At 45.7% G+C, this 72,089-nt stretch overlaps 2 protein-coding genes across 9 annotated transcripts in view; one reads left to right on the top strand and one right to left on the bottom strand.

The window, feature by feature from the left end:
* LOC147010425 (G protein-activated inward rectifier potassium channel 3-like) overlaps positions 1-3,375 on the top strand; it is a 14,891-nt gene extending 11,516 nt beyond the window's left edge. Inside the window, exon 3 of the mRNA XM_085858709.1 lies at positions 1-3,375. This exon is cut by the window's left edge and continues 461 nt beyond it. The gene's annotated coding sequence lies outside the window, so the exon portion shown is untranslated.
* Positions 3,376-11,666: 8,291 nt separating this feature from the next.
* Positions 11,667-54,726, bottom strand: VPS26C (VPS26 endosomal protein sorting factor C). 8 transcript variants are annotated; one of them, XM_085859950.1, is made up of 14 exons: positions 54,242-54,717; positions 50,737-50,872; positions 46,308-46,507; positions 45,976-46,106; positions 44,919-45,066; positions 43,624-43,729; positions 43,063-43,138; positions 22,580-22,723; positions 22,292-22,444; positions 16,225-16,305; positions 16,036-16,110; positions 15,663-15,813; positions 12,614-12,766; positions 11,667-12,435 (listed from the first exon to the last, which is right to left on the bottom strand). In XM_085859950.1, exons 1-14 carry the CDS (start codon positions 54,360-54,362, stop codon positions 12,353-12,355), a joined length of 1,758 nt encoding a protein of 585 aa, XP_085716076.1. In that variant the 5' UTR covers positions 54,363-54,717; the 3' UTR covers positions 11,667-12,352. The 8 variants fall into 8 exon arrangements, with proteins under 8 accessions (XP_085716076.1, XP_085716077.1, XP_085716078.1 ...); XM_085859951.1 differs by lacking the exons at positions 16,036-16,110; positions 16,225-16,305 and having other exon boundaries at positions 54,242-54,726; XM_085859947.1 differs by lacking the exons at positions 11,667-12,435; positions 12,614-12,766; positions 15,663-15,813; ... (2 more) ...; positions 22,292-22,444; positions 22,580-22,723 and adding exons at positions 37,713-41,953; positions 48,412-48,526 and having other exon boundaries at positions 54,242-54,726.
* Positions 54,727-72,089: the final 17,363 nt, after the last annotated feature.

Raw genomic sequence — 72,089 nt, 5'->3', positions numbered from 1 at the left:
TCAAAGCAACCGAACGATGCAAAATTGAACACAGCAATGGCCTTTCTATCACGTGCATGACTTATACGCATCACATGAGGATCAGTCTGTTGCTTGGCCAAACAGATTCTCCACATTCATCACCGACCGGCTCGTTTGTCAACTTACAAAACACAATGTTTTAAGGCTAACTCGGCACCACAAGTAGCAGATCCCATCACTGAATTCCATCGGTTATTGGATGACAGCCACCGATTGCAAAACTTGCTTCGGAGAGCACCTTCTGGTAACCTGGGGACCACCAAACGTCAGTGTTAACACAATCCATCGACTGGGCTCATTGCTTTATGTTTGCAAAACCAAGTACTTGCCTGCAATTCATAGTACTCAATGAGCAGCAGAAAGAGACAATCTCCAGATCACATCCGGGGTTGAACTCGTTTTTCCTGAACGAGCAGGGACCGCACAGAACAAATTCATTCAAACATGAAGATTTCACGACTATGGTACATAAGGAAACCAAGCAGTCTTCTCCAGTCTTACCGAACCAACCGTCCTTCTCTTGTTTCTAGATTTTCCTCATTGGGAACTGATGGTCTGTGAACATCAAATCCACCCCGAGAGACTCCGCTTTCTACTACTACTTGTACAACGAGACAATAGATCTCTCTCACCATCTTACTCCGAACGAGAGGACACTCTACACCTTATGTTCGTCGATTTGAGCTCCTCGGTCAAAGGCTCGTTCTGGTGTCTATCTTGCCGATGAACAAGGTGATGGACAACATTCTGCCAAAATGTCCACATAAAACAGGCCATGTGCTTCAGGAAGTTCTGATATTCACCGGTCATTTCTGCCAACTCGGATAACACAACGCTTGGTGGGGTGTTGTTGGTTCTTCATTGCCATATTTCCACACCAGTCGCTTCCTTCAAAAAGGTAGTCACACCTGAGCCAACCAGCATGTTGTTCCAACAGTGGATTCAAGCGTAACATTGGTAAGGTACTGAAATGCATCCCAACTCAGACTCTGTGGTGTGTTCCATTAGAAAGCGGCTTGCTATCGCTTGCCAAGCCAGCCATTCCGTATCAGCAGCTTGGCAAGCGATGAGAGATGTGCTTCGCTATGTTATAAAAAAAAATGGCCATCATAGTTAGCTTCAAAACGATACTACAACCAATTAAATGTTCAGAGGCATACCCCTGTTATGTCTACAGTAGAGCACTCAATATTATTAAAACGTGCAATTCATACTTTAATTACTCCTCAACTGGGACCATACTTTGTGCTGAGCGTCGGTGCTGCCCAAGCAGTCTCCTTGACTCTTGGGCACAATCCTGGACGGGTCACCACTCCGACACGGCATACCAGCAAGCCGGCACTCATTTTGCCGACCTCGGAAGGATGACAGGCAGAGTCAACCCCACCTGGTATTAATTCAACAGCCGAGTGGGATTTGAACTCAGGATCCAAGGATCCCAAGCCCACCACCCGAAACATTAAGCCAACACCAGGCATATCAGTTGACTGCAATGACACCATCTCCTTCATTGAGCAACATCCATCTTTTGCATGACTTCAAAGAGTGGCCTCAACTGGAGTCTACCATCTGTCATAACATTCTCAAAAGTCAAGGGTTGCATGGTCATCCATCAGTAGTTGCACGGATTGATGCTTCTGATCCCGAGCAAGGGGCAAGGACTATTCACTAAGAGGTCAAGACTGAGGAATTCTAACCAAGACCTTCCTGTGATTGGCTCTTTGGCCAAGCGTCCAAGTCAAGCTTTTCAAAGTTCGAAACATTTAATAATTTATTTGTAAGGGTTAAAAAAAAAACAACAACCCCAGAGCATGACACGGTGTCTCTCCAGGTCCACATGACGGTCTCGGTCGTGACAGAGATCAAGGCGTTGAGCATCATTCGACTCTTCTTAAAGCTTTTTTCAAAAGGCCGAAAGAATCCTTTTTGCACAATAGGCCGATATAGTCTATATTTTATGGACTGCTCGTTTGCCTTTCCAGTGTCATACGATTTTTCACCAACACGCACTTTGTAAATCGAAGTATTCTGTACACCTGCCATTAAGAATAGCTCGATTGTCTCGTTCGTAGAACCCCGTTCCGGGGGTACTCAAAACAATACTCTGCCTTTTTGAGATGTCCTCCGAAGTGCACGGCGCCCGCACACGTTACCGAAATGTTTGGAATGTGTTCTGAACTTCTCTTATCCCTCGTGTCATGGCATGTCCGATTCAACGTACAACCACACGTCAGTCTCCGCTATTCCAGTGTCGGTATATTTCCATGTATGTTATAACGAAGCTCTTTAAATGAGCGTCGACATTTATAAACAATGAAAATTTTCTACCGTTGTATACGCTGACGTGGCAAGCTTGCCAAACCTTCCCAGTGAAAAAGTACAAGCACTTTAAACAATCATTCAATTCCCATTGTACTAAGTCTGGCCATATGCACAATGATGTCATAACACAGCGTTGGTTAAACACAATGGCACCATATGGGACAACACCGTATTATATAATTCAGTTTTATCCACACTTCATACGTCCGACTCATGTCCTCCTCACCATTCAACCTGATGGATGATCATAAACCACGTGGATTTCACGTGGACGATTACCAGGTATCGACACACCATTCTCTCACCGGTGATCAGCAAGATGTAAGATAGAAGCCAAGCTACCAAAAAGGTCATCCTTCCAGGCATTTCATCAAATCTGCAGCTGATCAACCTCCTTGTCCTCCTGCTCTCCAATGCAATCTCAGCAAGGTTTATACGTTTGAGTGTGTGCCCAACTATATTGCATCCGCCCAGAACGAGCGCACACCTTTCTTATCCATGTTGTTGCTTTCGATCGGTGTTTTTGCTGTAATTTATGTGCATTATTGTTCAATAATTGTCACAATATAAACTATTATTTCAGATACTTTGTCACAAACATTTATGGATCCGTGACCGACTCCTCACTCTATTCCAAAAACCCGACATCCCCTCCCGCGATGCACTCCCTTATCCGGTTATTCTGCATTTGTTGCGGAGTTTGTCAGATCAAGAGAAAACTTGATCTTGATCTTGATCATGTCAGATCTTGATCATGTCAGATATAATGTCAGATCAAGAGAAAACTTGATCTTGATCCGCCACCAAATGGGGCAAAACCCTGGAAACTCCAAACATGACTTTGATAATTGTTCACCATAAACAGACCATTCAGAGAAACATGGAATCCTGCTCACTGCTGCCGCAATATCTCGTGTTGCCAAACTTTATACTTCATTCCATGATTTGTGTGAAAAATAACTTCTATGTATGCATTGGTAGTTCATGTCTTATTACTGACAATGTCTTTACCAATAAACCTTTCAAACCGCTTTCCCGACCAATTTGTCCATAGGTGAGCAGTCACCTCGATGACCTGAAGCAAAATTTAAAATTTTAATCTAAAAAGAGCAATCAGAGATTGCAGACCCTCCCCAGGACTTGTGTTGCGTGGTGTATTTTGTGAGGCAAACAAATGGAAGGATGTACTGAATGAAAGGTCTAAAAAGTTGTAAAAGTGTAAAGGCCAAAAGGTCTGAAAACGTCAAAATTGTGTAAAGTGTTGAAAGGGTCTTTAAAAGGTTGGAGGGGTCTAAAGGGTTCTTAAAACATCTAAAAAGGGTCAAAGGTCAAATGGCTCAAAGGGAAAAGGTCTGAAATGTGTGAAAGTCCAAAGGTCTAAACTCTAAAGGGTAGAAAAGGAGTCCATGGTGTCTTAAGGGTTCAAAGGGTCTAACAGGGTATGTTGGGTTTTAGGGTTATAAAGGGTGTAACGAGGTCTATAGTGTCTTTGGAGTGTCTAGGGTCTAAGGCTTTTAAATGGTCTCAGCCGTCTTAAGGATATCAAGAGATCTAAAGGTATATCGGGGTTTAATCTAATAAATACACCAACTCACATTGTGTGCAGCCAAGTGGACCAGTAAGATTCAAGTTAGAAACTATTTTTAATATTTGTTTCATTGCCAGAGAGGCAGACAGACTAAAAAAAATGACCTTACTCCTCTGTGGGCATGCACGATCGGGGCAAGATTCCTTACAATTTGCCAAATTTGGAGTAAAAGTAATGATAAACTGCAGATTTGCGTTCCTATTCATGTTCTGCAGTTAGTGTAATTGTAAGCTTACATGGCGTTAGCGGAATTGTAAGTTAGCTCAAACGGCATAAGCGGAATTGTCAGTAAACTTACACGGTGTTAGCGGAATTGTAAGCTTACATGGCGTTAGCGGAATTGTAAGTTAGCTCACACGGCGTTAGCGGAATTGTGAGTTAGCTCACATGGCATTAGCGGAATTGTGAGTTAGCTCACACGGCGTTAGCGGAATTGGAAGTTAGCTCACATGGCGTTAGCAGAATTGTCAGTAAACTTACACGGCATGAGCGGAATTGTAAGTTAGCTCACACGGCATTAGCGGAGTTGTAAGTTAGCTCACATGGCGTTAGCGGAATTGTAAGTTAGCTCACATGGCGTTAGCGGATTTATCAGTAAACTTACATGGCGTTAGCGGAATTGTAAGTTAGCTCACACGGCGTTAGCGGAATTGTGAGTTAGCTCACACGGCATTAGCGGAATTGTGAGTTAGCTCACATGGCGTTAGCGGAATTGTAAGTTAGCTCACATGGCGTTAGCGGAATTGTCAGTAAACTTACACGGCGTTAGCGGAATTCTAAGTTAGCTCACACGGCGTTAGCGGAATTGTCAGTAAACTTACATGGTGTTAGTGGAATTGTAAGCTTACATGGCATTAGCGGAATTGCAAGTTAGCTCACATGGCATTAGCAAAATTGTGAGTTAGCTCACATGGCGTTAGCGGAATTGTGAGTTAGCTCACATGGCGTTAGCGGAATTGTGAGTTAGCTTTCATTGCGTTTGCGGAATTGTAACTTAGCTCACACGTTGTTAGTGGAATTGTAATCTTACATGGCATTAGTGGAATTGTAAGTTGGCTCACACAGCGTTAGTGGAATTGTAAGCTCACACGGAGTTTGCGGAATTGTCAGTAAACTTACACGGTGTTTGCGGAATTGCAAGTCAACTTACACGGCGTTTGCGGAATTGTAAGTCAACTTACACAGCGTTTGTGGAATTGTAAGTCAACTTACACGGCGTTTGTGGAATTGTAAGTCAACTTACACAGCGTTTGTGGAATTGTAAGTACTTTCATAACGTTAGTGTAAGTAAACGTACACAGCGTAAGCGGAATTGAAAGTAAGCTTACACAGTATTAGTTGAATTGTAAGCAAACTTACATGGTGTTAGAGTAATTGTAAATTTACAAGGCATTTGCAGAATTGTGAGGAAACTTAGATGGTGTGAGCGGAATTGTGAGTAAATTTACAGTGTTTGTGGAATTGTAAGTAAATTTACATTGTGTTTGTGGAATTGTAAGTAAATTTGCATGGTGTCAGTGGAATTGCGAGTAAATTTTCATGATGTTCATGGAATAAATAATTTTGCATGGTGTTGGTGGAATTGTGAGTAATTTTGCATGGTGTTAGCAGAATTGTGAGTTAATGTACATTGTGTAAGTGTAATTGTAAGTAAATTTGCATGGTGTTAGCGTAATTGTGAGTAAATGTACATGATGTTCGTGGAATTGAGTAAATTTCCACGGTGTTCGTGCAATTGAGTAAATTTTCATGGTGTTCATGGAATAAGTAATTTGCATGGTGTTAGCGGAATTGTGAGTAAATTTTCATCGTGTTAGCGTAATTGTGAGCAAATGTACATTGTGTAAGTGGAATTGTAAGTAAATTTGCATGGTGATAGCAGAATTGTGAGTAAATGTACATGGTGTTAGTGAAATTTAGTACATTTACATGGTGTTCATAAAATTGAGTAAATTTGCATGGTGTTATCAGAATTGTGAGTAAATTTACATGGTGTTAGCAGAATTGAGTAAATCTGCATGGTGTTCGTGGAATTGTGAGTAAATTTACATGGTGTTAGTGGAACAAGTAAATTTACATGGTGTTAGTGGAATAAGTAAATTTGCATGGTGTTAGTGGAATTGTAAGTCAACTTCCATGCTGTTCATGGAATTATAAATGAATTTAAATGGTTTTAGCAGAATTGTAGATTTACAATTATTGTTCTTCTTCTTTCGGCTGCTCCCGTTAGGGGTCGCCACAGCGGATCATCCGTATGATCCGCATAGTGATTTGGCACATGTTTTACGCCGGATGCCCTTCCTGACGCAACCCTGGTCGCCTCTTACGACACAGGGATATGTAGATTTACAATGTGTGAGTGGAATTTTAAGACTTAATTATGCAGATGAAGTTCGGTGAGTACCTGTGAAGTGGTGAGAGAGAGAGGAGAGAGGAAACGACACCAGACACATATAGTTTGTGGATTGCCAGTAAAGTTTTGTGCTTTCCTTTTCCATGGGACTGTTAACAATGTTAAGAACCCCCATTGTTTGGTGAATTTCTTTTATTACCTTGTACATGAAGAGCAAAGCAGGGTTAAGCAATTGGTTTACTCTGTCTGTCTGTGTACCTACGTCAGTCTATGATCGAGGAGCAACAAAATTCCAATATAATTATATATTTTGAACACTGAAGAACATGAATCGGAACACGAACCTGCCACTTTGCAGAACTTTTGCTCTGAATTTGGCAAATTGTTCAGAATCTCATCCCGCGTGCGCATGCGCAGAGAAAATCGACGATTTTGCAAGTATATTGGTCAGTCGATATTTTTATTGTCTGTCTGCCTGTCTGTCTATCGTGTACAGGTCACAATTCTAAACCGATCGTCATGAAACTTTAACAAGTTGTGGAGGTAGTCTCAACTGAGAAGCCTATTAATTTTGAGGTCAAAGATCATCTTGGGGTCATATTTCTAAAATCGTCATTTTTCATCCGATTGACTTGAAATTTGAACATGATTTGCATATTGCATCACTGGATTGGAAAACCAACTATTTTTGAGGTCAAAAGATTAAAGGTCAACAGAAGGTGAGACTTCTAAAATAAATTTTTATCTGAAAAATCATCAATTTTCATCCAATTGACTGGAAAATTAAACAGAAATTTCATAGTACATTAATGAATTGGGAAACCAACTATGTTTGAGATGAAAAGGTCAAAGGTCAACTCGAGGTCAAACTTCTAAAATAATCAATTTTCAACTGAAAAATCATCAATTTACATCCCATTAACTTGAAAGTTGAACAGGATTTGCAGAGTGCATTACTGAATTAGGAAAGCAAATATATTTCAAAGGTCAACTCAAGGTCAAACTTCTAAAATCATCAAATTTCATCTGAAAAATCGTCAATTTTCATCCGATTGGCCTGAGCTTTAAGATTGTGAATTTTAATCTTAATGAAATGGACAATTTGATATATCTATGGCAACCTTTGGAGAGGGGGGTGGATTTTGCAAGTATCCTGCTCTGCACGACGTCTTTTTATTGTTTGTCTGTCTGTGTGCAGGATATCTCAAAATGTTGTGGATGGATCTCGATGAAATTTGATGGGCAGGTTGGGTGTGTGACAAGGACGAACTGATTAGATTTTGGTGAAGATCCAGATCCGACTCTTAGAATTTAAATGATTCGTCACTATTGATAGGGCCAAAAATTATATATAGCACGATATCTCAAAAAGTTGTGGACGGATTCAGCCGAAACTTGCTGGACACGTTGGGTGTGTGACAAGAAAGAATTAATTTAATTTTAGTGAAGATCCGAATCCGAATCGGATCGGAGAATTTTTAAAAGTGATTCTTCACCATTGAGAGATAGGGCTAAACACACATATATATATATATATATATATATATATATATATATATATATATATATATATATATATATATATATATATATATATATATATATATATATATATATATAGCGCAGTATCTCAAAAAGTTGTGAACAGGTTGGTTGTATGACCACGACAAATTGATTCGATTTTGGTGAAGATCTGAATCCGAATCTGGATATGAGAATTATTTAATTGTCAAAGTGATTCTTCACCATTAAGAGATAGAGCCAAAAACGATGTGAAGCACATTTCAAAAATGTATTGGGCCCGGTATGTTCTCGTGGATCAGGCACTACGTGGAGGAGGTATGCGCTCTACCGAGTGCCCTTCTTGTTTAATAATGTATTGGTTTTCTTTGCAAATGATGTTTACATGAGAGTGAATGAAATGTTTGAAAATGTCATAATTGCTCAAGGTAATTTGAGATGCAGGCTTCATGGAAATTAATAAATCATTCATGAATGGAGATATTGTTCTGAATACACACAATCAAGTGATCAAATTATTTATGATGCACATACAAGCGCTTCTGTACACAACTGTAGAACTCCATTCCGTAGACTACATGACCGTCCAAAGTTGGTCAATTCTCATTTGATGATATTGTCGGTCACACTGCCTCTGTTCTTGTTGATGTAGATTTTTAATTTTCTTCTTGAACCAATTACTCACAGACACAGCAGTATGGCAAAGTGCCTTGCCATGCTAGTAGATGCAAGGGCCCTCACTGGACTATCACATCAAATCAAATAGAAGAACAAATACGGTATTGGAGTTATCAGAAGGAACCTGAAGAAGAAAAGAGCAAAGATAGAGTCATGAGGAGGAACCTGGATAGGATTCGGGTTTTAGCCGCCATTCCACAACCCTCAAACCCATCCAAGCACAGCCAAGTGAGCCTTTCACAAAACTTTCTGCAATAATTCACTTCTCCTGAGAGATCGATAACGAAAGATCATTCAAAAATTCTTGTAGCAAGATCCGGATCCGGATTTTCGCCAAAATCTAATCAGTTCGTCCTTGTCACACACCGAACATGTCCACAAAATGTAATCCGAATCCGTTCACAACTTGAGATATCCTGCACACAAACAAACAGACAGAAAGGGGTGAAAACATGATCTACTTCACCTTCGATGGCGGAGGTAATAAACAGAATTGTGAAATTTTTTTTAGAAAGAAGTGTGAAAGGAACAAAGAACAAAGACGCCAGGAAGAACCCGGATAGATAGATTTCATCAGTTACTCCCCAGGCTAAAGCGCAGCAACAGGTACAAGCCACCGGAGGTGCGTCAATGAAGAAGCCCAGTTCGCACAGCATCAGGATGTGGTACAAATATAATCAAATGGTTATTCGTTCAGCAGAGTCCAAAACGTCACAATAAGATGCATTTGTGAAGCATGTGCTGCTTTGAATTGTGGGAAAATATGTACTTGGGGAACTTTAGATGCTATCCCAATACTTTTGGTTATTTAGTGTCGTCATAGTTTATAGCCTCAATGTAAACCACTTCGAGAGTGTTGGAACGGTCTCAACGCAACGCAATCCGGTATCGGAGGAGGAAATGGGGGCAATGTTACACCTGATACAAACATTTGGTATCAAGCACAGGTAACAGCGACATCAGAGCAGAAATCTTTATACATACTATATTTTCAAGTGTTTGTGTGTCCGTTATTCTTTCGCAGCCGAAATGAAGCATCTAGACTCTAGAGGCTCCAAATTTTGGGGGTAGGTAGTTCACCCAGCCAGGCAGCACCTGGTATCCCCTCCCGGGCAAACATATGAGCCTCAGATGTATTTTCTTACCTTCCCAAGCCTTTTGGTTGTATCACTTATTCAATTCAAACACAAACACGATGTTGATCGAAACCAAAGTGAAGATGTTTTGCCGAAACAAAAAAGCTGTCCAAAATGTCCGCTTGTCTGCAAATAATCAGACACGTTTACGTCGGCAGAAGTGGTTTCTGTGTAAGTGGTCACAAATAACCCCAATCCAAGCTTGTCGACTAAATTGGCTTTTGCCATGGAGTGTTGCGCCGCTCTACGACAAGGGCCACTCCCGGTCGATCAAAAAACTGTGGACAACTTAGTGACCACAAACACACTACCAGAGGATGTCCCAAGTGTGTGGAATCGGATTAAAGGCCGGAAATAATATAGGCCAGTCTATGCAAATGATGTGGTCCTGCAGTGCAAAGTTAACATGTACACGGTGTGGACGGGTGTTGTCATCCATAAAAATGGAGATGGGACCTTGTTGTTGAACGAGAAGGATGACTGCAAGCATTCAGATCTCCCCCATGTATCTGACCCTGATCATAGCAACCTTGTTCTTGAATGCCAGCCCAAGCAGGCTACCCAGCTGACTCAAGGCACAATTAGAAAATTGTTCCCCATCTCGAACATGTCTGACATAGTCTACAGCCTCGAGCATGTCCGACCTCGTCTACACCCACGATCTTCGAGCATTTCCGTCGTTTAAGTAAAGGCAGAATGTATACACGTTGGTCCAAAAAATATGGCAGCAATGATCCACCCTGCAGTTGTGTCTATTAAATGCATTGCTGTCGATGGCGCTGTGCTAGAGATATGGAGCTAGGGTCTTCAAGACCGCATACCACTGGTATGATTCCTGTTCCGAACTGCCAGAGGGAGAATTTGATGGACGAGCACTTTGCAGGTCATTTAGGAGAGATAAACGCAGATATGGATATTCTACCGGGAAGCAACATCAATCCGAGTCATAACCTTTGAACCATCCCGACAGTGTGAGCAAACTCATTTCGTGTCAAATGACACCTTTCAGTTCCTAAACCGACTCAAACCGGATGAGTGACCAATTTATAGACGGTATTGACGTGGGTCACGTTCAGACATGTACACTGGTTCTGCAGGAGATGCAATTTGCAATTTCCAAGTTCAGGTGATGATAATTACAACATCACGCGTTGCACATACAAATTCCCAAATTGGATTCACTTTCTGTACACCCAAGGTTTAAATAGACTTGACGAATACATTTCTGAATTGGGAATCCATAGTTTTCCAGTTCCTATTTATTTATTGTTTTAACAACTTACGAGTTGTTCCTATTTATTTATTTTTTGCTAGTATCTTCCGTATTTGTCCATCATCTTCTCTCCACCTTATAATCCACATAAAAATACATGGATATCTACTAATGGCCAGGTCTTGCCAGTGATATACAGTATATATATATATATATATATATATATATATATATATATATATATATATATATATATATATATATATATATAAAAATATACTCTCTCTCTCTCTGAGCTCAAAATTTATGGAAGATTTTAAACTGTTTTTGAGAGTTTCATGCTTCCTCCCAAAAAGCATTCGAGCCACTGGCTCTCAAAATACGACGACGACTGCTACTCATTTAATGGTCACAATTCTTCCCACGTTGTTGGCGGGTCGGCCGGGGAACGTTTTGGCCAAAGACTTTCACCAAGCGGCTGGCCAGGCCAGACATTCGACTGCAGGCGATTTTAGCAGGAACTTGTACTTTGGTCAGGGTCCTGGTGATAAGCCTACTTTTCACATCATACTTTTTTTAACATCCAGCAATGCCTGACGTCCGTCCATCTGAGGGACGGCTGGCCAGTCCGTGAAACACCAGGATGGCAATTTATAGTTTGGTCAGGATTCAAATCCAGGCTAGATAGCTCAGAGGTGTGTGTGTGTGTGTGTGTGTGTGTGTGTGTGTGTGTGTGTGTGTGTGTGTGTGTGTGTGTGTGTGTGTGTATGCCTCCAAGTCATCCTGAATTGCTCACCCGAATAAATAACTCAATTTCAAATCCTCTTGTGAACATTTCTGCCTTTTCGACACATTATTTTGTGTGCATCATTTTTAATTCACACCTTATGACATTTATTCTTGCATCTCCAAATGCAACAGTTATTCATATTAGCCAAAAAATAAAAAAAATAAAATGAAAGTGCAATTGAATGGAAATTCCACGTACAGGGAATAATCTCGAAATTAGAAAGACAAGTACATGGAACTACAAATCAAACGAAACATTTGCAGGAAAATAACGAACAGTTTTGATGGCTGGAGAATCAATTTCACCAAAACAATATAATATAAAACAAGCAATGGAAGTATAATCGAAGAAGGAGAAGAAGTAGAAGTAGTAGTAGAAGTAGAAGTAGTAGAAGTGGTAGAAGTAGTAGAAGTAGAAGTAGAAGTAGAAGTAATAGAAGTGGTAGAAGTAGTAGAAGTAGAAGAAGAAGACAAACAAATGCAGCGAAGATTTAGAAATTTTCTTGCGAACTGCATTAGTACACAAAGGCAAGATCATGGACGAGTTCAAAAACTGACAAAGTGCCAACGTCGATTGCATCGTTTGTAATCGAACAATTTGCACATCGTTTCAGCATTGTTTCAACGTCGCAATTGCAGGCATCGGGACTCGCACACGCCAAAATGGTGCCACACGGGTATTACAACCGCAAAACCGACAACGGCACAAAGAACCGCTTGTTGGGCGACAGTCAGTTTCGTACGAGCTTGAGTGGGAAGTTCTCCGTGATCATGTGATCATCTTTGAGCACAATGATGATGTTAAGTTCGAACTCTGGAGATGGAATGGGAAGGACAAAGGTTGTGAATGAAATAGGAGGGGGAAGGGTGGAGGAAACGAGGAAGGGTGGTTCCCAAGGCGGTGCAAGAAGGATAAACAAATAAATTGTGAAAGAAGACCGATTGTTTAACGTGGAGAGTGTCAACAGCAACGAAGACGAGGGTGCAGTTACCGATTTTGAACGTTGAGGTGTTGAGCGTAGAGCAAGTGAAAAGACGAGGAAGGTGCATGTGAAGGAGTATCGGAAGACCCCTGCAAACCTCGCCGTCCACCACCTGCACACGCTGCACCTCCGACAATTCCTTCCCGTAACCTTCCGCGCATCCTGCACATCAGCATACTCCCATTGATTATTCACAAAAAGGAATGGCTTTTCTCCAGCTTTAACAATCATCTGAGGTTATTCAGAGCGTGCAGCAAATCGTGAGGATGCAAACATCGGTGAAACAATCGACAAACGAGGATGGAGAGGAGGGAGAGGAAGAACAAAGAGCACTTACAAATGTCCTGCCGTGCACACCTCAAAATGTCCGATTCAACATCCAAAGTCAAGTACACTGAGGCATTGGGCAAGGCAATTGAGAATCACTTATATTTTCCACCTGGAAGGTAGATCCAACTCAGGGAACCCAAAACCCCTCCACGTAGCCCACAACCAGTGTGCATCAGTCCTTCAATGAGCCAGAGCCCAACAAAAGCTCACCCTGTGATCAAACCTGTCAAGTCTTTCACAATCTTCCAAAGCTGTCTGCAGCTCATCGTGTCAGTCTCTGGTACACATTCCACTCTGTACCTTCACTACTCAAGGATGGAGTCATGTCGGACATGGAAGGTGCTCTTAAAAAAGCTGACTATCTTAATGCTGTCTTCATTGAAAATTCCAAGTTTCCCAATCCCTTCCTTCCCCTACAAACCCTTTTCACCCACATTACCAATTGTTCTCTGCAGCATGTGGATCTCTCCCACTTAGATTGAGAAGTGAAGCCTGGTGTTGGCTTAGTGGTTAGGGTGGCGGCTTGGGATCCTCGGCTCCTGAGTTCAAGCCCCGTTGGCCGCTGAATTAAAAATACACCAGGAGGTTAACTCAGCCTGTCATCCTTCCGAGGTCGGCAAAATGAGCACCAGTGTACTGGTAAGGGGGACACTGCATCAGCGGCATAGCCGCGTCCCAACCAATGATGCAACTAGCAGCCACAGGCTGTACTCGATAGAGAGACAGAGACATTGAGAAGTCAATCTGAACACCTCCTCTGAAACTGGACTTGATGCAAATGGAACTGCAATCTGGTCCTTTGCTCTCCTCTTTCTTCATACATTCTGAGATGTTTATTTTTTTTCCCAGTCTCAAACCTTCATCTTTGATCGAGGCAAACATCACTCGCATTCACAGGAAGTGATTAAAGACTGATCCACTCAACCAACTACAGGCCCGTTAGCATTCTCCCTATCTTAAGAAAAGCGATGGAATGCATCATTACTGTCGACTCAAACATCATCTCTTCTACAACTTTTTAGTATTTGATGATCAGTTCAGACTCCTCCATGGACATGTTGGCCCTTTTAAAATAACAATGGATGGAGGCACTGAATCTCAATGGAAATCGTGTCTGTGTCTGTGTCTGTGTCTGTCTCATGCTTTGAAAGCTTTTGTTTCTTCCCAGCAAAATCCACTCGCTTGCAGTTAACTAAAAAATATATTCCTGCTTTGCTATTTTCTGTTATTCATAAAGGGAGACATGTGTGGCAAGATAAGAAATGTGGTCAACCTTGAATGCTTCACAGGAACATTGTGTAACCGGATCTGGGAGAAAAACCTCAGGTCCTGTTTATCTGCTTTATATACTAGTGTTGAAAGGACATAAACCAGCTGGTAAACCAGCTGGTCCTTTGATGAAAGGAAGGGCTATTGTATGCAAGAATAAGCCAACGTGGCAAGAAAAACATATACAAGGTGACTCGGCTATCCTGGCAGAGCACTCTCCGAGGTTCCTCAATTGTTAATTGGTGTTCCTGGTGTCTGTTCTCCATGTGATCACATGATTCATAGTTAATAAACATTTTTCTCTCAAGTATATCGACGTCCTCATGCCTCAGTGAAGGATGATCGACAGCTCAACATCTGTTACCAAGCAGTCTCTTTATGCTTCGAGGAGGCCCCTCTTGAATGACGATAAGATTTTATTTTGGAGGGGGTGGACCATGGGTTATTGGTATTGGGAGCCATCTTGTGACCTCCCAATTTGCTTCACCGACCAACCCCTAAAAGAAGTGCAGTCCCTGGAGCTCACAGGCCTTAAAATATGTCACGACCTGTTAAGGGTGGACCACATCTCCAAACTGGCCTCCAAGATAGGCTGACGCTTCAGTATTCTCTGCAGAACAAAGCGCATTCTGAGATGGTCAAAGCTCGATACAGTGTATCCGGCCTTCATCTTGAAGTACTGTGGCATGGAGATCCACACTCTGGGTTGGTCCAGTTGCTTCCTGTATTGCTCTCCTGGAGGCGATCTAATCAAAGGCACTCCAAGTTATTGGCATCTTTCGGTAGGAGGCCGAGTCCCAAGGCCCGTTTCTTGCTCACCGCAGGCAGGTTGTTGGACTCTCAGTTTTCTATCGCCTCACTTCCGGCATTGCTTTTCCTGTCCTATCATACCCCCTCCCCCCTCTCCCCACCAGCCCACATGCTTTCTCCTCCAATCCAAACTTGGTAACTATTTCCCAGTTCCAAGCTGAACACTCACTTCCATTTATCTGTCCCTCTATCCTCTTATCTGTGGAATAGACCGAGTGTGTCCGTTGCCTCATGCTCTTCATCGAGTCTTTCAAGAATGCTACTCGTCATTACATCATCCTTTCTCCACACCCATCCCTCTGTCTTCTCATCTTACCAACTCCCTCACCTCCTCCAACTCCTCATGATGTGCGATATACTCGTTTTCCTACTCCCCCTTTGATCCTCCACCAGTCTGTAAACTACTGCCCTCTGACATTTAGTTCCTCCAAGAGCCAATATTCCTGCATTTAAAGAATAAAGATATATGATCCTACAGTACAATAAGCCAGTCACACAAAGAACTGGAAGAGCTATATGAAGATATTGGCAAAAAACTGGACGAAAAAAAAAAAAAAGAGAACAACATATCATGGCGATATTGGGAAACGTCAATGCTAAAGTAGGACCGAAGTATGTAGATTATTCCAGAACACAAACAAAACCACACCACAAGTCTCTACGCGGATGAGTTGCAGCTCGATTGAGCGTAATGGAAGGTCGCAGCGCTCCAAAGTGAGCCAACCGGTTAAAGGACATCCCAAGGAACATTGAGTAGCACTCAATTCCCCACGTGCTCTCAGAACCGGCACTTCCACATTCTGCAACACATGGACAGAGGACAGAGATTAAAACTGAAGACAAGGCTGCAGAAACACAAGGTTAATAATATGATGGATGGCACCAATATCGATGGAAAGAAAGATTTACTGACAACTTGTGAAGCAAAACTGAGATCAGTGACGACCGTTTCAATGACAGCTTTGCCACGGCCATATATTATTGCAAGCTTTTAACCTTTCCCCATCATTCCTCTCCCACACCTCTGGAACATTCTGCAGAGACTCCGGTGAAATCAGAAACTTCAAAGGAATCAACGGTAGTGTTTCAGGAGCACTCTGTCACACAAATAAGGTATGGGGTCAGGGTGCGGATGCAGTAGTCAATGAGTGACGCAGCACTGTCCTTGTCTCTCGTTTTTGAGCCAAGTGTGCACGTGATGGGAAACACACCGGGATGTGAATGATGAACTCGCAGGTTTTCTGGAGATCTTTGTTCAGTAGGGAACGTTTCATGTCACATCGCAGGACGTACTGTGAGTAGAGGATCAAGTGAAGGAGAGTGCAAGATGAGCCGTCAGGTGCGATGCAACAGGGAATTGGAGGGAGGTGGGGGCTATGAGGAGGAGGAGAATGAAGAGAACAACTGAGATGCCAACCATAACAAGCAAAATGTAATTATAAAAGAAAAGCATATTTGTAGGAAGGTAAAGGGTCATAGAAATCCTCTCGCATTCTTCGGAAGCACTAACCGATTGATCGATTGATTGATTGAGGCAGAGCCCATTAAGGCATTTACTGATGCACTGCCACTGCACATCATCCAGCACCATTTGTTTCACCTCCACCATGGTCTTCACATTTGTGACGACTCTTTCGTTACAATCCACGGTGTTTACCTTATTCCTCTCATTCAAGCCTTCTATAGGACTAGTCAGTCAGTCAGTCGCTGGTTGTTCATTCTCCTTTCTCACCCAACATCACCAGTTCCCAGGACACCAACGAAAGGACGAGAGAATTTCCTCGTAACCTTTAAAGCCAAAAATAAATTGCTTCTTACCAACATTCCTCACCTAACCACAAGCCCACACTACTGCTGCAATCTAACAAAGGGAATCTCCTGGTAGTTCTTCGGACGAGGCCAGACGTTTGGCTATCGAGCATTCTTCAGATGAGTTCCTCAAATTACAACCGAAAACACATCTTCAGCACGTCAGCACCGGCATCACGTGCTCGGGTTTGTAAATCCCCCACCCCCGAAAATCACTTCTTTTTCTGAATTTTTAATCTTTTAATCCAACACCACATTTCAAACACCACCAACACATGCTCATCTGATTTCTTCGAAGCCCGGTGCTCACAACCAAGCAGGGTTACCACTTCAGACCAAAGTGCTCAAACAACACCTTTTCAAGATTCAGGTAATGGTCGACGGTCCGTGCATGCTATTTCTTCATCAAATCCCAGACTACTATCTTTCCCATACCAATCCACACGTTGATGTCGTCATTTCGATCCAACTACTCGTTAACCAAGCTTCTCATACTGTATACTTGGACGAGTCTCAAGTCGTCAATGTTGCTTCATTTGCCTGGACATGACTCTCAACTAACTGCAACATCACGTGAATCTTTTTCACATTTAATTTCAGTCCAATCACTTTACGTTCCTCTCTCAGCAGTTCCAAAGGCTCATCGATTTCCTGATGGCGAACGAACAAGTAGCAGGTCATCTGCACAATGGATGTTCCGATCATAATTCTCATTACCTCGCGCATCATTATCATTCCACAGCTGTGTTTAAGAACGGTGGCTGAAGCGCACAACCTCGGGCGCACCTACTGCAACGTCCGAACAAATTCTCACCCTACCATTGCTAATCATGAAACAAACAAGATGTCACTTTCAAACTTGTGTAATCCACCACAGAATGTGCACAGAAACCCCGATCGAGGAAGTCCATCGGGAGAGCCGAAGGTACATCGTGTGTGTCAGATATGGAATGCAACATTAAAATGGCTCACAAAGCTTTTAAAAGAAGCCAAAAAATATGTGGAAAAGTACCTGCAGGAAAGGGTGTGCCCAGAGAGCACAACAAAAGATTTGGAGAACATTCTGCTCAACTCTACAAAAAAAGTTGCATCTTGAAGCCCGCACTGCAAAAACTCCCGACTATGTGGGCCCATGCAAGACCTGTGGACGGGCGCGTTCCACCCGAATTCCCTCATCATCCCTGCCAGGGAGTGGACGAGGAATCTTGCGGGATTTCGTTGTGTGAGCATGGCATGCTTGATGATTTATTTCATGGATGTCTCCGATCGGAAAGACGATGCTGTCATTACCAACATTCAGCTAGACTTCCCAGGAGGAGACACTGTATCTGGTTTGGTTGCTTCTCAACACCAATGGGAAAGTCATATCTGGGGCTTGTCATTGCACATGGCGAGTTTGAAATAATGACAAGTCTGGAGACGGCGATGGTTCACAAGAAATGTACACGGTTCGCCTTTTTTATTTTTTGACCTTTGAGGGGACGTCACGGGCAAACTGGAAGGAATCGGGAAAAACGTAAATGATGAAAGTTGTAGTACTCGAAGAGCAATACTTGCATACCAACTCTCATTCGAAACAGTTGAAAACCCTAAGAGCTCGATGCCCAATTTATTGATTTTTTTTCACATTTTCTAAGTTCGTGACCTTGTGACCTTGACCTTGGGACGAAAATGAAAAATCGAGCTCCGTGGGGCTATGCAGGTGCCATTGGGCTAACCAAATACCGAAACCCCTGCCAGATTCGACATACCCCCTCGGAGATGTAACTTGAAATCGGCTACCCCCTAAAAACACGTTTTTTGGGCGTGGCTCCGCCCATAATGGGCGCACCACGCCCATTCTCAGGAAAACACAACTAGATCATGATATAAACCTCCCACCAAAATTTTATCAGGATCGGATCAAAACCCACGGAGCTATGCTCCAGACAGACAGACAGACAGACAGACAGACAGACAGACAGACAGACAGACACACACCCATAACGAATATAGTGGTCACTTACTGACTCGTGAACCAATAACAAATATAGTGGTCACTTACTGACTCGTGAACCAATATTTACTATTTATTACATTTGGGACGATGGGAGGGGTGTGGGGGAGGTTGGAGTGGGAGTTGTATGAGCTGTCGGTTCCGTTAAAAATATTTTTTACCTTCGCTGAAGGAGAGGGTATTGCATTTGGGTCCATTTGGTTGTCTATCTGTCTGTCTGTCTGTCTGTCCGCACAGAACTTTTGTGTTTTTCACTGCACCTGCTTGTCGGATTGAGACAAAATTTCCACCATTTGTACGACTTCGCATGTAGAATGTTTTAAAGATAATTATGACGTCATAGGTCACGTGCTGTGGCAGCCATATTGGAAAAACAGAAAAAAAATTTGGACCTCTGTATCTCTGAAACCACAGCAAGGAAAAAATTGAAACTTGGCACATGCCAAGTACTACTCATGGCGAATGAGTGTGATTTTGTTATGACGTCATAGGTGCCCTCGTTATGACGTCATAATTGCATATGTAGAACGCCACATTATTAGTATGAAAAATTTTGAGGGTCGTCTCGGGATAAAATGGTTTAAAAAATATATATCATGACGTCATCGATCACATGATTCAGCAGCCGTATTGTTTAAAAACATTTTTTTTACTTTAAAAATCCTCTCTGAAGTGGCTGAACAAATCAAAGCGAAACTTTACGTGCATGACCACCTATCCATGAAAAACAAAAGGCTCACACATTTGTCATTGGTCACATGGTATAGCAGCCATATTGGATTTACCCTAAAACCTATAAATAAAAAAATACACCACTCAAAAGAAGTCCTGTCGAGGATCTGCAATCTCTGCTCTTTTTCTTGATATTTTGGTTTTGTTCTGGGGCCATAAGGCAAATTACACGACTAGATTTTTACATGTAGTGATAAAAAGAGGAGCGTGCGTCCGTGCATTCGTGTGTAGATGTTCTAACCACTGCCTCTGCTAGCTTGTTCCAACAGGAAATGGAACAAACCCAGCACCTCTTTAGCCACAGACATTTCTCGGATATCCTATATTCCCGTGAGTCCGATTTACATTCAGGAACAGAACAATTATGGTTAACCACTTTGAAATTGCCATTCTTTTGTTTAAATGCTAAAAATAATGTTTAAAAGACAATTTGAATTAGAGATTCCACGCTCGTCCTCGGCAGCTTAAAAGTGCCCGGCGAGCAGAACAGAGTCGCTATGCACACGCACGGCTTCATTTCTCATTCATACGTCATTTTGAAAGTCACAAATTCCTGCAACCACCCGATGAGGTGTTTGTATCCTTTCTCGATTTGGCTTCTAAGGAAAACAAACGCCTCCCATGTAGCAACATGTTCAGCATTTTGAAACGCTTTGCAGCCGATGATAGCGACGCTGAGTACAGTTTGTCATTCAAGGCACTTTTACTCCTGATTGCTCAAGTTGCAACAGCTGTCCCTCTACCATGTTGGAATCCAGACTGCTCATGAAAAGCTTTCTGGATTTGAGTGTCGATGGTTTCCAAAAGTACAAGACTTGAAAGGTTGAGCAAGGCTAAAAGTTATGTCTTCACCGTATCACTGTGGCACTCTTCAGAAATGGAACCCGTTGCTGCTTCTGTCAAATCTTTCATCCAAATTACAGTTTTCCATAACCTGTTGATAACGTATCCCGGTATTTTACTGCTAATCAACATTCTGCCTTCTGGACCTCTAATGGCACTTGATCTGGTAGAGAAGATATTCCATTCTTCTCGTTGCACATTCAATTTGTGTGCACGAGTCGCATGCGGAGCTCACTCTTCAATGCCAATATCCGCAATCCCTACGTCATCACTTCTTCAAAGATCAGCACGCTATTGGCTCCAAGTTCCTTTACTTAAAATACGACATCGCCAACCTCGTTTCATATTGTGCAGAGTAACGACCTTTCGTTTTCGTTATCGTGTCTATTTTCTGATAGACATCTTTTAGTAAGGCCTGTGAGGAAGGCCGTTTCTATCTATTCAGCCGACTTGTTGAGCTCCTTTCTCTTTTCCGGTCTGTTTTACATTCATTTCTTCCGATGGTGGTCGTATGGCAGCTTAGCTGCCGGGGTAGCTATCATTTCTTGAAGCGTGACTGTGTCGCTGATGCAGTGCCGCTCTACCAGTACACACACTGAAACTGGTACTCATTTCGCCGACCTCGGAAGGATGACAGGCTGAGTCAACCCCTTGGTGTATTAATTCAGCGGCCGACGGGGCTTGAACTCAGGATCCTAGGATCCCAAGCCGCCACCCTAACCACTGAGCCAACACCAGGCATTTCTTCCGATGTCATATCTTGACATTGCGTGCTTATCAATCCAAGGCAGGGTTTCATTTTTGGCAAATTCTTTCATCAACTGCTCAAGTAGTTTCACTTGCATCCATTTGTAGTTCCTCTTCAATTACTCAGCAAACTCCTTTAAAAAAGAAAAAAACTTCAATAATTGCTGTCTCCACTTTCTTGGAAGCTTATGGTCTGAGGCAACACGTACAGACTTAGACACTCAGACATATATTGGCAGCTAAAATAGATTGATTGCATGCCAGATGGAAAGAAGAAATTCAACTTGCCAAATGGGGTGTGTGCACCAGAATGAGCTGGCAATGGTGCATTCAATCGTGAACTCGCACCAGTGAGGACAACAAATGTCAACAGCATTAAGACTTGAGCAACACTTCACCTGATTAATCGACCAAGATACGCACAAAGCCAGTAAAAAGTAGATCAGGTGGAGAGGAACCAACAGAGTGAAGATGGGATGGGGGGAAGGGCAGAGTGGATGGGGGGGGGGGAGTGGGACGTGTACTTTGATTTACAGTCACTCCCGTAATGGTGCATACACTGCCTGTTCATAAAGTCAAACTTGGGCGAAGAAGTGGTGTCGGACTGATTGAACTGCACTGTATTTACAAAAGCAAGAAGAGGTTTCATTTCATGGTTGATGGTCACTTCAGAGTCAAAGCCATTGAATAATGATCTGTCATAAAACTAAAACCTTTCCAAATGAATAAGAAGGACACACCAATAAGATGGAAGGGGGGGAGAGAGGGATACAAAGAGAGGTAGAGAGATAGACAGAGAGAGAGAGAGACACAGAGACACAGAGACACAGAGACAGAGAGACAGAGAGACAGAGAGACAGAGAGAGACAGAGAGAGACAGAGAGAGACAGAGAGAGACAGAGAGAGACAGAGAGAGACAGAGAGAGACAGAGAAAGAGAAAGAGAGAGACAGAGAGACAGAGAGACAGAGACAGACAGAGACAGACAGACAGAGAGAGACAGAGACAGAGAGAGAGAGAGAAGCAGAGAGAGAGAGAGACAGAGAGAGAGAGAGAGAGAGAGAGAGAGAGAGAGAGAGAGAGAGAGAGAGAGAGAGAGAGAGAGAGAGAGAGAGAGAGAGAGTAAAAGTAAAAGAAGCATCGTTTATCGACCTGGATGTTGATGAAGAGTCCGTGATAAGTTTCATAAAGGACTTTCTGGCTTCCTTGAGGCTCGATTGGGAATTCAAAGGGAATTTCAGTTCGGCCCAGAGGAAGTCGTCCTGGCTTACAGACCTCCGCACTGCAGTTGACCAGGGTTATTGGCTGGAAAGAAAAGATCGATGCCACGGGAGGAAAGATAACAGGGAGGGAAAAGGTGGAGGATGTGAATGTGACAAAGTGAACATGGTGGTTGAGGAATGGGACGATGATTGAATAAACCAGAACAATATTAAGGACCTTGGCAGAATTGTAGAATGCTTCAAAGACACCAATGGTCTTGCTGCTGAGTTGCAGCATGACCGAGCCGTCCATAGTGAGTGATATTCCTTGGTGTTGCACAGTCTCTTTGCATTGCACCACCACCACCCCTGCAAGGATCTCCTGCAAGAGGCACGTGCAGGTTGAGTGGTGCAAGGGTGCATTGATTTGGGGAGTTATGTGGGAATGGGTTGTTTTGATAGCAGGGTGTGTGGGGATATGTTGATTGGCGTGGAGTTGGTGGGGGGTGTTGATTGGGGATCGAGTGGGTGGGGAGTGGTGATTGGGGATCGAGTGGGTGGGGGAGTGTTGATTGGGGGTGGAGTGTTGATTGGGGATCGAGTGGGTTGGGGAGTGTTGATTGGGGGTGGAGTGGGTGGGGAGTGTTGATTGGGGGTGGAGTGGGTGGGGGAGTGTTGATTGGGCATGCAGTGGGTGGGGTAGTGCTGAAGGGGGTGGATGTGGGTGTAATTGGTTGGGGGGGGGTGTATGGGGAGTGGGTGCATGAGTGTTGACGGGGGGGTGGTGTGTTGACGGGGGGTGGGGGTGGTGTGTTGACGGGAGGAGGGTGGATGGTGGTGTGTTGACGGGAGGGGTGGATGGTGGTGTGTTGACGGGGGGTGGATGCTGGTGTGTTGACTGGGGGTGGATGGTGGTGTGTTGGCTGGGGGAGGTGGATGGTGGTGTGTTGCCTGGGGGAGGTGGATGGCGGTGTGTTGACTGGGGGCGGTGGATGGTGATGTGTTGACGGGGGGGGGTGGATGGTGGTGTGTTGACGGGAGGGGGGTGGATGGTGGTGTGTTGACGGGGGGGTGGATGGTGGTGTGTTGACTGGAGGTGGATGGGGTGTGTTGTCTGGAGGTAGATGGGGGGTGTTGATGGAGGTAGATGGGGTGTGTTGACTGGAGGTGGATGGTGGTGTGTTGACTGGAGGTAGATGGGGTGTGTTGACTGGAGCTAGATGGGGTGTGTTGATGGAGGTAGATGGGATGTGTTGATGGAGGTAGATGGGGTGTTGATGGAGGTCCATGGGGTGTGTTGATGGAGGTACATGGGATGTGTTGATGGGGGTAGATGGGGTCTGTTGATGCAGGTACATGGGGTGTGTTGATGGAGGTACATGGGATGTGTTGATGGAGGTGGATGGGATGTGTTGATGGAGGTACATGGAGTGTGTTGACGGAGGTACATGGACTGTGTTGACTGGAGGTACATGGGGTGTGTTGACTGGAGGTACATGGGGTGTGTTGACTGGAGGTAGATGGGATGTGTTGACTGGAGGTAGATGGGGTGTGTTGATGGAGGTACATGGGGTGTGTTGATGGAGGTACATGGGGTGTGTTGATGGAGGTACATGGGGTGTGTTGATGGAGGTACATGGGGTGTGTTGATGGAGGTACATGGAGTGTGTTGACGGAGGTACATGGAGTGTGTTGACGGAGGTACATGGAGTGTGTTGACGGAGGTACATGGAGTGTGTTGACGGAGGTACATGGAGTGTGTTGACGGAGGTACATGGAGTGTGTTGACGGAGGTACATGGAGTGTGTTGACGGAGGTACATGGAGTGTGTTGACGGAGGTACATGGAGTGTGTTGACGGAGGGAGATGGGATGTGTTGATGGAGGTAGATGGAGTGTGTTGATGGAGGTACATGGGGTGTGTTGATGGAGGTACATGGGGTGTGTTGATGGAGGTACATGGGGTGTGTTGATGGAGTGTGTTGCTGGAGGGCTATGGGGTGTCTTGATGGACGTACATGGGGTGTGTTGATGGAGGTGGATGGGGTGTGTTGATGGAGGTACATGGGGTGTGTTGATGGAGGTACATGGGGTGTGTTGATGGAAGTACATAGGGTGTGTTGATGGAGGTACATAGGGTGTGTTGAAGGAGGTACATGGAGTGTGTTGATGGAGGTACATGGAGTGTGTTGATGGAGGTACATGGGGTGTGTTGATGGAGGTACATGGGGTGTGTTGATGGAGGTACATGGGGTGTGTTGATGGAGGTACATGGGGTGTGTTGATGGAGGTACATGGGGTGTGTTGATGGAGGTACATGGGGTGTGTTGATGGAGGTACATGGGGTGTGTTGATGGAGGTACATGGGGTGTGTTGATGGAGGTACATGGGGTGTGTTGATGGAGGTACATGGGGTGTGTTGATGGAGGTACATGGGGTGTGTTGATGGAGGTACATGGGGTGTGTTGATGGAGGTACATGGGGTGTGTTGATGGAGGTACATGGGGTGTGTTGATGGAGGTACATGGGGTGTGTTGATGGAGGTACATGGGGTGTGTTGATGGAGGTACATGGGGTGTGTTGATGGAGGTACATGGGGTGTGTTGATGGAGGTACATGGGGTGTGTTGATGGAGGTACATGGGGTGTGTTGATGGAGGTACATGGGGTGTGTTGATGGAGGTACATGGGGTGTGTTGATGGAGGTACATGGGGTGTGTTGATGGAGGTACATGGGGTGTGTTGATGGAGGTACATGGGGTGTGTTGATGGAGGTACATGGGGTGTGTTGATGGAGGTACATGGGGTGTGTTGATGGAGGTACATGGGGTGTGTTGATGGAGGTACATGGGGTGTGTTGATGGTGGTACATGGGGTGTGTTGATGGAGGTACATGGGGTGTGTTGATGCAGGTACATGGGGTGTGTTGATGGAGGTACATGGGGTGTGTTGATGGAGGTACATGGGGTGTGTTGATGGAGGTACATGGGGTGTGTTGATGGAGGTACATGGGGTGTGTTGATGGAGGTATATGGGGTGTGTTGATGGAGGTATATGGGGTGTGTTGATGGAGGTATATGGCGTGTGTTGATGGAGGTATATGGGGTGTGTTGATGGAGGTATATGGGGGTGTTGATGGAGGTATATGGGGTGTGTTGATGGAGGTATATGGGGTGTGTTGATGGAGGTATATGTGGTGTGTTGATGGAGGTATATGTGGTGTGTTGATGGAGGTATATGGGGTGTGTTGATGGAGGTATATGGAGTGTGTTGATGGAGGTATATGGGGTGTGTTGATGGAGGTATATGGGGTGTGTTGATGGAGGTATATGGGGTGTGTTGATGGAGGTATATGGGGTGTGTTGATGGAGGTATATGGGGTGTGTTGATGGAGGTATATGGGGTGTGTTGATGGAGGTATATGGGGTGTGTTGATGGAGGTATATGGGTGTGTTGATGGAGGTATATGGGGTGTGTTGATGGAGGTATATGGGGTGTGTTGATGGAGGTATATGGGGTGTGTTGATGGAGGTATATGGGGTGTGTTGATGGAGGTATATGGGTGTGTTGATGGAGGTATATGGGTTGTGTTGATGGAGGTATTTGGGGTGTGTTGATGGAGGTATATGGACGTGTTGATGCAGGCATATGGAGTGTGATGATGGAGGTATAAGGGGTGTGTTGATGGAGGTATATGGGGTGTGTTGATGGAGGTATATGGGGTGTGTTGATGGAGGTATATGGGTTGTGTTGATGGAGGTATATGGGGTGTGTTGATGGAGGTATATGGGGGTGTTGATGGAGGTATATGGGGTGTGTTGATGGAGGTATATGGGGTGTGTTGATGGAGGTATATGGGGTGTGTTGATGGAGGTATATGGGGTGTGTTGATGGAGGTATATGGGGTGTGTTGATGGAGGTATATGGGGTGTGTTGATGGAGGTATATGGGGTGTGTTGATGGAGGTATATGGGGTGTGTTGATGGAGGTATATGGGGTGTGTTGATGGAGGTATATGGGGTGTGTTGATGGAGGTATATGGGGTGTGTTGATGGAGGTATATGGGGTGTGTTGATGGAGGTATATGGGGTGTGTTGATGGAGGTATATGGGGTGTGTTGATGGAGGTACATGGGGTGTGTTGATGGAGGTACATGGGGTGTGTTGATGGAGGTATATGGGGTGTGTTGATGGAGGTATATGGGGTGTGTTGATGGAGGTATATGGGGGTGTTGATGGAGGTATATGGGGTGTGTTGATGGAGGTATATGGGTGTGTTGATGGAGGTATATGGGTGTGTTGATGGAGGTATATGGGGTGTGTTGATGGAGGTATATGGGGTGTGTTGATGGAGGTATATGGGGTGTGTTGATGGAGGTATATGGGTGTGTTGATGGAGGTATATGGGGTGTGTTGATGGAGGTATATGGGGTGTGTTGATGGAGGTATATGGGGTGTGTTGATGGAGGTATATGGGGGTGTGTTGATGGAGGTACATGGGGTGTGTTGATGGAGGTACATGGGGTGTGTTGATGGAGGTACATGGGGTGTGTTGATGGAGGTACATGGGGTGTGTTGATGGAGGTACATGGGGTGTGTTGATGGAGGTACATGGGGTGTGTTGATGGAGGTACATGGGGTGTGTTGATGGAGGTACATGGGGTGTGTTGATGGAGGTACATGGGGTGTGTTGATGGAGGTACATGGGGTGTGTTGATGGAGGTACATGGGGTGTGTTGATGGAGGTACATGGGGTGTGTTGATGGAGCTACATGGGGTGTGTTGATGGAGGTACATGGGGTGTGTTGATGGAGGTACATGGGGTGTGTTGATGGAGGTACATGGGGTGTGTTGATGGAGGTACATGGGGTGTGTTGATGGAGGTACATGGGGTGTGTTGATGGAGGTACATGGGGTGTGTTGATGGAGGTACATGGGGTGTGTTGATGGAGGTACATGGGGTGTGTTGATGGAGGTACATGGGGTGTGTTGATGGAGGTACATGGGGTGTGTTGATGGAGGTACATGGGGTGTGTTGATGGAGGTACATGGGGTGTGTTGATGGAGGTACATGGGGTGTGTTGATGGAGGTACATGGGGTGTGTTGATGGCGGTACACGGGGTGTGTTGCAGGAGGTATATGGGGTGTGTTGATGGAGGTATATGGGGTGTGTTGATGGAGGTATATGGGGTGTGTTGATGGAGGTATATGGGGTGTGTTGATGGAGGTATATGGGGTGTGTTGATGGAGGTATATGGGGTGTGTTGATGGAGGTACATAGGGTGTGTTGATGGAGGTACATGGGGTGTGTTGATGGAGGGATATGGGGTGTGTTGATGGAGGTATATGGGGTGTGTTGTTGGACGTATACGGGGTGTGATGATGGAGGTATATGGGGTGTGTTGATGGAGGTATATGGGGTGTGTTGATGGAGGTATATGGGGTGTATTGATGGAGGTATATGGGGTGTGTTGATGGAGGTATATGGGGGTGTTGATGGAGGTATATGTGGTGTGTTGATGGAGGTACTTGGGGTGTGTTGCTGGAGGTACATGGGGTGTGTTGATGGAGGTACATGGGGTGTGTTGATGGAGGTACATGGGGTGTGTTGATGGAGGTATATGGGGTGTGTTGATGGAGGTACATAGGGTGTGTTGATGGAGGTACATGGGGTGTGTTGATGGAGGTATATGGGGTGTGTTGATGGAGGTATATGGGGTGTGTTGATGGAGGTATATGGGGTGTGTTGATGGAGGTATATGGGGTGTGTTGATGGAGGTATATGGGGTGTGTTGATGGAGGTATATGGGGTGTGTTGATGGAGGTATATGGGGTGTGTTGATGGAGGTATATGAGGTGTGCTGATCAAGGAATATGGGGTGTGTTGATGAAGGTATATGAGGTGTGTTGATGGAGGTATATGGGGTGTGTAGATGGAGGTATATGAGGTGTGTTGATGGAGGTATATGGGGTGTGTTGATGGAGGTATATGGGGTGTGTTGATGGAGGTATATGGGGTGTGTTGATGGAGGTATATGGGGTGTGTTGATGGAGGTATATGGGGTGTGTTGATGGAGGTACATAGGGTGTGTTGATGGAGGTACATGGGGTGTGTTGATGGAGGTATATGGGGTGTGTTGATGGAGGTATATGGGGTGTGTTGATGGAGGTATATGGGGGTGTGTTGATGGAGGTACATGGAGTGTGTTGATGGAGGCACATGGGATGTGTTGACGGTGGTACATGGGGTGTGTTGATGGAGGTACATGGGGTGTGTTGATGGAGGTAGATGGAGTGTGTTGATGGAGGTACATGGGGTGTGTTGATGGAGGTACATGGGGTGTGTTGATGGAGGTACATGGGGTGTGTTGATGGAGGTACATGGGGTGTGTTGATGGAGGTATATGAGCTGTATTGCTGGAGGTATATGTGGTGTGTTGATGGAGCTACATGGGGTGTGTTGATGGAGGTACATGGCGTGTGTTGATGGAGGTATATGGGGTGTGTTGATGGAGGTATGGGGTGTGTTGATGGAGGTATATGGGGTGTGTTGATGGAGGTACATATGGGGTGTGTTGATGGAGGTATATGGGGTGTGTTGATGGAGGTACATGGGGTGTGTTGATGGAGTTATATTGGGTTTGTTGAAGGAGGTATATGGGGTGTGTTGATGGAGGTATATGGGGTTGTTGATGGAGGTATATGGGGTGTGTTGATGGAGGTATATGTGGTGTGTTGATGGAGGTACATGGGGTGTGTTGATGGAGGTATATGGGGTGTGTTGATGGAGGTATATGGGGTGTGTTGATGGAGGTATATGGGGGTGTTGATGGAGGTATATGGGGTGTGGTGATGGAGGTATATGGGTGTGTTGATGGAGGTATATGGGGTGTGTTGATGGAGGTATATGGGGTTTGTTGATGGAGGTATATGGGGTGTGTTGATGGAGGTATATGGGGTGTGTTGATGGAGGTACATGGGGTGTGTTGATGGAGGTACATGGGGTGTGTTGATGGAGGTACATGGGGTGTGTTGATGGAGGTATATGGGGGTGTTGATGGAGGTATATGGGGTGTGTTGATGGAGGTATATGGGTGTGTTGATGGAGGTATATGGGGTGTGTTGATGGAGGTATATGGGGTGTGTTGATGGAGGTATATGGGGTGTGTTGATGGAGGTATATGGGGTGTGTTGATGGAGGTATATGGGGTGTGTTGATGGAGGTATATGGGGTGTGTTGATGGAGGTAGATGGGGTGTGTTGATGGAGGTATATGGGGTGTGTTGATGGAGGTATATGGGGTGTGTTGATGGAGGTATATGGGGTGTGTTGATGGAGGTATATGGGTGTGTTGATGGAGGTATATGGGGTGTGTTGATGGAGGTATATGGGGTGTGTTGATGGAGGTATATGGGGTGTGTTGATGGAGGGATATGAGGTGTGTTGATGGAGGTATATGGGGTGTGTTGATGGAGGTATATGGGGTGTGTTGATGGAGGTATATGGGGTGTGTTGATGGAGGTATATGTGGTGTGTTGATGGAGGTATATGGGGGTGTTGATGGAGGTATATGGGGTGTGTTGATGGAGGTATATGGGGTGTGTTGATGGAGGTATATGGGGTGTGTTGATGGAGGTATATGGGGTGTGTTGATGGAGGTATATGGGGTGTGTTGATGGAGGTATATGGGGTGTGTTGATGGAGGTATATGGGGTGTGTTGATGGAGGTATATGGGGTGTATTGATGGAGGTATATGGGGTGTGTTGATGGAGGTATATGGGGTGTGTTGATGGAGGTATATGGGGTGTGTTGATGGAGGTATATGGGGTGTGTTGATGGAGGTATATGGGGTGTGTTGATGGAGGTATATGGGGTGTGTTGATGGAGGTATATGGGGTGTTGATGGAGGTATATGGGGTGTGTTGATGGAGGTATATGGGGTGTGTTGATGGAGGTATATGGGGTGTGTTGATGGAGGTATATGGGGTGTGTTGATGGAGGTATATGGGGTGTTGATGGAGGTATATGGGGTGTGTTGATGGAGGTATATGGGGTGTGTTGATGGAGGTATATGGGGTGTGTTGATGGAGGTATATGGGGTGTGTTGATGGAGGTATATGGGGTGTGTTGATGGAGGTATATGGGGTGTGTTGATGGAGGTATATGGGGTGTGTTGATGGAGGTATATGGGGTGTGTTGATGGAGGTATATGGGGTGTGTTGATGGAGGTATATGGGGTGTGTTGATGGAGGTATATGGGGTGTGTTGATGGAGGTATATGGGGTGTGTTGATGGAGGTATATGGGGTGTGTTGATGGAGGTATATGGGGTGTGTTGATGGAGGTATATGGGGTGTGTTGATGGAGGTATATGGGTGTGTTGATGGAGGTATATGGGGTGTGTTGATGGAGGTATATGGGGTGTGTTGATGGAGGTATATGGGGTGTGTTGATGGAGGTATATGGGGTGTGTTGATGGAGGTATATGGGGTGTGTTGATGGAGGTATATGGGGTGTGTTGATGGAGGTATATGGGGTGTGTTGATGGAGGTATATGGGGTGTGTTGATGGAGGTATATGGGGTGTGTTGATGGAGGTATATGGGGTGTGTTGATGGAGGTATATGGGGTGTGTTGATGGAGGTATATGGGGTGTGTTGATGGAGGTATATGGGTGTGTTGATGGAGGTATATGGGGTGTGTTGATGGAGGTATATGGGGTGTGTTGATGGAGGTATATGGGGTGTGTTGATGGAGGTATATGGGGTGTGTTGATGGAGGTATATGGGTGTGTTGATGGAGGTATATGGGGTGTGTTGATGGAGGTATATGGGGTGTGTTGATGGAGGTATATGGGGTGTGTTGATGGAGGTATATGGGGTGTGTTGATGGAGGTATATGGGGTGTGTTGATGGAGGTATATGGGGTGTGTTGATGGAGGTATGGGGTGTGTTGATGGAGGTATATGGGGTGTGTTGATGGAGGTATATGGGGTGTGTTGATGGAGGTATATGGGGTGTGTTGATGGAGGTATATGGGGTGTGTTGATGGAGGTATATGGGGTGTGTTGATGGAGGTATATGGGGTGTGTTGATGGAGGTATATGGGGTGTGTTGATGGAGGTATATGGGGTGTGTTGATGGAGGTATATGGGGTGTGTTGATGGAGGTATATGGGGGTGTTGATGGAGGTATATGGGGTGTGTTGATGGAGGTATATGGGTGTGTTGATGGAGGTATATGGGTGTGTTGATGGAGGTATATGGGGTGTGTTGATGGAGGTATATGGGGTGTGTTGATGGAGGTATATGGGGTGTGTTGATGGAGGTATATGGGGTGTGTTGATGGAGGTATATGGGGTGTGTTGATGGAGGTATATGGGGTGTGTTGATGGAGGTATATGGGGTGTGTTGATGGAGGTATATGGGGTGTATTGATGGAGGTATATGGGTGTGTTGATGGAGGTATATGGGGTGTGTTGATGGAGGTATATGGGGTGTGTTGATGGAGGTATATGGGGTGTGTTGATGGAGGTATATGGGGTGTGTTGATGGAGGTATATGTGGTGTGTTGATGGAGGTATATGTGGTGTGTTGATGGAGGTATATGGGGTGTGTTGATGGAGGTATATGGGGTGTGTTGATGGAGGTATATGTGGTGTGTTGATGGAGGTATATGGGGTGTATTGATGGAGGTATATGTGGTGTGTTGATGGAGGTATATGGGGTGTATTGATGGAGGTATATGGGGTGTGTTGATGGAGGTATATGGGGGTGTTGATGGAGGTATATGGGGGTGTTGATGGAGGTATATGTGGTGTGTTGATGGAGGTATATGGGGTGTGTTGATGGAGGTATATGTGGTGTGTTGATGGAGGTATATGTGGTGTGTTGATGGAGGTATATGGGGTGTATTGATGGAGGTATATGTGGTGTGTTGATGGAGGTATATGTGGTGTGTTGATGGAGGTATATGGGGTGTGTTGATGGAGGTATATGTGGTGTGTTGATGGAGGTATATGGGGTGTATTGATGGAGGTATATGTGGTGTGTTGATGGAGGTATATGTGGTGTGTTGATGGAGGTATATGGGGTGTATTGATGGAGGTATATGGGGTGTGTTGATGGAGGTATATGGGGTGTGTTGATGGAGGTATATGTGGTGTGTTGATGGAGGTATATGGGGTGTATTGATGGAGGTATATGGGGTGTGTTGATGGAGGTATATGGGGGGTGTTGATGGAGGTATATGTGGTGTGTTGATGGAGGTATATGGGGGTGTTGATGGAGGTATATGGGGTGTGTTGATGGAGGTATATGGAGGTATATGGGGTGTGTTGATGGAGGTATATGGGGTGTGTTGATGGAGGTATATGGGGTGTGTTGATGGAGGTATATGGTGTGTTGATGGAGGTGTGACGAGTTCGAAGATTGTTGAAAACCTGTGTAACCCACGCACGACCAGATGGATGACGGTGACGTTGAATACCCCAAAAAACCATCAGTCACAAACAAGAGCGTGAGAACGATTTTGAAGGGAACATCACTAGGTTGTGGTAAACAGAGTTAAGGGCCGATAAGTAAAGTTAGGAGTAAGGTTTGTCGGGCAGGAGATGAACTTACCCCTCGTGAATAAACTTTACTCGCGCGTTTCAATCTGATATCCAGACAAAGCGCCATCGCACGAAGACGATTCGCCTATTTATTCCTTCTCCGCCCGAATCGAGGCACAAATGTTATCAGTTTAAGCACAAAGCATGGTAATCCATTAACCGTTAACACATTACGAGGGACGCTTGTCAGAAGGACTCGGACGTGACAACAAATCTGTCCACAGTGGGAAAACCGGCAATAATTATATTATTTTAATAACTTAGTGGTTGACCATTTCTCATTGAACCTTTAAAAAAGAATACCGTATTTCTTTAAAGTGTATCCATTATTCAAAAATTTAATAGTAAATTAATATTCATATAATGCAAGAAAAGGAAGTAAAGGTAAGTTCGGGGGAAAAAAAAAATCACTTCCGGGAAATTCCAGATGAATCACCGCCGCTAACTCCGCATCATGTCTGTCGCACCGTGAACGAAGTGTAAACTTGAATTTAACTTCGCGATCGTGATACATAGAACTGTAAAATACAAACACGCAAAATGATACGAAACAAACCACGTCTGGCGAGAAAAAATGGGGAAGTTTAAAAACAAATTATTTTTCTCAGAATGGTTGGACATCTAATCCAATCCACCTGACTTTTCTCATGGCAAGTCGATTGATATGTTCAGTGACAGTTCGAATATTGCAGAGTGGTCGCCAATTGGCTTGAGCACTCAAACAAGCACTCCAACGAAACGGTTGATAAGGAACGGCTTGCTTGGCAAGCGATGAGCGAACGCCGATCAGTCGTGTGAACGCCACACACCCAGAATGTCAGGCAATGTCCGAATTGGACAAATGAACATTTAAAAAAAGAAAATTTGGCAGTTGGAACGACTGCTGAAGTCAAGAAAGAAGTTTAAATATAGTTTCGGAGATTCCGGAGGTTATGGCACGTGTGGAAATGAAATACAGCCACGCGTGCAGGCGTCTCCGGGCGTTGTGAAAAGCATTGCAATGTGTCCAGATATTTGAGGGAATGATGAACAGGCATTCGATTATATGAAGAAAATGACCAATAAAACCCTTAATTTTTTATTACCAAAAAAAAAAAACCTAATTAAATAAGGCCATTAATTGTCTTCAAAAGGAGTGCTTTAATTAACCTAAACACCCAATTTTCATTCATGCACCATCTTGGAGTTTCCTTGGTATGCATACGCCTGGTGTTAGTTTAATGGTTAGGGTTAGGGTTGGGGTTGGGGTTGGGCTTGGGGTTGGGCTTGGACTTGAGATCCTCAGAACCTAAGTTCAAATCCCACGCAGCTGTCGAATTAATACAAGGTGGGGTTGACTCTGCCTGTCATCCTTCCAAGTTCGGCAAGATGAGTGCCAGCATGCTGGTATCTTGTGTCGGAGTGGCGACCTGTCCAGGATTGTGTCCAATCACCAAGGAGACTGTTTGGCGCACCAACGCTCTGCACAGAGTATGGTCCCAATGGATGGATGGAGTGGAGATTAGCCCAGCCGTGTTTTTTTCACCCCACACGTACAAAGTGAATAGTGGGGTTAAGCAATCGGTCACGTTCGTACGTACATACATGTCTGCATTTTTCGCTTTTAAATTCATTTTCTCGGCAACCGTTGTTCCGGTTGACGTGAAATTTTCACCATGGTGTGCGTTTTCTCATGTCAAATTTTTTTTTATGATAATAATGATGTCATAGGTCACGTGATGCGGCAGCCATGTCGGGAAAAAAAGGGAAAACTTTGGACCTCCATCTCTGAAACCACTCCATGGGAAAAAAAAAAAATTTGAAACATGGTGCATTGTCAAGTACTCCACATGGGGAATAAGTAACCATGATGTCAAAGGTGTCTTCATTGTGCCATAATTCAAGTAGAACGCTTTAGCCGACCAGTATGAAAGTTCTTTATGGTGATCTGCACAAAAATTGTCGTGGAGAATGTAAATTTATTCCATCCTGGAATATATTCCATTCAGCAGCCATATTTAAAAAAAAAATAAAAAATAAAAAAAACTTTAAAAAAAAGCAACTATTGCTTCTTAGTTGTGGAACTTAACTCGCAAGACCAACTGTGACGTAACACGACAGAATGTTCCAACTTTCATCAAGGACACGATGAAGGACTGAGGGACAATCTCAGCAGGAAAACCTGGTCCAGTATATTAGGACAGGTTGACTGTAAACAAGTGTGATCAGCCTTTGGAGAAATGCATAACCAAGTTCAATTGTGGCATTAGTAAGCAGGAAAATATCTGCATAACTAACCAGGTCCTAAAGTTAATAAACTCTCACAAGAAGCGCATTCGGCAAAAGTTCAACCAATCAATCAGTCATGATGACTAAAAATATACAAATAAGTTAGGAATGTGTTGATGAATGTAACCCACAGGCGAAAACATTATGAACATGATGTGGTTTTAAAAAACAAAAACAACACAAAACATTGGTTAAAAAAAAAAATAACTCAAAAGGATTCAGGCACCAAGTTCATAGCAGAGTAAAGATTCGATTAGGAGTTGGAGAGCCTGTCAAGGGGGGTGGCAGAACAATTCGATGGAACAAGGATAAAGCAGTGGTCATGAATGAGCATTTCTCCAGCACATTTACGAGTACGAAATAGAATGTGGAGCAGATGCCAATATTGACAGGAATATGTTATGAAGGACAATCTCTCAAGAATATCATGGTGACCCTGGACAAAGTGCGAAAGAAGCTGAGAAATCTCAACTGTAATCAGTTGCCTGGACCGGATGAGATCATACACACAAGAATACTAAAGGAAATACTTGTGTTCCCCAATCCATTACTCTCGGTATGCCCATCCTTTGCTGTCATGCACAACTGCTCCTGGACTCTGTCTTTTGCACCTGAAAAGGTGGAGAAGGTTCTTTCGACCCTCGACTGACTCTGCAACTGAACCGGTGGGTATCAGCTCACGTGTCCAAAAAACCTGCTCGGCTGCCATTTCCCATGCTCTCTCTCTGCCATTTGTGCGAGGTCATCTTTCATCGCTTCGAAATCCGCCAACATCACTGCATTATTTTTAAAAAGGTGGAAAAAAAATGCATCCTCTTAACAACAGACCTGTTAGCTTACTTCCAATCATCAGCTCCAGGTCAGGGAATCCGTCATTGCAGTCGATATGAAGTCCTTCCTTTTCTCCAACAACCTCATCTCAGATCACCAACTTGGACACGCTGCTTTAAGTCACCCAACAATGGATGGAGGGACTCATTTCAGACACGAGATCAGGACCGTCTCTCTGGACATATCTGGTGCTTTTTGATACAGTCTGGCATCCTGCCTTAATCACCAAACTCTCTGCCGATGGCATCCAAGGCCATCTCCAAACATGATTTACTGCATTGCATTCGTCTCATAGCCCACGTGTGTCACTCAATGGAATCCCCTCATCTCCTCTCCCTGTCAAGGTTGGAGTGCCCCAAGGCAGTGTTCTCGGCCCACTGCTTTGTGGAATAATTGGTAGAACACATGGTTTGGCAGTCGTATTAGATTGATGAAAAATATTAAATATTGTTTTCTCTGGAACCCCTTAATCAATCGATCTGAAACTTCACAATTATGATTTCATCGTGATGGGGAATACATGTTCTAAATTTCAACTTGATCGGACACATGGTCTGACAGCCAGAATTATTTCATTTTTTGATATGGGGGTTTTTTTGAATAACGCTCACTTTGCTGTGCCTGGATGGGTTTGAGGGTAGAAGAGTCGGTTGAAATGTGACTCCTATCCAGGTTCCTCCTGATGACTTCATCTTTTCTTTTTGCTTGTTTGGGTTCCTTGTGATTACTCCAATGCAGAATTGTACTGATTTGGTTTTCCATTTGATCTGAATTGAATTTTTTTAAATCCCATTCTAAATTTAATTGAATAATAATAATAAACATCATGGGTCAGGGTCAGGTGTCCAATCAAAGTGGGGTTACATCAAAGCGGGACGTCTTGGTACCCGGTCATCACTGTTAGCAGTTATAAAGTGGCAGTTCTGATTATGACTCATTAATTATGTAACACACCAGTACACAAACGCCACATAAAACAATTCCTGGTGAGGGTCTGCAATCTCTGAATGCTCTTTTTCTTGTTCCAATTGCATTGGCCTATAGGCTGACATCAGAGGCCTATGCGTACTGTCACCTTCACAAAATTGCTGATGCAACTTTTTTTTTTCTCCAGGTTACAATGGTGGGAGGAGTCGTGCCAGCTGTCCAACCAAAGGGGCAAAGACAGTCAGTTAATACAAACAAAGAGTCCAAAAACGAACTGGCTCGATATTTTTTTTATCTGTGTATATGTATATTGTTGCGAATTCGCGCCCGCCGGCGTGCGAGCGGCCACAGAACTCGAATCGCGGCACGTTGCCCACCGGACGGACAATTCTGTCATGACCCTCTCGGACCAACGCCGGGAACTAGTCACGGGTGGGCCTTTCGGCCTCACCACGATCGTGCCAATCGGCCCCCCGCGTGGGATAGGGTTGTTCGCCAAATTCGATTGACCTAAGTACCCACACGGAGGGTAGACCGGGCGATCGCACCTCGCCGCAGGTCGACTCCTGACACGGGCCACTTTAAGCGACCCGTTCCGTACTATCGGGATAACCGAGCGGTGTTATCATCAACCTCGACGGTTCTGATTAATTATCGGGCGTATTTAGCCCACTATCAACCCTTTACGTGAAGTAAGATGGAGATTCAATTAAAGAAAAGACGAAGCGAAACGGGAAAACAGTTCAACATGAGGCACATTTATTCCGCGGCACAAGGAAAGCACACATATACAATTACAACAATTATGCACCAAAAGCAGATGTTACAAAAGAAACACAACAATGCAGATCTACGACCGACGACACGAGCACACGGCAACACTTACAGTTTTACTTTACAGACGGCGCCGACAACACATTTACTCAAAAGCAAAAGAAAAGGGCCACCCTCAACGACAAGGGGACAGACGGGGCCTGTGGGCGCGAGACCGGGTGGAGCCTACCCGTCTTGTGATGAGCCGCAAATGTGGCGGCGGTGCCCCGACTCCGCGCTCCTCCGCGGGTTTCGTTGGCACTGCTTGGAATGGGGTGGGAACGGGGCCCCCTTTCCGCACTATCTCAGCGCGGGGGGGGGGGGGGAAGGGGGGAATTGTTGATGCTCTGGGGAAAGAGGATAGCTGGCTTGCTTGGGTCCCGCGACGAGCGACTCCACTGCGACCTCGACCGCGCTCCCGGCTTCCCCTCTCTGCAGCTCCCCGACAGGCTCCGAACCCCGACAGACTGACTCTCCTCCAGACCCGTCTTGACTGCTGCTGCCACACTCTGCCGCTGCCACACTTCTCCAACTCGCCCGAGCCCAAAACTCACTAAATTCGCCCCACGCTCGGCGCTTTATAGTGGTGTAGGAGATCCCATATTCAAATTTCTGGATCAGAACGAGTTCGGGGGTGGAGTCACGCTCGCCCATTGGACGGAGAAAAAGGGGCGTGAATCTCCCCTGATCCTCGAATTTGCATATATCGATTCTACTCCGACGCGCCTGGAGGCGGGGCCAAACCGCCCCGCGCTTGCTGATTGGACGGATCAGAAGTGGGCGTGTATCATTCCTGATCCGACTTCTCCTCGGAAAGGCCGCACTTTGTACCCGCGGCTCGGCGCGCATCTTGCAAGAGTCCAGGACAGCCCGACGCCTGGCCATGGTGCCGTTTGGAATGGCGGTGATGCGATGTTTGTAGGAGCGAGTTGTGAAGGTAAAGGTCGTGTCTGTTGGCGTTGTTGTTGTTGTGAAGCGGCGTTGCGGTTGGTGGTTGTTGTGTGATGGCGGTTGAGACGTGGTTGGTTCAAAATAAAGATAGAACAGAAAAACAGCTATCTTAAAGGGTCGCAGCCCGAATGAATCACATTTATTCCCTCTAAACAACGGGTTTGGGGCTAACTACACATGTACTTACAGAGATATCTCACCTACGGGACCTGAATGGTTGTTTGCGAATTTCCTCAACCGCAACAATATAATTAGATAACACAAAAGGTTTTTGGTTCCTCCGAATTAAAAAAAAACAAAAGTATGATTTTTATTCAAAAAAATCAAACACAGTAGTTGGAAATATCACCGAATGTTTGGTTTGAATCACAAAGGAATGTGTAACGGCATCAACACCACAAACATTTGAAGTGTCAACATAGGTATGGTATATTAAGTGACGTTTTAGATTTAAAAAAAAAACTTTTACTTTGCTACATATGCCTACTGTACTTTACTATTAGGATGGTAAGATACCCTAGAACCTCGAGGTGTGTGCACTCATCCGAGCTGTCCAGTCCGAGTTCGAATCTCAGCCAAGCTAAGACTACAACAATGGTGTTTCGCATACAGTGCGAGGCATCAATGTGTGTGCCGTGCCTCGGGTGAACGATAAACGGGCGGCCCATCTGTCAGCATTCGTTGGCGGACGTTAAAGATCCCACTGTGTCCGCCGCAAATGTGCGAGCTATCAGACACCCTGAACAAATTACAAATTCCTGCCTCGACTGCAAAGAAAAGTCGTCTTGCATTCATGGAGTTCCACTTCTTGCCATCTCAGGAGCAGGTTCTGCACTATAAACAAATCAGAATGTTCATGTGAACGGTCTTCTTTGGGTAAGGCCAAGACACACAAACACTGCTTGCTTTACGACCGAGATTTCCAACAACATTCGTGCACAGGATGCTGGTTTCTAAAACAACCAGGACGTGAGAAAAACAGCGATAAAATAAAAAATATTTCAGGGAGTAGTACTTGTAGTCCCCACTCAGCAAACACGAAACGTACTTAAAACTAAGCCATAACGGTCTCGTAATGTCACGTACCTGGTCAGGACTCAAGATAGACAACCAGGTACAAGACACAAGGACCGGACGTCGACAGCGAAGTTGGCACAGTCTCGAGGTCATATATTCTGAGAAAACTATTGGTGATTAGTGGCTTTCACAACACTGTACAAAGATGATCAAATTATGGGGGGGGAGGGGTAGTTGTAGTCCTTTGATGGATTATGGACATTTTATTTTTGTACACGAGGCCAACATCCGGTGGTTTCAAATATGTCCAAGCCCTTTTGAATACATCCGAAACCACGTGCTCAGCATCAGCAATAAGCCCACATCCTCGGCCCCCACCCCTCCCAATATCATCAAATCAAATAAAAAAAAATTTACATCCACAAACAAAAGAAAAAAAAAAACTGGATGAGGTCGAGAAGATCGGTATTTCAAACTGAAGGCACCACCAGCTCGTCCAGCCGCTCAGTCGGTATGGACCTGAACCGAGCCTACGAGGTGGTTTCATTGGTGGGGACTTCATTTTTCCACTCGACACAATATGGGTGCTTCAAATCCCCTTTTTGTTTTATACAATTCTCACTCTCCTATTCTTCCATCCAAAAATACTCTTTCAATCCTTGGTATGCCTGGTGTTGGCTTAATGGTTAAGGTAGTGGGCTTGGGATCCTAGGGTCCTGAGTTCAAATCCCGCTCAGCTGTTGAATTAACACCAGGTGGGGTTGACTCTGCCTGTCATCCTTCCGAGGTCGGCAAAATGAGTGCCAGCATGCTGGTATACTGTGTCGGAGTGGCGACCCGTCCAGGATTGTTCCCAATAGCCAAGGAGACTGCTTCGGCGGCACCAACGCTCTGCACAGAGTATGGTCCTAATGGATGGATGGAATCCTTGGTGTCGGTGCCTTGTTGCCCCACATTACCCCCAAACTCTTTCAGGAGAGAGGAAAAATCCCAGATGTTTCTCAGTACATAATAACCAGCTGTCTTACTCCATTGCCATGATCAGCTGATGAAATGTGCGTTTTAGTGTTTGGATGGGTGATGGCTCGGGCCAGAGAGACATAATCTCCGCTTCCTGCATCATATATTTTTCACCATGATTATTAAGCAAGTCCTTCATGTGGCGTACAAAGCATCCTTAACTTTTCACCAACTTCCTGACAAACCGGTCGACTCAGAAAGGCAGTCATGTTAAGTAGCTTTCCAACTCCCAGGGCCCCAGTGTCGTAGAGATTTGTGCGTAATCATCCAGGTCCATCTCCGAGGTGCTCACATCACTTCTGTTGAGAGACGTAGGCAACGGCTCAAGAAGGTGGAACCGAGTTGTTGAAACCTCAGCGTTGTCACCTGATGGATGATGACTATTCAAAATGGTTTGCACGTTTGGAAATTCTAGCACAAAGTTGGCAAGTTCAGGGGTATCGTAAATTACTGGACCATCATGGTGCACAGGTGCTAAATCTTTGAACGGCTCCTCTCTCGTGCTATCTAGGCTGCTACGGTGAACTGGGCCGAGCAGGAACACCATGGCATCACCAGAGCCACCCTCTCCTACCAAGCATTGTTGAGAGGTTTGTTCGGTGGCAGACTCCTCATTGCGCTTGCACTCAAAGCCTGTTGGTTCCTGTTGGAGTGAAGCTGGAACAAAAGTTTCAGGAACAAAACCATTGGCAGTACAAGGTTGTTTGAAATCTGCATTTCTCACAAGTGCTTCAGCGATGTATGGCTGTCCGGTCAGTGGGTTTGATGGTGACGTCTGTTTGTGTAAAAAACTTTGCAAGTCAAATGCAGGTATGAACCCATGGTCTGAGGCCTGCTTGGCTGCTTTTGACATATCCTCAGCTGAGATGTAGGCCTCAAACGCTGGCATCCTCCATGCATCTTCTCCATACGTTTCTGCAGGGAGGTCTTTGGATTCAGACCCAGGATGTTCAGGCAAACAGGCACCAACAACCTGTCCGGTTGAACATACGGCCACGTACGTCAAGCCCGTCGTCCCTTTGTCACCACAATGATCTTCACCAAAGTATTCATGGAGACTGGATTCTTCAGCAGAGGGCAGAATGGAAGTAATGGATGTCAGGGATTGGACTATTTCTACAGGGATGAATGGAGCTTCACAAAAAGCAGTTGGGGTCTTGAATGCAACTGAAAATAACTAAGGGGGGGGGGGGAGAGGGTGGTGAGAAAGATGCAAGACAGAACAAGAGACATAGAGATAGTTACAAATAGTTTCCAAGCAAAAATAGAGGATTAAACTTCAAAATAAATCGAGATACACTGTGATGGCACCTCATGAAGAAAAATTACACAAAACAGTAATCTTGTTAGAGTGTTGGTCAAAGTGAGATTAAACGAATCAACCAACAAGTGAAGGTAAGTAAATGAGTATAATAAAAGTGACAATTGCCTTGCAATACATGTCCTCAACCAGTCCCAATGAGGGTGGTTAAAAATAAATAAATAAACAAATAAATAAACAAATAAATAAATAAACAAATAAACAAATAAACAAATAAATAAATAAATAAATAAATAAATAAATAAATAAATAAATAAATAAATAAATAAATAAATAAATAAATAAATAAATAAATAAATAAATAAATAAATAAATAAGGATTTAAAAATAAAATAAAATAAATGGGTTGCGAAGATCCATGGGCTGGCAGGATAGTCCAGAGGTGTGCACACTCCCCTCTGAGCCATCTCGCCTGGGTTCAAATTCCGGTACAGCTATGAACTACCATCCTGGTGTTTTGCAGGAATGGCAATTCAGCGTGTGCGGGATGTCCCTCGGATGGATGTTAAAGCATTAGTTAGTGGAAATTAAAGATCTCTGTGTCCTTCACGAAGAGTCGCTGAGTTATCTCCAGCACCCTGAACAAATGACAAATTCCTGCCACTTTCAGTCAAGTGTCAGGCCCGGCTCACCGCTTCATGAAAGACTTCGTTAAAAACATTCCCCAGCCAACCAATTGAGGTCATTAAAGTAGTAGTAGTAGTAGTAGTAGTAGTAGTAGTAGTAGTAGTAGTAGTAATAGTAGTAGTAAAAGATCTATATAAAGAAAAATGAAAGCACCACCAAATGGTGCAGCTGCCCATGGGGCAAGGCTCAGGTTGGGTGTTTCAGCCGAGTAGTGCTTGAGTCCCCGATGAAGACCACTCGGTGGTGGAATTGTTCGACCTGAGCCTTGCTTGCTGGGCAGCAATACCACATGGTGGTGCTTTCATTTTTTATTTAGTGGTGTCGATTTTATTACTAACTTTGTTGCCAGTTGGCAGTACACGCTCCAGCCAGTGCTTCGGGTCAGGAATGGTCGGCCATATCTTGTGCCTGATTCTGCGCAACAACAAAATGATAATTATGATCATAATAATGATACAATCACACACAACTGATCCAAGCTGTGCCAATGGTTTCACAACTTCAGGACTATTCTACGAAGATTTCTTGTTGCCCGTCATTGCATTATAATTTTTGCACATTTGGGTACTTTCACACTTGCCTTTTTTCAGCAACAATCCCAGATAGTTCATCATCTTGTATCTTACTATTCCCTCATTTGCCCGCTCCTTCCCCTACTCCCCCCCTCCCCCCACTCTCAGTCCCCAATAGAAGAGAAGAAGAAGAACTCCTTTCACATCTTCAGACACATATGGCTGCTGAGACAGTTTATCCTTGGCAAGCCCCCTCAATAACCTCTAATGTATGAGGGGCATTCCAAATGTTCTATAGATGCCCATTACACACACACACACACACACACACACACACACACACACACACACACACACACACACACACACACACGTCTCACCACTCACCTCTCTCTTTGGAAGTACAATGCAATGGATGCAATGAAGGAACACACTACACTCAGGGGTAAGATGCAGTGCAGAAAAAGCCAGTCTGTGTCATCGTTGCTGGGACCTGGCAAAAACACACCGACATGGAAATTAAAGCATCATTTATAAACTGCACGCACTAATGACCTCCGCCACCGAAGGTGGGCGGAGGTTGCGTTTTCACCCCCGTCTATCTGTCAGCAGGATATCTCAAAAGGTTATGGACACATTCAGGCCAAATTTGATGGACAGGTTGGGTGTGTGGCAAGGATGAAGTGGTCCGATTTTGGTGAAGATCCAGATCCAGGTACAATAATTTTTTTTTTTTAATGATTCTTCACCATCGAGAGATGTGGCCAAAAACGATATATCGCACGGTCTCAAAAACTTGTGGACGGATGACAACTTGGTGGATGAGTTGGGGGTGGGTGACGAGAACAAGCCGATTCGATTTTGGTTCAGGTCCGGATCCAGATCCGGCCTATCAGTGGGATACAAAACGTAAAGTGGTCTGCCTGACGGAGGTACGCGCTCCACCGAGTGCCGTTCGAGTTAATCAATGCAATGAACACAAGGGACACCATCTTATACACATTTTTGACGACCACACTGACAGTCAAACATTTCGAAATAGCATCAAAATATGCAAGCCAGAGCTCTCACATATGGCAAGCAGGGTCCCCGCATTTCTCATCGGTGCAAACCCATCGACCGGTTTCATCATTACTGGGAGGATGGGGAGGGGTGTGGCTTCCCATATAGAGAATTTAGGGTAATCAAAGAAATTTAAATAAATTTGCTTGGTAAATAACACAAATCAATGGTTAATCCGTTATCAATAGCTATCAACACTATCCTGGGCACCAACAGGCAACAGGAAACCCCAGGAATCGTTTCACTTTGGAGGAATGTCGAAGGCTCAAATTGCCATTTCAAAACAGAGCAGTCGAAGGTCCAGGTCCGGTTACCCCAGGGCACGGGGATTTAAAAGATGCCCATCTTTTCCCTCTGGCTCCTCATTTTAATGGCAACGTTGACTGAAGCGATAAATCATCCAATACAGTCGTAATAATCATCCTCATTGGACGTCTCTCAAAAGTGAGGGAATTTTACTTCAAGGGTTGCTCGATAAACCCAAGGACACTTTTCCCATCCCAGAGATGCTCTTCAACGACATAACTGAAACGGAAGGGGCACAATGTGGAACCTCGTACAGGGTGCTGTCAACCCTTGCTAACCATCTGGATATAACCCTGCTTGGTTTTTGGCCTAACCTGGTGGTACAGTTTCCTGGGAGAAGACGACAGGACTCCAGCTGCTCCAAAATCCTTCATAATCTTTCGGCCTGGCTCGAACTCGCACCATGAGCTTCAAATTTATTGGAACAAAAGATAACAAGTCCGATGTTTCCTTCTTAGACTGCTGCGGCACAGACAGAAAAAAAAGAAAAGAAAAGAAAAACAATAGCAATTAGAATGGAAATGATTCCATCCATCCATGGGGGACCATACTCTGTGCAGAGCGTCGGTGCTGCCTAAGCAGTCTCCTTGGCTATTGGGCACAATCCTGGACGGGTCGCCACTCCGACACAGGATACCAACAAGCTGGTACTCATTTTGCCGACCTCGGAAGGAAGACAGGCAGAGTCAACCCCACCTGGTATTAATTCAACAGCCGAATGGGATTTGAACTCAGGATCCTTGGATCCCAAGCCCACCACCCTAACCATTAAGCCAACACCAAGCATCAAATGATTCCAATGTTCTTTTGTGAGAATGACAGAATTTACAAGTACGAATCATGCAAATGTTCCTCGGTGTAACAACAATATCTGCATAATTAATCATGTTAAATAACCCCGCCGGATGAACGAAACATTTTGGGAAGTGGGTCATCGTCGTTCGTATGGAGCACATGATTGTGGGTTAACATCAGTTCTCACAGGGTTGTGGCAGTGCTGCTGATGCACCCCCCCTTATTGAAGGACACTGTGGGGTGATTAGCATCCACCAACTAATGCCGGCAGATGGGACGCCCGTTTAACGTCCATCCAAGGGACGGCTCACATTAATAACCTGCCCGCAAAACACCAGGATGGAGATTTATAGCTCGGGTCGGAATTCAAACCCAGGTGAGACAGCTCAGTAATGAGTGTGTTGACAATGGGCAATGAGTGGGAAGGAATAAGTCAAACAATTCAAGATTCAATCGTAAAAACCCTGGGATTCTACTCCAGAGTACCAAAGTGAGGTGAGAATCGCTGCTCGATATGAAAACGCAAACGTGTTGATAAAAAGAAATACACACAGTTGCCCCACGTGCAACACATACCTGCCATTTCCCATCAGGCAACTTGCGGAAATCAACCTGGAAATTATACTTTTTCAGGTACACAGCGGCCGGACTTTTCCAGGTGACCATGCCGTCCTGGATGGTCACCGAGTGGGGTGCGGGTGGCACCACTGCGACAACACACAAGTGACCACATCAAATAACAAAAGTGTACTGCCATGCGAAACCATCACACCGCCAAAGCAAATCAATTAACGAAAGCACCACACCGCAAACGGACGAAGCAAAATCCTAAAATTATACAGTTAAACACAACCGGCCAGCAAGCGACAAAAGCCAAGGGTCATGAGGGATTTAACTTGGTCTTTTACCATTATGCGTTGGATCAAATTTCGAGAGGACCTTCGTTTCCCTTCCTCCAACACGGCTGGCCAGGTACACGTTGAAGGTGCACCAGTGTCTCAGACGAGTCTCAGGTTCCTCACATTGCGCAACAGGACAGGTGGCGTTCCGATTGGCCGTGAAACATGGGCAGGAGCCAGGACTGGAATTGGTGGGTATACAATAACCACTGCGCAAATGACAACAACTCAACTAAGATTTCAACCTCAGATGTGCCAGGATTAAAAAAAAACGACAACAACAAAACAAACCTGGAAAGTTCATAGAACACCTTACATCATGCAGTCTTGATAAAAAGGACATGAGGAGGGTCCTTTAAACTCTTGCTTTGCGTTTCCGAGCACGATCTCCACGAGCTTAATTGTTCGTGAACTTCGAAAGGCTGCGCGATGGTAACCATACAAAAAATGATGGGTCAAACGGAACTGCACAGAGCTGAACCTTCTGCCAACTCCGCCTTCAGAGTGTGCAACAAATTTGATTGTTCGAGACGGCACAAAATTTTGCCCAAATACTGCTAGGGTTTTCGCAGTGGAGACGAGGCAATTTGTGTTCCAGTGTTGAAATAAAATAACGGTCTTAAAGGGTGGAGAAAAAAAAAAAAACATTTATTCGGAAGTTTACCGCTGCTGATGCACCGTCTTTTACGCCACCTTATTTCACACGTTACATTCGTTCTTGATGCGTCCTTTATGACGTCCCTAAAAACTACGTTTTTCTCTTCGGAATGATGGTTGGCAGCGAGTGTCCCGGAAGCAGCCGAGAAAAGAGAGTGGCATCTATATGTGGGAGAATTGCGTGTCCAGCCTGTGGGACATGCGGATAGCTCAGATTGCAGAGCACTGGGACAGTTTTCTGGAGGATTGGGGTTTGATTCCTGGTCTTGTTTGGAGTAGCTGTTCTGAGAGAGCGCATACAGAGGAGTAAGATGCATACAAAGCTGAGAGGCACTTCAAAAATCACAGTTGTGCTTGGGAAAGCAGACGAGCGTGCTCGAAGTTGAATTTTTTTTTTTTTTTCGTGAGTGCCAAACCATTTCTGCCAGTACTCATTGGAAAACCTAATATTAACAAGAGTGCAAGTGAGCACAATATACGCCCGAACAAGAAGGTATATACAGAATTGTGCTACTACATGGAAAACAGCATCCTGGTTGCCATGGCAACCACTTTAGATGACGAATGTATGTCACGACACGCCGTCTCCACAGTCAGTACCTATGTACCAAATATGAAACGTGAAAGTTGAAAACTTTGGGAGTTAGAGTGCGGACAGGAACGGACGGATGGAGAGACAGACGGACAGAGACAGACGGACGACCGGTATCACATAATACGTCCCGATATAGAAATATATATATATATATATATATATATATATATATATATATATATATATATATATATATGTGTGTGAACCCGTTTGTAATCCCTGGCGGTTAGAGCATTAAACAGTACCAAAGTGCAAATCTGAGTGACGTTCCGATTAATTGGGCTGGGGGTGCGAATGTGGAACAAAGATAGATATGGCATCTTTTCGGGGAATAATAAACTCCCATAAACACGGAGGAGCGTGGGAAGGGAGGGGTGGGGAAACGTATGAAATGCACCATATTGCCATGGAAACAAGGATACCCCAAACTCAACGATTTGGGATTTCAATCACGAGTATTAGTCCAAGAGGGAATTATAAACGTCTGCAAAACTCAGGCAAATGGAAATGGTAATTTGTAAACATATTAAACAATATAATTAATTTGCAAACATCAGATCGCGTTCAACACATGGAAAGCGTCATGGTTAATTGTGCGACAGACAAGGATAAAAAGTGGAGGGGGGGTGGGGGGGGAAGGGAGAAATAAATAAATAAATAAATAAAAGATCAATAAACTCATCGTTTCTACTTTGACAACATTAATATCTGTATCAATAAATGGTGTGGACAAAAAAAAAAAAAACAAGAAAAAGAAAAGCAGAACATGAAAGGATATACAGGAAAAGCAGTGGTTGTGTCAAGGAGGAAGTTTCATGCAAATCAGAACCAAGATGAGTAGTCAAAAGCCAATCATGATACCTCTCGTTATCTAAAGCCTCAAACCGAAGAGTCTGCTCCGTCCCATTGGGTAACGAGCATTGAAGATGGCGTGTGGTTGGGCCGTAGAGAGCCATGCAGCGCACACCAGTTGATCCTACCACAAGCACAGAGTCATCACCACTTTGTGGCTTTGTAAGGGAGATCACACTTCCACCATTACAATTACCCTCACACGCCAATTGTTCCGTCCTTCGAACACATCATACCTTGAACCCAACATCTCAATGATATGGTTTGTTGACAATTTAATGTTTCTAACAAACAAAGGAATATTAAGCATTTGTATTTTCATGGTAAAGAACACAGCAAATAAAAAGTCATCGACAGGTGTGGAAACATTCGGAGGAAGGTCAAGGGGGTTGAGTTACTAGAGGGAAATGATTACTTATAACGTACCGGTTTAGAACGTACCACCAGGAGCATCGAATAGAAAACGTTATCGACAGGGCATTAAGGTACATCTATGTGCGGACTCACACACAAATGGATTTCAATAGTTTCTCCCCTCCCTTCGGGAACGGGCGAGGCAAACTATAACAACAACAACAATAATCATAATAATAGAAATACAAAATTGTGTGATCTGCAAAATTTGAAGAGAGCATATACCACAATAACCTTAAATGAAACCACTTCAAGAATAAATAAATAAATTCCAATAAATGTCAGTGTGTGTGTGTGTGCGTGCAAGCGCAGGCGCGCGCATGTCAGTCAGAGTGTCTCCTCCATAAGTCCAAAACTATGAAACCTATCAGCCGTAAACTTTGCATGCATACTAAAAAAATCTCCAAGAAAGTGCAGGAGTGAAAATTGGGTGTTTGGGTTAATTAAAACACCCCTTTTGAAGATAATGAACGGCCTTATTTAATTATATCCTTCATCAGGCGTATCTTCGGTCACCTCACTCTCTGAGGTCTTAAGGTGTATCTTGGGTTTCTTCGCTGGGGTCTGAAACCGCCACGTTTTTTTGGCCTGCTCAACCATTCAATGACTTGGAACAGGCCACAACAATTTCTTGATGAAAAAGTTTTTTGTTTTTTTTTCCACTTTCCTCACTCATATCATCGAATTCCTGTTCATCAGAGCTACAAATCACTGGGTGCATTGCAATGCTAATGAACGCCCAGACACGCCAGGATTCGTGGCTGTATTTCATTTCCGCACGTGCCATACTCTCGAGAATCTCTTAAACTAAGCCGAATTACAAAATATCAGCTCCAGAATTGAACTTAGCAGCAGTTCTGACTCCTAAGAAAATGTTCAGTTGTGTAATTTCGACATAGCTATCGCTCTGCAACCATTTAATTGGGGTGCTTTCTTGGGTGCTTAAGCCGCTTGCCAAGCACCCTACAGTTGATGGTCGTACAGTTTGTGTCGTGATCGGGATGTGCAGTCAGCAGTTGCTACAATGTGGAGGTACATATATGGGTATATTGCATCTGTAATTTAGGGACACTCCACAGGTGTGAGGTGTGAGCGAATGCCTGCATGCTTGGTTACATGTGCACCATGGTGGCAAAATTTCATCCCATATTTTGGAAGTTATAAATTTTTAACCTCAGCAGCGTACAAGCGATCACATTGTCCTTTGTCCTCGTGACTGCTTCAAAAGCAAATGTTTATTTTATACGGCTCGGTGCGCTTTCTCTTTGTGAGTGTCAAAGCAAAATATATTTGATAACACTCGATTTCTGAGCAGTTTGCCACAGTGACGCGTTTTCTCAATTACAGAGCCAAACGTTTTCTCCCTGTCATACAACAATTGTGTGTGTGTGTTGCTCATAAAGTATAACATATTCTCTGCTAACTCACCTACCCCCACTACCCCAACCCTCTCCTTCTCCCTCTCTTTGTCCCATCCTCACTCCTCCCCCTCCTAATACAGTGCACCATCCTCTCACACCTCTCTCTCTCTCTCTTTCTGTTTCCGAAAGTATCTGGAAGGTGGTTATGCCCGGATGGTGGTTATCTCCGCACATGTATGAACCATGATGATGTCAGGATGGACCCTCCCCTCACACTGCCTTCCCTTCTATTCACGCTGTCTTCCCTCCCCCACCCCTCGTTACTCCCCCTCCACTCCACATTCTCTCCTGCTTCCTCACTCCCCCACCTCACTCCTCACTCCTCCTCCCTGCCTCAATCTCCCTCCCCCTCTCCTCCTCGCTCCCCTCCCTACTCCCTCTTCTCCTCGCTCCCCTCCTTTAATATTCCGGTCAGCGAAGCAACGGGTTGTATTTGCTCGTGAATGAATAAAAACAAAACAAAAAAACCCATCTCAGACACACAGACACACGTAATCACCAGATTCCGCAGCATGTAAGGTGAGAAAGATCCAAAAGACCCACAACATGCAGTACGAACACAGCACTCTGAGCCTTTCCTCCTTCGACTCCATCTTCACCACCCCCATCCCCGACCTCAAGTCTATCTGGCCAATCTGTGAGGGAGACAACATTCCACCATCCAGAAAATTGTACTTATTAGGAAAACTTTTCAGGCCTTATGCTTCTATAAACACAGATGGTTAATCTACTCAGTATTGTTAAGACAGAATAAGTGGAAAATCACAAGGGAAACATTCTTGCCAAGTTATTGCTCTCCTTCAGCTCCAGGTGTACTTCATGATCAAGCTGGATGTACGTGCACGTCTTACTGATGTTCTCACCTATTTCACCGCTACAACTATTCCCACATTCTTGTGGGGTTGGCCGTGGGAAGTTTTTGGCCCGAGTCCGACTGATGTTCTCACCATCGGGAATAGTCACAGGTGCCTTACCTTTTGTGCGCCACATAGTGCTGATTTGCATATCTGAGTTCGAATGACTCAATACCTGGAATTTGCTTTCCTTTGAAAAGTACACGAGATAATAGTTATTGAGAATTTAAAACAACCACCATGACTGATTCACCTTGGTGTGGGGTTCAGTCTCAGCACTCGAGTCCTGACTCAGTCCAATTTCCAGGTTGATAGTGACAACTTGGGGTGTTTCTAATCAAGTCCGAGTCTCTCGATGCAGTTTTATGGCTTCACCTCATATTTATAAGATAAAATGACCTCTTTTTGCATGCAAAGTCAAAACTCATGGAAGAAGTAGAACACAGAACGAATCAGGATGCAAAAGAACAAAAGGAACAGCCAGCAGGAATAGGGAAGGGGAGGGTGGGGTGGTGACCAACAGTAGGGCTGAGGGACAAAATAGACAGAGACGGACATACAAGGGATGCATGTACGAATGAGGGGTATGAGAGACAGCAGGAAGTGTACAAGATGGATATAGAAACAAACTCTTTGGAAGAAAAAAAAAGAACTGGAAATTTTGGGGTTGGAGGGGTTAACGTGGGTAGAAAGGATCATGGTTTTTGGATGGGTGGTGGGATTTGACCGAGATGGTGGTGAACAGCTCTCTTGAAAAGCTGCCCCATGACAGTTAGTGTGGGGTCATTAGAGACCCAACTATCAGTTTAAACATTCATTTCAAACATTGTCATAGTCACACATTCTGTGCCGCCTCCTATTCGTGAAAGGTTTAGAGCGATTCCAAAACAAAGGAGCCAGTCTCCATTAGATCTCCATCGATGCAAATCAATCTCGATAAGTATAATTATTTGTTACTTCTGCCACCAAAGGTGGACAGAGGTTAGGTTGTCACCCCTATTTATCTAACTGTGAGCAGGATGACTCATAAAGTTATGGACAATTCAGATGAAACTTGGTGGACAGCTTGGGTGGATGACCAGGACGAATTGATTAGACGACCGGGCACGCCTGCACCTCCGGGTGGAAGTACCCTTCTCGGCCCATGTGCGGTGGGCAATGTGCTGCGGCACAGACTTGAAAATGCACTTTATAATTGTTGAAAGAAATATTCAACAAAATGGAATAAATTCTTCCTCGTCACACACGCAACCTTTGCACTAAGTTTTGTCCAAATCCATCAACTTTTTGAGATAGCCTGTTCACAGACAGACAAGTAGACAGACAAACAGAGGTGAAAACATAACCAGGTGGTGGAGGTAACAAAGGAAGTAGATTTATAATACCAGCAAATACCAAAGGTGGTGAGCTATTTCTACAACATCGATTTTGGAGTTTCAGTGACATCCACATTTAATCCATTAAAGTGAGATCTTGATGAAGATCTGGATCTGGAAGCACGAATTTAAAAAAAATATACATCAAAAGTGATTATTCACCATTGAGGGATGAGTGATAGGGCCAAAAACGATATATACATATATATATATATATATATATATATATATATATATATATATACATATATATATATATATATATATATATATATATATATATATCTTCTTCTTCTTCTTCTTTCGGCTGCTCCCGTTAGGGGTCGCCACAGCGGATCATCCGTATGATCCGCATAGTGATTTGGCACATGTTTTACGCCGGATGCCCTTCCTGACGCAACCCTGGTCGCCTCTTACGACATAGGGATATGGTACACCTATTTTAACCGGGGTATACACCAGCCCAGTATACTGGTGCTCATTTCGCCGACCTCGGAAGGATGACAGGCTGAGTAAACCCCCTGGTGTATTAATTCAGTGGCCCAACGGGGCTTGAACTCAGGACCTCTTGGATCCCAAGCCGCTACCCTAACCACTGCGCCAACACCAGGCTATATATATATATATATATATATATATATATATATATATATATATATATATATATATATATATATATAATCCATCCATTAGGACCATACTCTGTACAGAGCGTTGGTGCTGCCTAAGCAGTCTCCTTGGCGATTGGACACAATCCCGGACGGGTCGCCACTCCGCCACAGGATACCAGCAAGGTGGCACTCATTTTGCCGACCTCGGAAGGATAATCGGCAAAGTCAACCCCACCGGGTATTAATTCAACAGCTGAGTGGGATTTGAACTCAGGATGCTAGGATACCTAGGATACCAAGGATACCAAGTCCACCACCCGAACCATTAAGCCAACACCAGGCATCTCGATATAGATATACATATATACATCAACACAATGATATTCAAAATGGTTATGGACGGATTCGGACAAAACTTCGTGGACAGTTTTGGTCTGTTACAAGGTCAAGACGATTCGATTTTAGTGAAGATTCGGATCCGGATCTGAGAATTCTTTGAGTGATCCTTCACCACCGAACGACAGGATCGACCAATAACTATACATAGGACGATATCTCAAAAAGGTTGTGGATGGATTTGGACGAAACTTGGTGGACAGGTTGTGCGTTTGACAAGGACAGGTTGTGCGTTTAACAAGAACAAGCCGATTCGATTTTGGTTCAGGTCTGAATCCAGATCCGCCCCATCAGTGGGATACAAACGGTGACCTGTTCAACCTGGTGGGGGGAGAGAGAGAGACAGAGAGAGACAGAGAGAGGTGCGCTCTACCGCGTGTCCTTGTAGTTGGTGTTGAGATCATCCTCCAGGTTGTCAGTATCTCACACTTTGACAATGACCTCTAAATATCATTCATGACCTTTATCCGTGACAATGACCCCCACCCCCAACCCGTGAACAGTGGTTAAAATACCCATCTGGTCGAGTTCGTGATAACTTCTGATTCGCTCTTTGTTCCTTCATCAAAGATCTCATTTCCAGATAAGGTGGAAACAAAAACTTTAATTGGGAACAAAAGCGATATTAATCAAAGTAGTGAAAACTTCCTTAAAAGGGGGGGGGGGTAGTAAAGGTAGTTCGTTTACTTGGTTAGTAGTATAAGTAGTACATCGACAATCAAGCCAAGTAAAGTGAATGAAAGGAAAAAAAAAAGAATTGTAAACACCTGTAATTATCAGAGGCAAGGTACACCAAGGTGAGCACGAGTGAGCAGGTGGACAAGAAACGTGCGCAGAGGTGAGGGTGGTGATCTGGTGGTGATCTGGTGGTGATCTGGTGGTGATCATGTATCACAATGGAGGGTGAAAGCGACTTTGACGGCGTTAAAACGAAACGAGCGTAGTGAAGGTAGCAAGGCTTTGTAGCACGTCGTACTGGGCAGCGATTGAAGCGACACGACTACCCGGTTGTACGTGCGACACGTTTCGCGTTCGCGACATACCGCAAACCAGACGAACACGCCGATTGTCGATGATGACGCATCGCCACTAGCGAATTTCTTTAAGGAAACCTACTGAGAGGGAGTTGAACCCTCATCGAATGTGCACTCGCTCACTCTTTGTACATTAAAGGGAAGGAGCAAGCAAGACACGACTTGACAAACAGCGAGTGCAGGTCGTGTCTTCTGAGTACTTCGTTTATCGATCGGAATTCGGTTGGCTGGACACGCCTCCCGCGTAGGCCACGCCCCCACGATTAGCCCCGCCCCCACGATTAGCCCCGCCCCCTCCCCCTCCGGCGGCGCTGACTCCTGTGCGAATTATTTGTTTTCCGCGAATTTTAACCAAGTGATTCAATTTTCATTCCCAACGGCCAACGAGTCACCTTAACGGTTTATTGCTTGTCCGTCCAAGAGAGCACAACGCATGAGGGCCTTGTTTGGTTCATCACTTCCCGCTGTATACGATGTTTACACTTAGTTGACACTTTACATTTTTTTTCATTGTAATCACTGTAATTCCCAAAAATAATCGCTTGTGTGTCGTTGGTTGTTGGCTCCAAATGCGGCTTCAGAAGGCGGAGCGGAGTCCTCCCAGGTCTCGAGGTATCCACGTAAGTTTCAGTAAGGGATCATGATTCATGGAGCGTTTTGTGAAGTTTTTTTTGTTCTCAAAGTTTTGCTCCGAAGACTCTTTTCAGGATCGTCACTGAGCCCCGGACAGCTTTCAACTGCAGTCCATTTGTCATAATATTCCCAGAGATGGATGGTTTTGAAGACCAACATGTATATATGTATGTGTGTGTATATATATATATATATATATATATATATATATATATATATATATATATATATATATATATATATATACATATACATATATATGTGTATGTAGTGTTGCGAATCTGGAAGCCATGAGCACACAAATATACAGGTCCAATAGAACAGTTATATCGGTAAGTATGTGTTTTAGTTAGGGTCCCCATCCCGTGTCTAATGGGTATTAAATGTACATGCGCTGCGAAGTTACTTTGATAGTCAGGGTTTTCTTTTCTTTTTACACCACCAACATCAACCACAACAGCGCCAGCATCATCCTCACCTTCACCTCGCTTCCTCACGCCGACGACATGGTGGGCGGAGTTCAAGGAGGAGCCTCGCGGCGGCCCTCGACCTATCAGCGTGCTACGGGTGGGGTGGCCGCCGCTCAGCCAATCTGACCCCACGACGGTGAGAAAGGTGTCCGCGTGACGTCACCACGCCCCTGGGCCAATTGACGGACTTGCCGTTCGTTTTGGCCATTGATAGGGCGACGAGCGATTTTGCACGCCAAAACCGTCCGGTGAGGGAGAGCGGGGAGGGCGGAGGAGTCCCTCCCCCCCCCCCGAGACAGGGTGAATAACGGCGCGGCGCGATCAGACCAAAGGGCTTGGCTTCGCTTGAGAGATCCTCCTCTTCCTCAACAAGCGATCCTCCTTCTCGACAAGAACCGCAAGGGTTGTGGGCCGTGTCTCGGTCGGTGAACCAGGAGAGAGAAATGGGTGACACGAGTGGAGACCACATTCGCCCGAGACGAGTGGTTGTCGCGTTCGTCTCACACACGAGAGGTCTGAGTCCCACCACCATGCCAGCTCGAAGACCACACGAGGTGGACAGGTCCGAGGCAGGCTCTGGTCTTCAGCTCGCCTTTCCCTCCAAGCTGGAGGCTTCAATAAAGACTGTGGCCACCGGTTCTTGGGTGCAGGTGTGTGTGTGTGTGTGTGTGTGTGTGTGTGTGTGTGTGTGTGTGTGTGTGTGTGTGTGTGTGTGTGTGTTTGTGGCGCCAGTCTATTAAGTAAAACTGTTGAATGCCTTGTACATTATTTGCATTTCATTCCTTCTATAGTTGGATAACTCTGCCTTCTTGCGTACTCCCTTGCCCCTTTATAAATAAATACATTTGTTAAATGTATCAGTTCCTTGCTGTGTTTCTTCGATTGGCTTAGCGTGATGCGTGTTGGAGAATTAGCAAGGCCGTTGTTGCCGCCGTAAGCGGACATTTGGACCGACGGATCTCGGTGATCATCCGGTCGGGTCGCACACGGTTCGAGCACTCTAGCGGCTCCTTCCGTACGAGCACAATCGAGGGTGTGAATCCTCGTTAGATCGCCACATGGTCTTCTAGGTATTTTGAAGATTGGCAAATAACCCTGTACCACGTGGTGGATTTCTTTACGATTCACGGTCCTGTGAGGGACCCGTACCTTTCAGAGTTCTCCGGAAAGGTACGATCTAAATTCCGGGTGTTCGGTAGAGTCGGCCCTACTGCTCTATCAAGCGGACGAGCTCGTCGCCGATACCCGCCCGCAACAATATGTGTATGTGTGTGTGTATATATATATATATATATATATATATATATATATATATATATATATATATATATATATATATATATATATATATATATATATATATATATATATATATATATACATATATATACATACATATATATATATATATACATATGTATATATATATATATATATATATATATATACATATGTATATATGTACATATACTCGGTGAATGCACCCGGCATTGCCCGGGTTCTTTTTGAATGAAGTTAATCTTCTGAACATAGGTCTGACGCAAGCCAAGTATCAGCTCCCCATTGGGCCAAGCCAGTCATAGCCTAAGGGGGTTGGTGGGGGGGGGAACACCCCCCCTGGCCGAAAGGCCTCGACACCGAGCCTATAAACTGCCCGGAGCCCGTCCCGACACTTTTTGTTTCAGAGGTTTCCTCCTATCTTTCACCGTTCAGGAGATTAGCACGTGCATACAAACAAACAAACAGAAACTTCAAATTATATATATTTTTATATATATATATATATATATATATATATATATATATATATATATATATATATATATATATATATTGTGGTTACCAAATTCGCAAACCACCATTCAGGTCCCTTAGGTGAGATATCTCGGTAAGTATATGTGTAGTTAGGCCCAAACCCGTTGTCTAGAGGGAATAAATGTCATTCATGCGTGCTGCGACTCTTCAGGATAGCCGTTTTTCTTTTACTATCTTTATTTTGGACCAACCGCCATGATTACCACCACCAACCACGTCTCAACAGTCGTCACAACATCAACCACCCACCACAACGCCGCTTCACCACAACAGCCACGACCTTTCCCGTCACACCTCGCAACCGTCGCATCGCCACCGTTCTTGCGCCGCTTGTGGGTACCGGTATTGGACTCGTGCAGGGCGCGCGCCGAACAGCGTGTACAAAACCACGGATTTTCCGCTCCAAAAACGGATCAAAAACGACTCACGCCCACTTTTGTTCCGTCCAATCGGTGAGCGAGGGGCGATTTGGCCCCGCCTCCAGGGCGTTGGAGGGCGGTCGCTATATGCAAATTCATGGATCAAAATGCATTCACGCCCACTTTTTCTCGGGCCAATGGGGAGCGAGGTGAAAGGTCGAAGGCAGGGGGTCAAAGGCGAAGCCACGGGGCTTATATAAGCGGCTGCGTTCGTCAGAAAAGGGTCGTCGTCGTCGTCGTGTGCGTTGGAGTTGAGTGCAGTTGGGAAGTTCGCAGGAGGAAGAGTTCGGAGTTGGAGTCGGAGCAAAGAGGACGGAGCTGTGGAGAGGCGGTGGCGGCGAAGGCAGACGAGGGGGTGCTCGCGTCGGTGCCGGGAGCTGCACACCAGGGAGGCCGACGGCGCGACCTGGTCGAGGTGGAGACGCTCGTCGCGGGACCCGAGACAGAGTAAAAATCCTCCTTTCCCCGAGCATCAGCAACCCCCTCCTGTTTCCCCCCGCGCTGAGATAGTGCGACCAAGGGGGCCCCCTTCCCACCCCCTACCAGACACTGTCCGCGAGGCCCGCGGAGTTGAGGCACCATCGCCGCTCCGCGTCTCATCACCAGACGGGTAGGCCCGACCCGGTCTCGGCCTCAGGCCCGCCTCATCCTTGAGGGTGTTCTTTTTCTTGGTTTTGGGTATGTGTTGTCGGCGCCGTCTGTGAAGTAAAATTGTATAAGTGTTGCCGTGTGCTCGCGTAATCGGTATTAGATCTGCATTGTCGCATTTGCTTTTTGTCTTCTTCTTTTCTATGTGCTTTTGGTGGAATTGTATATGTGTGCTTTCCGTTCATCGCGAATAAATGTGCTTTATGTTGAACTGTCTCCCGCTTCGCTTCATCATTTCTTTCATTGAATCCTCATCTTGCTTCACGTGGGGGGTTGGTGGTGGGCTGAATGCGCCCGATAATTAATCGAACCGTCGAGGCCGACGATAACACTGCTCGGTTATCCCGATAGTACGGAACGGGTCGCTTAAGTGGCCCGTGTCCGAAGTCGACCTGCGGCGAGGTGCGATCGCCCGGTCTACCCTCCGTGTGGGTACGTAGGTAGGTAGAATTTGGCGAGAAACCCTATCCCACGCGGGGGCCGATTGGCTCGATCACGGTGAGACCGAAAGGTCCACCCGTGACTGGTTCCCGGCGTTAGTCCGAGAGGGTCACGACTGGATTGTCCGTCCGGTGGGCGACGTGCCGCGATTCGAGTTACGTGGCCGTCAGCACGCCGGCGGGCGTGAATCCGTAACAATATATATATATATATATATATATATATATATATATATATATATATATATATATATATATATATATATATATATATATATATATATATATATATATATATACATATATGTGTGTATATATTTATACGTATAACCGGGCGTCGTGGCGTGCGCCTGTAATCCGGCTACTCGGAGGCTTGGGTTGGAGGATCACTTGAGGACGGGAGCTCTGAGCTGGGCCGCACGATGAGAGTGTGTAGGGCAGCCTGGCATCATGGCGAAATCCAATCCTTATCCCTGTGTCGTAAGAGGCGACCAGGGTTGCGTCAGGAAGGGCATCCGGCGTAAAACCTATGCCAAATCAGTATGCGGATCATAACGGATGATCCGCTGTGGTGACCCCTAACGGGAGCAGCCGAAAGACGAACAACACATTTATACGCATATATATATATATATATATATATATATATATATATATATATATATATATATATATATATATATATATATATATATATTCTCTTCTTCTGCTTTCGGCTGCTCCTGTTAGGGGTCGCCACAGCGGATCATCTGTCTCCATTTCGCTCTATCCTCCACATCTTCCATTGACACTCCAACCACCCGCATGTCCGCCCTCACCGTATCCATGAGCCTCTTCTTTGGCCTTCCTCTTCTCCTACCTGGCGGCTCCATCCTCAGCAACCTTCTCCCGATATACTCCGCTTCCCTCCTGAGTACATGTCCAAACCATCTCAATCTCGCCTCTCTCACTTTGTCTCCAAACCGTCCTACCTACGCTGTCCCTCAAATATACTCATTCCTTATCCTGTCCATCTTCGTCACTCCCAACGAGAATCGCAGCATCTTAAACTCTGCCACCTCCAGCTCCGCTTCCTGTCTTTTTGTTGGTGCCACCACCTCCAAACCATACAACATAGCTGGTCTCACTACCGTCTTATATACTTTCCCCTTCACTCTTGCAGCTACCCTTCTGTCACAAATCACTCCTGCAACTCTTCTCCACCCACTCTATCCTGCCTGCACTCTCTTTTTCACTTCTCTCCCACACTCTCCGTTACTTTGGACAGTTGATCCCAAGTATTTAAACCCATCCACCTTCCCCACCTCAACTCCTTGCAACCGCACCATACCACCACCCTCCCTCTCATTTACGCACATGTACTCCGTCTCACTCCGACTGACTATCATTCCCCTTCTCTCCAGTGCATACCTCCACCTCTCAAGGCTCGATTCAGCCTGCTCCCTACGCTCCCTACAGATCACAATGTCATCCGTGAACATCATAGTCCAAGGAGACTCCAGTCTGATCTCGTCCGTCAGCCTGTCCATCACCATTGCAAACAGAAAAGGGCTCAGAGTCGATCCTTGGTGCAATCCCACTTTTACCTTAAACCGGTCCGTCATTCCTACCGCACACCTCACCGCTGTCACACTGTCCTCATACATATCCTGCACGATCCTCACATACTTCTCCACCACTCCCGACTTCCTCATACAATGCCACAACTCCTCTCTTGACACTCTATCATAAACTTTCTCTAAATCCACAAACACACAATGTAACTCCTTCTGGCCTTCCCTATACTTCTCCATCAACATTCTCAATGCAAACATTGCATCAGTGGTGCTCTTTCCTGGCATAAACCCATATTGCTGCTCACAGATCGTCACCTCTCCTCTCAACCTAGCTTCCACTACTCTTTCCCACAACTTCATGGTGTGGCTTAACAACTTTATCCCTCTGTAATTTCCACAGCTCTGCACATCACCCTTATTCTTGAAAATCAGAACCAGTACACTTAATCTCCACTCCTCCAGCATCCTCTCACTTTCCATGACTTTATTAAACAATCTGGTTAACAACCCCACTGCCATCTCTCCTAAACATTTCCATGCCTCCACAGGTATATCATCTGGGACAACCACCTTTCCACTCTTCATCCTCTTCATAGCAGTCTTCACTTCATCCTTACTGATCCACCCCACTTCCTGATTCACTATCTCCACCTTACCCAACCTTCTCTCTCTCATTTTCTTCATCCATCAGCTCCTCAAAGTACTCCATCCACCTTCTCAACACACTCTCCTCGCTCGTCAGCACATTCCCATTTGCGTCCTTTATCACCCGAACCTGCAGCACATCCTTCCCAGCTCTGTCCCTCTGTCTTGCCAATCGGTATAAATCCTTTTCCCCTTCTTTTGTATCCAACTTCTCATACAGCTTGCCATATGCCTTTTCCTTGGCCTTTGCCACCTCTCTCTTTGCCTTGTGCCGCCACTCCTTGTACTCCTGCCTACTTTCTTCATCTCTCTGGCTATCCCACTTCTTTTTCGCCAACCCCTTCTTCCTCACACTTTCCTGTACTTCCTCGTTCCACCACCAAGTCTCCTTATCTTCCTTCCTCTGTCCAGATGTCACAACAAGTCCCTTCCTCGCTATCTCCCTCACCACTTCTGCTGTAGTTGCCCAATCATCCGACCCCTCTTTACCACCATCCAACACCTGTCTCACCTCCTCCCTAAATTCCATGCAACAGTCTTCCTCCTTCAGCTTCCACCATCTGGTCCTTGGTTCAGCCCTCACTCTCTTCCTCAACCTCACCTCCAAAATCATCCTACAGACCACCAATCGATGCCGTCTAGCTTCACTCTCCCCTGCCACCACCTTACAGTCTCTAATCTCTTTCAGATTGCATCTCCTGCTTAAGATGTAATCCACCTGTGTGCACTTCCACTCTTGTACGTCACCCTGTGTTCCTCCTTCTTCTTGAAATACGGATTTACCACTGCCATTTCCATTCTTTTTGCAAAATCTACCACCATTTGCCCTTCCACATTTCTCTTGTTGAGACCGTACCTACCCATCATCTCCCTCCTCATCCTCTTTATTCCCTTCCCCAACATGCCCATTGAAATCTGCTCCAATCACCACTCTTTCATCCTTGGATACACTCTCCACAACTTCATCTAACTCACTCCAGAAATCTTCTTTATACTCCATCTCACACCCCATATGCACTGATGATATTCATCATCACCCCTTAAATTTCCAACTTCACATTCATCACTCGGTCCGATACTCTCCTCACCTCCAATACCCTCTTGACATAATCTTCCTTCAGGATTACCCCAACACCATTTCTCCTCCCATCCACACTATGGTAGAACAGTTTGAAACCACCTCCAATGCTCCTAGCCTTACTCCCCATCCACTTGGTCTCTTGTACACACAGTATGTCCACCTTTCTTCTCTCCATCATATCAGCCAACTCCCGCCCTTTGCCAGTCATCGTCCCAACATTCAGAGTTCCAACTCTCACCTCCACACTTCTGCCCTTCCCCCTCTCCCACTGCCTCTGGACCCGCCTTCCCCGTCTCCTTCTCCTCCTTCGCCCAGCAGTAGCACAATTTCCACTGGTACCCTGCTGACCACCGGTACCGTGGCGGTCGTTGGTAACCCGGGCCTCGACCGATCCGGTATGGAAATCCATTTTGTTGTCCGCATAATGATTTGGCATAGGTTTTTACGCCGGATGCCCTTCCTGACGCAACCCTGGTCGCCTCATATGACACACAGGGATATGGTACACCTATTCTAACCGGGGCATACACACATATATATATATATATATATATATATATATATATATATATATATATATATATATATATATATATATATATATTGTTAAGGATTAAGCGACGGAGGGATTCTCAACCCACTCCGGCCGTCTCCGGGATATATAACGCCGGCCGGCTCGGCACAGGCCTTGGGTCACGCGTTTTCAATCGCGATACCAACGTAATCCTTGTACCTTACCAGTTGGGGAAATAGAACCCCAGTTACAGACTGGTTGTGTCAGATGCCGAGCGTTTTCTGCCAGTCTGTAACCATTTTGGTTTTATATGCCAATCGAACGGATCGTTCCTCGACGCGACACAAATTAATCCATAGTGGCAACTTCATCCGAATCAACAAGATTTACTGGGGAACATCGGGGATCACAACACAAGCAAAACATTCACGACAATGGTTTTATTAAGAATCCTAAACCCGTTCTTAACTTGGGAACCACGGATTACAGGTTTTGAGGGGGTCGCTACCGAGATATGCCTTAAACAACGTGCAGACAAAGACAGACAGACAGCATGCATGCAAGACAAGACAGAGTACTTGGTGAGGTTTCATGGATGAGAGGACAGTGTCAAAAAGCACGAATATCGCTTGTAACAAGCGGACGTCCACGGATTCGAACTCCAGCTCGAACGCACCGCGTGGCAAGATGGCGACGTCTCACTCTTGCCCCCCTCGCACCGCACGCGGTCTCCGCGCGCTCTGACCCCACGTAAGGTCGACGATGGGCCTCAGCCGATCTCTCCCAAGGTCCAGCACACAAATCCAGGCCTGCCCTGTTCTCCAGACAAGGCCCAAGTCGAGGTGCCGAGCTCCGCAGGCGGATCGACAACGTGTCGAGCCGTCAGGTGAGTAAGGACGGAGGCTCCACGGCCAGACGCAGGCCGAACCTGTCGATTACCTCCCCATAAGAGTCAATCGCCAACTTGACGTGCAGGCCCCTCTCTTACGTTCGCTCGTTTCGAAAATCAGCACGCCTCCAGAGCGACTGTTCTTCACACACAACACTCTTTCTCTCTCATTTCTCTTTCGACACACAAGCACCCTCTCAACTGACCGCAGTTTTCCAAACTGCCAAACTGAAGTTGTTCACGAGGTCTTCGTTTGCTCTCCTGTGACACGAGCACGCCTTCTCTCGGCGAAGCCGACAAACTCCTCCCCTTAGCTCCACCTCCTCTCTTTGGCTACACCCTCTCAGGAGACTGGGCGGGGCCTCGTCCGGGATGGGGAAGAAGAGGGAGCCCTCGTTCCACCACCACTGCACAACAATAAAACAGCCTCTTACACCTCCCGACACACATATAATGTCAATTTTACCAAACAACCTATCTATATATGCATTTAATGGGGGATCTGAACTAATCCTATATTTAGTAGTCCTATAAGGGCGATTTCCGTAACAATATATATTGTTACGGCTGTGGAAATTCACAAACCACCATCCAGGTCCCGTAGGTGAGGTATCTCTTAAGTACATGTGTAGTTAGCCCCAAACCCGTTGTTTAGAGGGATATAATGTGATTCATTCGGGCTGCGACGCTTTGAGTCAGTCGTTTTTCTTTTTCGATCTTTTATTTCAAACAAACAGCATCTCAACAACCACGCCATCCCCACCACAGTGCCAACTACACTACAACCACGCCACCTCCACCATCCACGCCACCACATCTTCGCCACTCGCCATTCAGTAAGCACTGTGCGGTTACAATCTCCGGGAACAAACAAAAACCAACAACGATGCTCGGGGGTTTTCCCGCCTGTTTCTCCCGTTGAAATTCTCCACGTTCGGTGTGGGGGAAGTGCGATCCGAGCCGGGGGTCAAAGGTGAGAAAAGGTGGGGGCCTCTTTTTGGGGGAATAACTCCCTGGCTCTGAGCCAAGACTGACGCCCCCGGACGGCGCGGGGTGGAGGGGGAGCGAGAGGTCACGCCCCCCTTCGAGAGGCTTCTCCAAGAAGCTCGAAGGGAGGCGGGGCCGAAAACGGGGCGGAGCGAAGTGCGGAGCCCCGTGTTACAAAAGGCAGACAGGATGGACCTTGAGGAGTTGTTGGTCAAGAGTTGGTCGAGTTGTTGGTCGAGAGTTGGTCGAGTTGGTTCGGGTTGAGTTGGTTCTTTGAGGCTTCTTGTCTGCTGGTCTTGTCGTGGGAAGAGTCCTGCGCCCACGGCTTGGCGAGTGGCCTGTCGCGAAGGCACGGACGGGAGACGCGGCAGCGCCGGTTGTGAGGTGGACCTGCGCGTCCGGACGAGGAGTGCCGGAGAGGGTTCGCCGGCCGCGAGAGAGGTCGGTGCCAGGCGCGACCACGCTGACGGTCGTGGGAGAGGGGCTCACCGGCCACAAAAAGGGAAGTCGCGACTTCTTTTTCCTTTTCCTTTGCTTTTTGTGTAAATGTCTGTGGGTGGCGCCGTCCGTCAAGTAGTATTGTTTTAAGTGTTGCCGTGTGTTCGCGTATTCGGTCGTAGCTCTGCATTGTTGTTGTTGTTGTTTTAAATTGAAATATGTGCATTTCTGATTCTGTTTGGCTGTATATGTGTGCTCCGTGTGCCGTGTAATTAAAGTGCATTATGTTGAATTGTTCCCCGTTTCGCTGCGTCCTTTCCTTCGTTTGAATTTCCATCTTGCTTCACGTAAAGGGTTCGTCGTGGGCTCAATACGCCCGATAAGTAATCGGAACCGTCGAGGCCGACGATAACACTGCTCGGTTATCCCGATAGCACGGAACGGACCACTTAAGCGGCCCGTGTCCGGAGTCGACCTGCGGCGAGGTGCGATCGCCCGGTCTACCATCCGCGTGGGTACTTAGGTCGGTCGAGTTTGGCGAACAACCCTATCCCATGCGGGTGGCCGATTGGCACGATCGTGGTGAGGCCGAAAGGCTCACCCGTAACTAGCTCCCGGCGTTAGTCTGAGAGGGTCACGACTGAATTGTCCGTCCGGTGGGCGACGTGCCGCGATTCGTCACGTGGCCGATCGCACGCCGGCGGGCGAGAATTCGCAACAATATATATATATATATATATATATATATATATATATATATATATATATATATATATATATATATATATATATATATATATATTGGGCGTAGTGGCGTGTGCCTGTAATCTGGCGACTCAGAGGCTTGGGTTGGAGGATCGCTTGAGGACGGGAGCTCTGCACTGGGCCACGCTATGAGAGGGTGTAGGGCAGCCCGGAATCATGGCGAAACCCAATCCTTATCCCTGTGTCGTAAGAGGTGACCAGGGTTGCGTCAGGAAGGGCATCCGGCGGAAAACCTAAACCAAATCAGAATGCGGATCATAACGGATGATCCGCTGTGGCGACCCCTAACAGGAACAGCCGAAAGACGAACAACAACAATATGTGTGTGTGTGTGTGTGTGTGTGTGTGTGTGTGTGTGTGTGTTTGATATATATATATATATATATATATATATATATATTATATATATATTATATATATATTATATATATATATATATATATATATAGATCTAAGTTTGTATGTGTGTTTGTGTGTGTGTATATGTATATATATATATATATATATATATATATATATATATATATATATATATATATATATATATATATATATATATATATCGATGTATGTTTGAGTATATATTGTTGTGGATTTGGAAAGCTATCGCACACAACATTCAGGTTCCTATAGCTCAGTTATATCGGTAAGTATGTGTTTTATAGATAGCTTCCCTTCCCTTGTCGAATGGGTAAATCAATGTGAATGCGCTGTGAATTATTTTAGGAAAACTTCATCTTCAGCGACAAAAACAGAAATGACCGTTGGGGCGGTTCTGCAGCAGCGTAAACAAGAATGACGGTTAAAGCAACGCTGCAGAGAAGAACAACGATCCCCCGCCCTGAGGTTCTCCATGGGCTGAGGAGGGGGAGGGGGAGCGCGCCGGAGCGCATAAAAGGAGGGGAAGGAAGCCAAAGAAGAAGTGAAAAGGAGAGAGAAGAGGAGGGAGCAAGCGAGAGAGGTGCCAGCCAGCAAGAAGCAACGAAGGAGCACCCACCTTGCTGGAGCGTTCATCGGTGGGAGCGCTCGTCTCCGAAGGCCTGGACTGGTCTCGCCACGACCGTCTGGAACGTCTTCCTCCTCTTCCTCTTCTTGAAAGATCGAGCTTGTAAAAGACCACCCTCTGCCAGAGCCGGAAGGGTTGCGTGCCGTCTCCGGAGGGAACGGAGTCGAGGTTTGGTGGCCGGGACGGGCGCCGAACCGAGTCATCCTGAAGACCGCACGAGGTGGGCAGGTCCAAGGTAGAGCCTGGCCCTCAGCTCCACTATCCTCTGAGCTGAAGGCCGAAATAAAGGCGTCAGCCACCACTTCTTTTGTGTGTGTGTGTGTGTGTGTGTGTGTGTGTGTGTGTGTGTGTGTGTGTGTGTGTGTCCGTGGGCCCGTCCTCTAAGTAGTAAACTGTTAAGTGCTTGTGCTGTATATATTTGCATTGCTTTTATTAATAGCCGGTGTAATTCTGCTCTTTGTGTTCCCCTCCCTGCCTTTTGTAAATAAATATCCTTATTTGTTCAATGTATCAGCTCGTTGGGTGTTTCTTTCATTGGTTCGACATGACGCGTGTTTGAGAATTAGGAAAAGCTGTTATAGCCCTAAGGGGACATTTTGACCGACGGTTCTTGGCGATTAAACCGCTTGGAATTGCACACGGAACGAGCGCGCTAAGCGGCTCGTTTTCGTACGAGTTCCGTCGAGGGTGAATTTCCCCGGTAGTTGGACCACTTGGGTATTTAGGTAAATTGAAATTGGCAATCGACCCTACCCCACGTGGTCTATCCATTGGCGAACTTCGATCCGATCGAGGATCCGTCGGCTCCGGACTTATCCAGGGCGACGACCTATACATTCCGGGCGATCGGTCGGGCCGACTTGCAGCTCCATCTCGCGGTCGTGCTTGCGGCCAACGCCAACTATCTTCGACTTTGTTCTGCGCTCGAGTAACGTGATATTCGGCTTACATTATCTCAACGACCATATGAGGTTCATGGTACAAAAAAAAGTAAATAAAATGGTTCTGAAACAGTGAAATCGTGCCAAAAACGGTTACTGCATTTGGCTTTGTGTCCTGCAGGACTTCGCACAGTGGTTCCTTCGCTTAGGCAATGGGCAATTGCGCTACAACCATCCCGATATTCCCCACTGCATTCAGATTCCACCTGATTGTGAAGTCGTCAAGGAACATTTGGAAACTGAAGTGTTCATAAACCCACAAAACCCTCGACTCCTGTCAAACACTGTCATCCTGACACCCACAAATCAGTATGCCCTGAGAATGAATGATGACATCACACACAAATTACCAGGCACTATCAAAGTATACTGAAGTGCAGACCAAGTCATTTGCGAAGATCCACGAGAGGCTGAGCATCATCCTTTAGAATTTCTTAACTCCATTACCCCAACTGGCATGCCTCCGCACAGACTACCCTTGAAGCTTGGTGTTATTATCATGCTCTTACGTAACCTAGATATAAAAGGAGGGTTACGTAATGGTACACGACTGATTGTTAGGAATCTCCACACCCATGTTCTAGATGCCGAGATCCTAACTGGGGCAAACAAAGGTGACTATGTGTTGATACCACGAATCAAACTGGCCCCATCAGATGTGAACTTGCCATTCATTCTTGAAAGAACACAGTTTCCAGTAAGAGTCAGCTACTGCATGACTATAAACAAAGCGCAAGGCCAAACCTTTGATGAAGTTGGGTTATATCTTCCACAGCCGGTGTTCAGCCACGGTCAGCTATATGTTGCCTTCTCACGATCACGTCGGTTCTCGGACATTACGGTGCAAATTATACCAACGACAAAACAAGGGTTCCACAATGACAATGCTATAACCCAAAACATTGTGTATCAAGAAGTACTTTGAACATTGTATTCCACTTACTGCATTAAAGTAAAATTACTACTGATACTCTGCATCAGTTCCTTTCTCAAACACACCCACCCCAACATGTCACGCAGAGCGCGGGTTATGCCAGTGTATACATATATATCTATATATATATGTATGTATCATCCACTAGTCCCATTACCATGGGTGTTGGCAAATCAATGGACACCCAGCAGGATTAAAAACAAAACCTGTCAAAGGGCGGAGGAGCTCCTTGTGAGCCAACGGCCATCCATATCTAGTGCCCAACTTTCTGCAGACGTCCTGCAGTTGAGTTACTTTTTTATTAGGAGATTGGTGGCAGGATTTGCACTCCGGCCATTGTAAAACCCTTCGTTCCGCAAAACACAAAACGCAAAAAAAATCTGAAAACCCACTCCGTGGGAGTACCTCCTGTGCAGCTTCCTTTCGCAGGGCGGCTCACCGGATGACGGGATTGGGGCAAAGCCTTCGGGACCCCCAATCTTTGATGAAAGGATGGAAATCACGGGGTAACCTCCCTGGGTCAGATTGCGGGAGAGTGTATCGGAGTGGTGCTGAGGTGTCGTCCACCAGACGGCGGTCTCCTTGGGTTAACCTGAGGAGATCCCTTCAGGTGGTTGCCTGGAATGTCCTATCCCTAAGAGAGGATGATCACCTGTCTCTGTTATCATCTGAGCTCAAGCGTTTGGACATCGGTATTGCAGCACTCTCTGAGGTTCGGAGACCGGATTGCGGCGAGATTATGGTGGGTGGTTACACCTACTATTGGTCTGGTCATTCTGATGGTTACCATACCCAAGGAGTTGCTGTAGCTGTGTCCAATAAGCTGACTCCAATGATAATTGAGGCAACAGCGGCCAACAAGCGTATTATGAGACTAAGGATTCGTCACTCCTTAGGTGTCATTTCCCTGGTCTCTGTCGATGCTCCGACTGAGGCGAGTGATCTCACCGTGAAGGACACATTCTTCACCACGCTCGAGTCTGTGGTTGATCAGTGCCCCAGACGAGATACACTTCTAGTCTTGGGGGATTTCAATGCATCGACTGGAACTGATCGGGACGGTTATGAGACGTGTGTTGGTCCCCATGGATCAGGAACTATGAACCAGAATAGCACTAAGTTCCTTGACTTTGCAAGAAGTCATGGACTTGGGGTGGCTGGTTCATGGTTTCAGCGCCAACAAGCTCATCGCTGGACTTGGTATTCCAACGCTGGCGGTGTGGCAAAGGAGATTGACCATGTCCTCGTTGATGGTCGCTGGAGGATGATCCAGAACCGCAGGGTCTACCAGAGTGCTCAGTTCCTCAATACTGACCACCGGCTTGTTGTCGCAACTCTAAAGCTGCAACTTAAATCCTGAAGAATGGTACCATCCCAGCCGAGGCTGGATGTTGGCAAGCTCAAGGATGAGAGAGTAGTTGAGGAGTTTGCGAACAGGCTGAGTGGACACTTGGGGTGTCTGGGTGCTTTGGGGGGTCCTGAAGAGTTATGGATTACCTTCAAGACCACCATCCTTGATATTGCCGGTGGATGTCTTGGAACTCACCGCAGGGCAAAGAAGAATTTTGTCTCTCAAGGGACACTGGATACCATTGACCAGAGTCGCAGGGCCAGGCTGAATGGCAGAGCTGAGCCATAAAACTGTACGTGCACTAAGGGTGGACAAGGAGGCCTATGTGCGAGGAATCTGTGAGAGGGTAGAGCATCACCTGTGGACAGGTGATTCTCGTCCCACTTTCAGGGGAATTCGCGCATTGCGTTCATCCAAGCCCATCCCTCGGAGCACTGCAGTTAGAGCAGAGGGTGGGAGGCTCTTGACAGAGGAGTCTGAAGTGAAGGCCCGCTGGGCCGGTTACTTTGAGCGGTTGTACCAGGCTGATCCCCCAGCTGTCGAGTTGGACGTCAATGGTGTTACAATCCCTGTTGCTGACCCTCCAATCAACTGTGGTCCACCTTCGCTTGTGGAAACACGGGCTGCGGTGAACCGGTTGAAACAGGGTGAAGCTCCAGGGATCTGTGGCATCCATGCCGAACTTCTCAAGGCTGGTGGAAATGCTGCACTCGCGTCGTTGCATGCAGTTTTGTGCTCTGCCTGGAACACAGGCATCATCCCAACTGACTGGAAGAGGGGCCTTGTTGTTCCTCTCTGGAAAGGGAAGGGTGATCGCCAAGACTGCAACAACTACCGAGGGGTGACGCCTCTCTCAGTGCCGGGCAAGGTCTTTCCTCGGATAATTCTTGATCGGCTTCGACACCATCTGCTTGAGCACCAGCGTCCAGAGCAGTCAGGCTTTACACCAAAGAGGTCAACGATTGACCGTATCCTTGCTCTTCGTGTCCTCACTGAACGCAGTCGAGAGTTTCGGCAGGGGCTGCTTGCAGCCTGTGTTGATCTCTGTAAAGCGTTCGGTTCAGTGAATCGGGATGTCGTCTCGAGGATTCTTGGTCTTCGTGGGGTGCCACCAAAACTGATTGATCTGATGTCTGAACTCTACTCTGGTACTGAGAGTGCTGTGAAGTGTGGTGGTACCATCTCTGACTTATTTCCAGTTGTTACTGGAGTTCGTCAGGGGTGTGTACTTGCCCCCACACTTTTCAGCACTTGTATGGACTGGATTTTAGGGAGGATGTCAGAAAGATCAAGCTGCGGTGCATCGTTTGGGAATGTCAAGATCTCGAACGTTGATTTCGCAAATGATGCATTCATCTTTGCGGAGACTTTCGACATCCTTTTGGGGGCCCTCGAGGTGCTGAATGAGGAGTCAGAGCCGCTGGGATTACGAGTTTCTTCTGTCAAAACTAAGATCCAGGCTTTCAATGACATCTTGGATGCTGCTGTCCTGTCTGTGCCTGTTTGTGGTGAGGATGTTGAGGTCGTGGAGAGATTCACTTTCCTTGGCAGTGATATTCATTTCTCTGCTGGCTGTGAGTCAGACGTCAACATAGGTCTGGGTCGAGCCTGGGGAGCCATGGATTCACTGGATAATGGGGTGTGGCGCTGCTGATACCTGTGCAGGAGGACGAAAGTCCGAGTCTTCAGGTCCTTGGTGCTTCCAGTCTTGCTCTATGGGTGCGAGACTTGGACTCTGACCAAGGATCTGAGACGGACACTTAATTCCTTTGGTAACAGGTCTCTTCGGAGAATCCTTGGCTATCGCTGGTCAGATTTTGTGTCCAACGAGCGGTTGCTGAGAGAGACTCGGATGAGATTTGATAGCTGCATAGTCTGTGAGCGTCAGTTGCGGTTGTATGGACATGTGGCTCGTTTTCCTGACGCTGATCCTGCTCACCAGATTCTCTCAGCGAGGGAGTCTCGTGAGTGGAGGAGGCCAATGGGCAGACCACGTGCCTCGTGGTTGCAGCAGGTTGACCATCATCTCAAGGAGATGGGGATGGGCCT

The sequence above is a fragment of the Eptatretus burgeri genome, chromosome 16, assembly GCF_056783735.1.
Source record: "Eptatretus burgeri isolate ZD-2024b chromosome 16, Ebu_testis_v1, whole genome shotgun sequence".
NCBI lineage: Eukaryota > Metazoa > Chordata > Myxini > Myxiniformes > Myxinidae > Eptatretus > Eptatretus burgeri.
This window is presented reverse-complemented; position numbering and strand designations above follow the sequence as displayed.

Coding starts and splice junctions, on each gene's coding strand:
- VPS26C (XM_085859945.1), bottom strand. CDS start 54,362: ATGATCACCACCAGATCACCACCAGATCACCACCAGATCACCACCCTC. Junction 45,067..45,975: donor TGCCTGATGGGAAATGGCAG/GTATGTGTTGCA, acceptor TCTGTGCCGCAG/CAGTCTAAGAAGGAAACATC. Junction 43,730..44,918: donor CCAGGAAACTGTACCACCAG/GTTAGGCCAAAA, acceptor TGTTTTTGCCAG/GTCCCAGCAACGATGACACA.